This window comes from Leptonotus elevatus, chromosome 15 (genome assembly GCF_054856555.1).
Source record: "Leptonotus elevatus isolate MCC_2025b chromosome 15, RoL_Lele_1.0, whole genome shotgun sequence".
NCBI classification, from domain to species: Eukaryota; Metazoa; Chordata; class Actinopteri; order Syngnathiformes; family Syngnathidae; genus Leptonotus; species Leptonotus elevatus.
In genome coordinates, this window is record NC_141253.1 from 8,695,857 (window position 1) to 8,767,741 (window position 71,885).

Consider the following 71,885-nt stretch of genomic DNA (forward strand, 5'->3'; position numbering starts at 1 on the left):
TTCAACGACAAGTTCAATAATTCATGTGATTCATTTTGAGGGCTGCAATCGTGTCTTGGATTTTAAAAATGTGAAACCGGGACACTACAGTTTCCCTGAAAATCACATATACAATAAATTGTTACCATTTACCCGATATCCAACTATTTTTGTTCAGTCCCGGCAGCTATTGGAAGCTGCCTGTGGCGTTTACCTTGCGCCAGTCCCGAATTGTAACATTGGAAATATGCCACTGGAAAAGCTCAGCTTGCGTTGGGTCTGATCGGCGACCACAGCATTAGGCTCGTAGGACTAAATTTTCCATGATGCTTAAACACAGAAGCAGGAAGTAGTCATGGTTCAATTAGATGCTTGTTGTATGCATCAATATGATAACTGGGTGTTTGATTATACACATGGCCCAAACAAGTGACTTGCTGACTGGACAAATAATAAATAAAAAATGTGATGCCGGGACGTGACCTGCGTACAAGCAGAACAAAACAATGGGGCTGGCGAAATAGGCTCAAAATCGGACTGTCCCCATTAAATGGGATTGCCAGTCACCAAATTTGTCATAATGCAGTACAGACCTACTGTAAATATGATTGCTTTTCGGATTCACCCTGGATTGGCTGGCAACATTAAGAAAAAATAAAAACATCAAAACAACTGTATAAAGTGTATAAAATATGAACTTTGATGTTGTTTTTCAAAAAAATTATTATATATTTTTTAAAATAAGTTAGCATTGAGACAAAATGCTAACGGATTTTTGCCTTTCCATTGGAAGCTGTAATTTAATTTTTATATATGAATCAGTATAGTCCTACTAATTCAGTATGCTAGCATTCAAGCTAATAGTGAACATAGCATAAGAGCTGCCAGTTCTCATGATTCAAAACCCAAATGTTGTACTTTTATGATAGGAGGTCATACCTCTGAACTAATTTGAATTTTTTTATTTTATTTGTATATAATATTTTATATTAAGTGTTTAATACAGCATGTCCACTATGTTTGTTGAGCATGTAGCAAAGGAAGCTCGTCATTATGTTTAAGTGTCTTAGAGTAGAGCTTTTGCACATGGAAAATACAGAGAATAAATCCAATCCAAGTTTCCAACAGACATTTATTTATTTATTTTTTTACTTTAGTGTAGCAGTTTGTCATGCTGTAATTCATTCAGATATGTGCTTATCTTAAGATAATGAAAACAAGATGAGATGATACACATTCAATATCTGACTCATGTTTTGGCAGATAATAATAAAAAACGAAATTATGGTTCATTCATCATTTGTCATCTATTTCAGTTGAGTTGAATCATTCTAACATGTTAAGCAGACCACAAATGTGATGGTTTGTTATGAACAAATGATTTTACAAAATGAGGTATAGGTTATTAGCTGGACTTCTGTATCATTCCTCGTACCTTGAAATCTCCCTTCTTTTCACCATTGACGTTTTGGTGATTATTTTATTTTTAAAAGTGTACTCTTCTATTTCCTAATCTACATTTGGTTGCAAATCTGGTTGCTTTCTCAGTTCTGATGAATATGTGACATCAAACAAAGAGTTCCATTAATACCAATAGGCCCCTTGGTCATAATCTTGCCATAAAAAAATATTCAAATATTGTATCACTCATGACTCCTTGTTATCACTTAACTTAAAATTATTTTTGCAATTAAATGCTATCTTTGTGGGGGGGTTGGCGTAAGATTGATCAAAGGCCAAAGTGTCTAATTTTGATTCCTTTTTTAAATGAGACACAAGCAGAAATGAATGATGATTAAAACTAAATCAAGAGTATGAGAGCTGAATAGAAAAAAAAACAGTACAGAGAACATGGCCTTGGACTTATCTCTGTTCGTTAGTCACTGTTGCCATGCCTACTTGCTTTCATTTCTTCCTGCATCACATACCAGTGTCATTTCCTGACAACATTTTGAGAACGATGCAACCTCAACACAATGCCCCACATCTCATCCCTTTAATACAAGAAATATCAAACTCCCACCCCTGCCTTAAAGGCATAATTCTTTGGTCTGTCATGAGTTTGCAACCTGCGACTCTGGAACCACATGTGGCTCTTTAGTCCCTCTCCTGTAACTGTAAAAAAAATATTTTGTAGAAAATTTATGTTTTTTTTAAGAACATATTTATTTGTATTTTTTAAATGAAAAATTCTTCAAATGAATTAATCATTTATATTTTTTAATATTATAATGAACTATGCCCAAAAATGTCAGAGTCAAATTTTTAAAGTTGCTAAAAAAAAAGATGAACACGTTTTTTTTAATTACCTAAAAATATCCAAAAAGTGACCATAAAATGTCCCAAAAAGAAGAGGAAAATCAGAAATTTACCATAAAATGTCAACGAAATTGGCAAAAAATTTCAGAGAATTTAATAAAACAGGCAAAAAATAATATGTCCAAAAGCAACCTAAAATGTCCAAAAAGAAAAGAAAGGCAGAAAATTAAAATAAAATATTTTTGGAATTACAAAAAAAAAAAAAAGGCAGAGCGCTAATTAAAAAAAAAGGCAGAAAAGAAAACATTCAATAAGTAACTATAAAATTTTTTGTAAAAAGCAGAAAAAAAAATGTTTAAAAAGTAACTATAAAATTTCCACAAAATTGCCCAAAAATATCAGAAATTTAACATAAAGGCAGAACATTGTAAAAATGTATGTCTTGTAAAACCCTGAATCAGTTCGATTTACTTTTAGGAACTGTTTACGCTAATTTAATATATGGTTTGCAGTTGTGCTGTTAATCCTAATGAGACTGACATTTAAATGAGTGAGTCCTGATTAATACAAAGTACCTCAGTGTTTGGCCAAGATCAATAAAATCTATCCTTATAAACATGAAAAGGTGTATTATGCTCTCTCAGTGCCCAACTCTCAAAGAATAAAAATAACATTGTTCCCTTCAGTCCATGCTAGTAACATAATTAGCCTCCTTTCATGTGAAACAACGGGATTCAAAGATACGTTTGAGGACAAAACCACCTGATGTTTGATCTGTCTCATTGGCCGCGATGGCCGATTTTGTTGGGCCAGGGCCATGCGTTATAACATCGTTTTCAATGAGACAGACATTCAGTACAGTACATTCAAAATGATGTATACAGTATGTCAGTAATATGTTTAAGCCTTTTTGCACAAAGAACTGTACATGATGAATAATTTATAAGAAAACATAATGAAACGAAGATGTCTTTAGGGTGAAATATGATAATTGTGTTCTTAAAGCTGCGGTGGGCGACAGGAAGAAACAGGCAGGATACATGACGTATGAAACAAAATAAAAATCATGCATTTGAAATCTGGATGCAATGAAGCAAAGGCAATGTATAGAAAAGCCGTAAAAAAAATAAAAAATCATGCAACGTGTCATTAGCATTGTTATTTGAGGCGTTACATGGCACTGCGTGTTGATGCACTGCAAAAAGGACTGTAGAAAAAAAATATATAGATATAGTAAAAAAATATAATTATTATTTCAAATAAGCAAAATGATCTGCCAACAGAACAAGAAAATGTTACTTAAATTTAGCTTTATTTAAAATGAGAAAATAATACTAGGCCCATATCAACTACTGCGGTCTTGAAAACAGTATTTTCAGACTAAAGACAAGTAATGTCGACTTTTTTCAAGCTGTAATAAATGCAACTATTTTCTTAAAATGCATAAGTATTTTTATTTTTTTTTACACTTGGATAAGAGCCTGAGTGTCAAGCAAGGAGGTAACAGGTCCCGTTTTCTTTGTCATGACCTAGCCAGGAATTGAACTTCACAACCTTCAAGTTTGAGGGTAGGCACTAGAGCTGGTACTGAAAGAAGGAAAAATGAGCTTCGTAAATATAACGAAATGAACCATATTGCACTCGTCTGTTTTCATTCTTATATAATTTTGTTCCATCTATCTTTTGACTAGATTATGCAAAATTTTTAAATAAGAAAACCCGTGAAATCCCAGTTCAGGGCCTTTGATGTTGGGAAATATTTGTTTTAATCCTCACAGTACTTAAAACTGGCTGTTAACACACAATGCCAAGACTGCTTGATCAAATAAGATAATTAAATAATAAGTATCTTAAAATAAGCACAATGATCTTGCCTGCCAATTTCATTTTAAGTGAAAATAACTTATCAAATCAAAATAAGCACAATTAGGGTAAATCTTACTTAAGATTTTAGTTTTCAAAGTGTGTTATTCTTACTTTCCCTGTATTATTTATCTAAATGCACGAGAAACACATCTTAATATGATACAAGCATTTATAACTATATCATACAGATTTAAACCCAAATTTGTCAAAAAAATCAGCAAAATCTATTTAATAAAAGCCAGAAACTGTCCAAGGCTAGCACAAGGTAATACTGGGAATGGATGGCGTCCATAAATCATGTGACATTGATTAACCAATGACAGAGAGTGTCCAGACTTAGTTTTCTATGGCTCCGCACTCGTCGTCAGCCATATAGACAAACATTCTCATTCACTCATATGGAATTTAGAGTCTTCAGTAACCTGACAAATGTGAAATGTTCTCCCTACATTCACTTTTTTTTGTATTCACACAGAATGATTTTGTGTTCCATTAAAAAAGGAAAGCTGTCCTTGGCAGCTTATTGGCTGCTCTGTTTTATGGCGGGTTGGCAGCAGCAATTTGTGGTAAACAAAATCCCGTTAATTCACACCTTTGTACCCAGCATGTGACATCCATAAGCGGTGTCCAACTTTGTCAATAATCGGCGAGCTTTAGCGGCTATGGCAGGTTGTTTTAGCCCATTTTCCCAGTCAATTACACGGCTGCTACTTTGTATTCTTTTTCTCTCATGCTCTGATTCGTTTTCCAAATACCATTGACCAGAATGCACTCTGTATTTTAAGACCCATTTGATTTGTTTACTTATGCTTTTTAGTCATACTTAGTAAACAATCACGACTAATCTGAAGCAGAGTGGCGCAAGCTAATCGACATGTTGCTACCAGTTAGACATCGGCACTTAAAAACATAGTTTGATCGGCAGTCACTTCCGAACAGTAAGCCGTGCAAAACGGAATACAAAGTGAAAGGTACAATTGCTGCTTCATTGAACAGAACAATCAGGCACGGTTATTTTTTTTATTTATTTTTTGTCCCACCCCTTTGTGATTCAGAGCTGAAAGGACAATGATTGCAGCGCTCCAAGTCCATGGGAACGCTATTACGCGTGCAGCTGGGCTGTGAACAGCCCGTTAATGGTGACCGACTATTCCGGTGATAGCCTTCAAATATCTCTGAATGAAGGCTGATGCTGTTTTTGTTCTTCTTTCCAAGCTTGGCTTTACATTTCTCATTATTCTTCATTTGGAGGCAATTGACCTCACATAACACAGTGTGCACAAATACATCGTCATGTTTCTGATGCGTCTGCGGGGACTAGCGTCATCAGCAAAGGTCGGAGTTCACGATGGACCATTTCTTCCTCCTCCCTCCATCCTGCTGTGGAAGGAGGAAAGAACCTCAAGACTTGGCGGGTCAGCGTGCACTTACGTCTTTATCAATAATTCAAGGTGCCTCCATTTGAACCAGCAAGCTTCGGAATGACACAGTGGGGGCACCGTACATGTAGCTGTTCATACATAAACCATAGCATGCAGTGGCTGGGAAGGGGATGGAGTAGCTGCTGTCCAAATCAATGTGTGGATGCTAACTCTGTTGTTGTCATGAGTTGAGTCATCGCGTTTGCAGCATGAAAAGGAACAGCAAACCGGCACATGTAAAATTGAAAGGCACCTGTAAAATATTAGGTTCTCGTGATGTGAGGAAAACAAAAAAATTATCGCTTGATTTCATTGTTGCATTCAGCATGGAATACCGTGACGGCTTATTTGAAGTTTTGCCTTATTTCAAAAAACGGCCCAAAATAGTAGGAATATAAATGATAAATTCAAATTTTTCAGGAATCCCGCAGGTCACAGGATTCGCAGAATAAAAGTACCACTGATTGCCACACCTGGGGCGAAATCCATTCTCCAGATTTGACCCATCCCCTGAGGGAGCGGTGAGCAGCAGCAAGGGCTGCGTTCAAGGAATCATTTGATGATCAAACCTCACAATTCCAACCCATAACGCTGAGTGTCAAGCAGGGAGGGAAATGGGTCCCATTTTCATAGTCTTCGGAATGAATTAACCCAGACAGGGATTGAACCAACAACCTCTCAGTTTCAGGGCAGACTCTCTACCACTAGGTCACTGAACTGGTCTTGTGATCTATCTAAATACAAATTTCCATTTTTAAACACTATAGTAAATAATGTAATCACTCATAATAATTAACAAATACATTTAGAATACAATCAATTGATACAATAAATATATTTCCAATTAATATTTTAGACTTACTTTTAATTGTAACCAATTTAATTGGTTGTTTAGCTAACCAATAAAATTGGTATTCCCGTAACCACCCGAAATGGTCAATGTCTGACCAATTTGTTGGTTAATCAAGCCAATATGAGCTTAACCTACGAGATTGGTATTTTTAATTTTTTTATTTTTTTATGTTTTTAAACCAATCATTTTTTAAAGTGTAGGTCCGGCCTGCTGATGTACACTATTACGGTTACAAACATAAAAATGGACTAAATCCAAATAAAAATGTAACTTACTTTTTTACTTTTGACTTGACTTTGCACATAATGTGCAAAAAGGAACGCACCTCAGTTCCCCGTTCTGATAAAAAAAAAAAAAAAAGAAGCCTAAAAACGAGTAAAGCGAAGAAGTATGAAAGTGAAAGTCACAGTCTGACCCGTCACGCTCTGAATGTGATCAGAGTTAATTGGCTGCTGAGGACGCATCTTCCCTAACGTCATTAGTTTGTCGCAGTCGCGCGCTCCGGTCCAATCAGGGCGTCCCGCAACTTTATTAACCTCAGTGGTCGCTTGACTGTCTCACTGAGGTCGAGGGAGGGAGGGAGGGAGGGAGGGAGGGAGAGCGGGCTTTGGGGAGGTGGCTCCGGATGCTGCGATGCTTATAAATCCGGAGATGGAACATGATTGGCTGCCTGTGAGTCAGCAGCGCCAAGGTCTCTCCTCTTGACGCGAGCGGCGGCGCGCTGCGTGGCCGCTCACACGCACTGGCGGAGCAGCCCACGGAAGGAGGCGAAGTCCTTTTCAGCACCGGAGCTGTCCATCGCTACTCCAAGCCGAGTGTCTGTCCCCCTGCGAGGCGAGAGAAGCTGCTTATCTTCTGTCGGGGGTGGGAGACGAAGGAATAATAATAATTAAAAACAAAACAAACGACAGCTGTCATATATCCCGCGGAGGCACGCAGACTTCATCCGAGCCAAAGTCCTGCCATGCTGAACGGCCCAGTTTGAGGGCACAGGAGTGATCAAGTCCCTTTTTGAACGTCATTTTTTTTTTCTCCTTAACGGTGAGTCGGGTCGGGCTGCTCAAGATCACACACACACACACACATACACACACCTTTTTGAATTATGTTACATAACAAATTGTCGTGCAGGGTGCTAGTTGTGCTCCGGAGAGTCATTTTGTCGAGGATCTGGCAGTTGGTGCTCCATTTATTTATTTATTTATTATTTACATCAGGAAGGTCAATTCTCAAACTGTACATTTTTAGGACCAAAAAAAAGTGTCCATGCAGATTCCTTAGTTGTAAAAGGCAAGTTTTGAGGCAGTGTACCTTTTACCTCTACTTTGGTTCATAGAGAGCAAGAAGACTCTAAACATATTTAGGTCAGCATGCACTTGGGTGTGGATAGTTTGGCTTTGCACCCACTGTGATTACATGTCACACCCATAGAGTTGGATTGTTTGAGTGGATTCTGCAGCCCTTCTTTACAATTTTTTTTTTGCCATCAGTCTTCCTTCTCAACACTGTTATTGTTATCTTGTTGCCCACATTGATGCACAAACGAGCCAATTTCAAGTCCTGCCTCAGCGTGTGACAGATCCCTTCGCTGCAGTTTATTGTCCGACTCTCTGCGAGCTGGCACACAAGCCTGCTTGGCTCTGGCAGTGCCTGAATGCCAATGTGATGTCTTTTGGACTAAGTATGCATTGAGATTTAAATTCCTCAGCCATTCTTGGGTTTTATTTCAGTTGCTGTCTCAAAGAAGTGTATGTTTTGGTAGGTCGAACTGTAGTGTTCCTTAAAAATCAAGCAAAATATGGAAGTTCAAACCTTTTATCGTGCGTGGCATCATGCACGTGACTTCAACTCTGAGCACTGAGCTCAACACGTGTCACTTTTTTTTTGGCTTTTTTGTTTTGCTTTGTGAATACAAGGAAATGTATAACACAGTTTTTTTTTCTGCAATTGGCCCAGCCGCAGCTTAAAGGGAATCCTGTGAGCTACAAATTTTTAAGCTAGGTTCCAAAAACAATACCTGAACTTCTTTTCTGGATTCATAGAAAATACTGTATCGGCTAGACCACTGGTCCCCAAACACCAATCCACCTTTTATTTATTATTCACTCATTCACTGCCATTGACGGCTATAGACCTAAAAAATTCATTAAAACTATTTATTATACTATTAATTTAAAAAAAATTATACTTTCGTTAACAAGAGTATGAAAACCTATGTTTTTTTTATTGTACATTGTACATTTAGAACAGATATAAAATGTGTGATTAATTGTAAGTTAACTAGTGAAGTCATGCGATTAATTACGATTAAAAAAAAAAAATCACCTGACGCCCCGAATTTTTAATAATCTTTAAGTCACGTCAGGCGATTACAATTTTTTAACTGTAATTAATCGCATGACTTCAATAGTTAACTCACGATTAATCACACTTTTTATATCTGTATTTCCGTTCCGTTCCGTCTTCAATTCCGCTTAGCCGGGGTCGGGTCGCAGGGGCAGCAGCTTTAGCAGGGAAGCCCAGACTTCCCTCTCCCCAGCCACTTCAGCCAGCTCCTCCGACGGGATCCCAAGGCGTTCCCAAGCCAGCCGTGAGACGTAGTCTCTCCAGCGTGTCCTGGGTCGTCCCCGGGGCCTCCCGCCGGTAGGACATGCCCGGAACACCTCCCCAGGGAGGTATCTGTATTTCTATTTTAAAAAAAATCTAGGTTTTCATACTCTTGTTAACAAAAGTGGGATTTTTTTTTTTTATCTAATAGAAAGAGTTCAAATGATTTTTTGACGTCTTTAGCCGTCAATGGCAGTGAATGAGTTCAATGTTTGAAAAGTGACTGGATTCTCTTTGTTACAAATGCCTGACGGACTCTTGAAGCACGTCAAGATGCTAATAATCTCGGTCGCGAAGTGCTGATACTAAAACCACAAGCTAGCAAAATGAGTACAAAAACAGATGTGTTTGGAAAGCTTCTTTGCAACGGGGTTAAAGGCTCAGTGATGAGACAACGCCAAGAAGGAAGTGGAAGGTGCATTCACTGACAATGGCAGGAGACCTACTTGAAATATGGATTTATGGCGACAGGTGATTCTCACGCATGAGGCCCGCTCTGCGCAATATGCAGCGAGCGTCTCTTGGTTAGTGTTATGGTGAGTTATTGACGGACCCAGTGGTATCTTATGTTGGCACGTTTTAGGAGGATGCTATTAATATAGTTACTTTATTTTTTTACATTTATTCTTACAGTATCAACAAAATATAGCACCCCGGTTTTTGTGTTGACGCGCGTTACCATGGTGAGCGTTGTCGTTACCCTTTTTTTTGGTGTTTGTGTAGCTAGTACAGGTACATAAAATTAGGCATGTCAAAATGAGTACATTTATTTTGAGTTAATTTAAAGTTCCTTTAACGCCACCATTTTTTTTTTAAATTACTGACCGCCAATTACTTGGAAAGTCTGTACTGGACGGATTCCAGTCGCAACACAGCAGACACCTCCAATTCAAAATTTAGCAGTAATAAATGTAGTAATAATACATATATTTGTGGAGTCTGGGGTCAAGTTGTATTTTACAATTTAAGAAATGTGAAGAATTTCACAAGTTACTTCATATTAAAGATTAGATAGCTCTGAAAAGAAAATGCACTGAGCTATCACCAATGTCTTACAAATGCATGTATGCAATTATAATTAGCAGAAAAATGACCTCAACACTAATCAGTATCACACTTGTTTTTTTACAGTGCCGTGCATCTTTTTAATTTGAACTCAGTTTTATGAATTATTATGAAATTACTGTATCAAAATCTACTATGTTAACAAAAGTATGAAAACATAAAATATTTTATTGTGCATTTTATTGTATATTTAGAACAGGTATAAAATTAAAACAATTTAATAAAAATACACAACAGATTTGCGTTTGTTGTTGTACCATCTTATTAATCAGCCCCCATTTCCCCCCCTGATGCGGAGAGTTTTGAAATGGGAGCATGGATGTCAACCAGCGTCACGGAACAGATTGTACTCGATTTTGGAGGTTCAGCTGTAATTATACTTTTTTTGTATGTGTGAATCTGATGAGTGAACAATGTAGAATTATCTTCAATTCAATTCATTAAACTCTTCATGTTGAACAGAACGTATAACTGCATGTTTGAAATGTTCGGGAATGATTCCACTTACTCATTCACTGGAAGGTTCTGACTCAACTCATTAGTGTAATTAGTTCCAGGTCTCCGCTTCCCTGGTCCGTGGGTCACTTCTGTGGCCAAAGGGGGCGGATTCTTTCCCATGAAAAGCTCAGCTTTGTGGGGATTACATTAAAAAAAAAGAAGAAAAAAAAGCCCCCCCCCCTCCCTCTCAGGCAAGGAATGAAAGGAAGCGCTGGTTGGGATTCTAATCAGCACATACCAGTGACATCCAACAGCTTTGGGAAAGGAGTCATGACCATAGAGCCGGAGTACCAGAGCCCACTATGCCCCTAAGCAAAATTGCAGATTTTTTAAATCCATTTGACAGAGATGCATGCTCAATTGTGCTTTGTGTAGGGTATGGCATGAAAAGTAGACATGTTACAACGCCCCCAATATATTGCAATTCAAGTTTACAAACGCAATTAACTCGCAAGAAGATTATCATCACACGGCACAAAAACGCTTAGTTACCACCAAACTGTTTTTCATAGGATTGATTGATTGGGAAGCGGGGCGGGGGCGGGGCAATATAAAAAAACGCTGATAAACATTAAATATAACATATATTGTCTTATTTGGCTTATATGACATCATTGACCGATTGGGCAAGTTAAAACATTACAGCCGATCCCGATTCCAGTCGATCAGATCGATGTCAAGTTACACAGGATTGCACAGGATTGCACAGGATTACAACACAGAGTATAAATATGTCGACACAAGGCACACAACGGCACGCTCAATTTTAATGTCGTTACGGATTTGCTTGTATGTTACAGAAGGGGTTTTCATAGAACTAATTAGCATAATACTGTTAGCATATTTTTATGATATATTGACTATGCTGCATTTTGACTTACATTTTAAGTAATGTTGCCGTCATGACAACGGACCCTTTATAATTTGATTTTAATCTGAGTATGTATGTTTCAGATGAAAATAATCAAAAAAATGTTTGCCTGGTTATAATATTTATTTGACCATTTGACGATATGAAATCTTAACGGTGAACGGTATAAGAATTTTTCTAATAGGTTTTTGGTGAGCTAACAAATACACGCACGCACGCACGCACACACGCACACACGCACGCACGCAAATACACATACTCACCCACACACAAAAAAAATAAAAAATAAAAAATAAAGAGCAATGATGATGACATTTCCGAATGAACAATACTGAGCTCTTTAATAAAAAAAATAAAAATAAAAAATAAATAAATAAAAAATAAAAATAAAAATAAATAAAAAATAAAAATAAATGAATTTCTGTGTCAATATTCTGACTGTAAACTATTTGGTTATAGGAGTTGTAACTTCCCCGTTATGATATTGGCAGTGACATACCCATTAGTATGTCTTATGGGATTGTATTATATACTGCAACTACCTAATGAAAATAAAAATAAAAATCATCATAATACACAAGCTCTGGTACTGCTCCAATGGGAGAGTGTGGAGAGTAGAAAAATATCTGTTAGAGGATCAAAAAAATAAATGAGAGGGATTTGAAGAGTTCTTTGGTCTCACCTCCCTTTTTAATTTATCAATATTTAATCAAACCAAGCTTCTCCTGAAAGCACCGTTGCCATCAATTGCTGACAGGACTCAAGAGGCTGAATGAGTATTGAACCTCCCCCCTCTATCACTTGTACTTTACCTTCTCACGAAGGTTTGTCAGAGAAAAAGACAAGCCTATTTTCAACAACAGTATTTATTTCTCAGGAAAGTGTCGATCCAGTGTCGGAGTAAACGAAATATTCTGAATTGCAGCTTTGAAAATAACATTCCCAAGTTAGGATACGTCACAATCTATCAGCCTTAAGGAGCGGTCCTATCTTTCTTCCCTCCTTTAGATCTTTTTATAACTTGAGGCCTGTAAATCATTCAGATGCATCTGGGATGGGGAGGAGAACACATGTCAAGTTTGAGAAAGATCGAAGATGTCCTCTCAAATCTTTTCTAAATGTTGATTTTAGATAACTCGAGTGCCAACAGTGTCACTTTTTAAAAGCTCAATTATGATGATTTGGAGCATTGTATCTATTAGTTCTGGAGCCGGTGTGTCTTTGTTGTGTGAGTACTGCAATTTTTTAATTCAATTACACTTTTGTCCTTTCCCATTTTACTTTGCAAACCCGTGGTTTAAATTGTTTAGTCTTTCATCATTCTCAATCCCATGTCTGGAAAGGGGAAGTCAACCCATTTTTTTGGGGGACAATAATATGTTCTATGCAGTCCCATTAGTCCAAACATGACATTCTGATTAATACTACATTTGTGGAATATGAGTTATGGAGCAGCTTCAGAAAACAGGTAAGCTGTGATTGGTCGTTGCCTGAGCCCTGAGCAACATTGATGTCATCTTCAGTCGAACAGCAAGTGGCAAAATGGCCGCCCCCTGAGATGGATAAAAATGGCTAGATTTGACTTCATAAAACATATTCCACATATAGTATTAATCAGAATGTCATGTTTAGACTAGTGAGGTCACATATAACATATTATTGTCAAGAAATGTTTAATGTTGACTTCCCCTTTAATGATATGACATATCTCTCGATTCGTATTCAGTTTGTAAACCGGATGATCAGTGCTCTGCAAATAGCGCATGTGCATAAATCAGGTCTGTAAGAGAAAAAGAAAAGAAAAAGAAAAGGAGAGCAATGATGAATGAACCGAATGAACAATACTGAGCTCTTAAAAAAAAAAAAAGGTCTGTGAGACACTAAATCCTAATAAAGGGTTGATATTTAATTGTAATTTTCAGCTAAAAATACAGCCTGATAGCACTTCAGCTATTCAGATCTTTAGAATGACACCATCCATGTTTACATATCAGCTGTGCAGTTTTTGCGATCAAAACAATACTTCTGGCACTCACGTTTGGCAGGTGGAAATAGTGCATTCAAATAACACAAACTGTATCACATTTTTTTTTTGTCTTTTAGTTTGATCATCCAAAATCATATCAATTCAATGAGATTTGACATACACAATTCCAGCAACAGGACAAAATCAAGTGCTCAATATTATTCAACTACTTTTTTTCTCCAGGTTCTTGAACGCAACCGTTTTAATTCACCCACCAATCACCATATTTTGTACTTTAGTGGCACATTGTTCTTTGATTTACGGCATAGCCAAATTGCAAATGGATCTGTGGTAAATAGCTGTTTTGGAGCAATTCCTGCAGTAGCTGAGTAACACAAACTTGCTGTCACTTCAGCATCGAAAGGCTTAAGGATGTCACGCTTGAGAGGTGACAAACCGTCAGGAAACTGAACTCGAACAAACGAAGGTATCAAAGCGAGGCACTGACCCATTTGTGTCAAAATAGACTTTGCATGGGGTAGGGGGCAAACACAGAGGTCCTATTTAATATTCAGAAGTTAACCTGAAAATGACAAGGTTCTGTTTGCTCCGCCATCGTCTCACCTGTCTGCGCAGTGCGGAGAATATACACGTTGTCTAACTTCTGAGATGATATCATTCCTGCTACACACATTACACATAAAATGGACAAATAGGGAGATTATTTCAAAATAAAAATGTTGATGCATGGAATTATATCATGTAGAACATACAAAGGCCGATTTATTGGGTAAATAAATTATTAGGAGGACAGCTGATGTTGTTGTGAAAATACAATGCACCCAAATAGTACAGCAGATATATCATTTTTTTAAAGCGTGACCTTTAAGTCAGAGCAAAAGCTTATAACTTGTATTTCCTTGAGGACAAAGAGACTGATGACTGGCAGGCGTCTCTATTGTCTCTTTTCCATAAAGCCACATACAGAAAAATCGCAGGATGCAGGTGTGCCTGACCTCAGTAACCATGATGACAGTGGCCAGACACACCTGGATTAATCAGTTTGTCCAATCATGAAAGACAGGAAATGAAGGAGGGGCACTGAATTCAGGAAGTGAATAGTTTGACATTTGCTCTTGCCGCAAGCAGCTGCACCTAAAAAGCAGCTGATTGTCAAATCATGACAGGTGTGCGCCACAGGAGGCGCCGCCCACTAACACTCACACAGGTAATGAAACACAAAACAACAAACTAAAAACAGAGACATGACACGGTGTTTAGATTGCACGATAGCTAACAATAACAAATGAGATGCAAAGTATTCTTGCTTGAAGCTGTTTATTGTCATAAATGTTGATTAGCCCAACAAAAGTCCAATGGTGGGATTCTAATTTACAGTACAACGGAGTATGGGTGGAACTCAGCGTTGTCAGTCATTTTAAACCATCAAACTATTTTTACTTTAGCGGGACCAAATGTCCTCTTTTGCCCGGACATGTCCACTTTCTTACATCCTTTTTAAAAAAAAATTTTTATGAATACATGTACGACAAATGTGAAGCATATTGCACCGTGCTGTTACCATAACTGGTAGACCGTCGACTGCTTCCAAGGCAATACATTATGTAGCATAAATTTGACTCTATTTAGATAGGGACCAAATAGACTCTGTTTTAGAGAAGGAAGAGAGTCAAATAAAGAATTGGAAACAAATAAATAAAAATCACTCAAGGGTTGAGGAACAAACTCACAACCTTCAGCTTGGGAGACTGCCACACTACCACCTGAGCTAAGTCCTCCTGTTTGCTTATCTCAAAGAGACCAAATACATTGTTTTTGGTCTCTTTGAGTTAGAAAGATTCCAGCTGACATGAGTGATATGCTAAGGAGCTGCGTGGCTCAGGGAGTAGATCGGCTGTCTCCTAAGCTGAAGGTTGTGAGTTCGTTCCTTCACCCTTAAGTGAATTCTTTATTTTACTATCTCTCTCTCTCTCTCTCTCTCTCTCTCTCTCTCTCTCTCTTTATTTTACTCTAAAACTGAGTCTATTTGTTTCCACTCTAAATAGAGTCAAATTTTCACTGTGTAGGGAAAAAAGTTAGTTTTTTTTTTTGTGTGTGTGTGCATGTTGTTGTTGTTTTATATTACAAAAGTATTTTAAAATAAAAAAAATAAGTCAGCATTTTACTTACCTCTCCTAAGCATTCACCTGAGCTGTATGAACAGCCCAGAATTTTACCTCACTGGTAGCGCTTTCAAACTGGAAATGTGATTATGGCGCCGGTTCGATAACTGCCCCCATTAAAAAAAAAGGTCGGAATTAGAACATTATGTCGTTATGTATCATTTATTCATTTGTCATCATGCTCAATTGTTATGGAAGAATGTACAGAAATATTTATATGGAATCTGTAACAGCTTATTCTACTTATTTTAGTCTGATGGAGTTCATCCCAACCACAATGAGTGGCTGACTTCTTTCAGGAGGGTTTGACCTTGAAGATGATAAGAAATGTGTCAGACTGCACGATGTGTGACTTGGCAGGAAGTTTAGGTTCAAGCAAAAGCGGGGACCTGAGTCCCGAATGATGCAAGAAAGAAACGATAATAATAATTTACGTTTATCTGTAAAGGTGCGACATTCACAACAAGGTGCTATTCCTGCAACAAAAACATATATATAAAAAAAGTTTTGACAAAATATAAATGAAGTGGGGTTTTTTTCTTCCTGGAAACCAAAGTTTGTGATATAGAGGGGTGTTGTCTCCTCTGTAGTCTATAAAGTACAAGAGTTCACCGGCAGCCTAGTGACCAAATGAGGGGCTTGTAGGCTATTAGAGCAGCCCAGGAGGAAGAGAGCCAGAATGACTCCCATTTCACTCTTGATAGATGAGATTGAATTTCATACAAGCACTTATGTGGAGGGAAGATGGATAGGATAGAATGTCAGAGCAAAGAAACACGTCCTACAAGAAGCATGTAATCAACTTCAATCCGTGACGGCGCCTTTTTGTTGAATAATACATTTCATTGTCTCACAGAAGTAGAAGTTAGAGCAAAGTATGTGCACTTTGCCCAGCATTATTCGATAATCACGTCTACCTGAAAAACCATGTGTCCTCCATACCTCTCATTCACTGCAAGGTCATCGTGATCTGGATAGAGCTATGTAAGAAACGGGCAATAGTTTGTGCAAATAGGTGACCATGAATCTGAATACAGGGACATTACATGTTGGGGAACCGCAGGGGTCAATATTAGGGCCAAAATGATTTAAATTGTACATCAATAACATATGTAAATTAGCAAAATGGTGGAAGTTCATCTTGTTTGCTGATTATGCAAAGATTCTCTCTTCTGGGGAGAATTTGCAGCCGATTTTAAAGCTGATTAAAACAGAAATGAGCAAGCTAAAGCAAAGATGTACAGTATGTACAATTTAAGGCGTGTTGAGCTATGTGTCTTATCTGTATTCTGCAAGATTCAATAATCACAAGGGCAAACGTTTTTCTCTCTCCCGGGATTTATTTAACTCAGATTAAAAAGCTGACTTCAGCAGGTAAGTTAATTGACCTATTCTGACCTGCAGGTTAAAGATAGTTGAGAAGAAGGGAACACCAATAAATGACTTTGACAATTTAACCTCCTCCAGACTGTTTAAAGGTGTCACTTTGTTTATGAGAAATGGAAACATTGTCTTATATAAATAATGGATTTAAATCTTGGCTTCGTAAGGTCGAGATTGTGTCGCAATTGAATCAGAATATACACTTAAACGTACAAAAGGGAATAGATGTGTGCTGTTATTTGTATTGACAGATGACTGATGCAGTGTAAAGTACATATTAATTGACAAAAGTACTTAACTAAATGCACAGTAATACAAATTGAACCATTTCTTCATGGTCATATGAGGCAACTGCTGGACAGAGAGGCATGGAAAGACATTCCGCACTAACGGTGTTACGTGCACAGCGTACGGTCTTATCAAAGAAAGATTAAAGGCAGGGATGTCCAGATCAGATTCTTTTGAACAATTTTGGAGGACCTGCTGATAGTTTTTTGTTTATTTTAACGAAACTAACTATCCTTTTATATGGTTAGTGGAGTGGTTTTGCATAAAGCATTGAAATCCTTTTTTTCAGGTGGCGTATCAAATGAGTGGTTTTAAAACGCCGCCATGCCAAATGCTCAATTTACACACATTGCAAGTCGCTGCTGCACTGTCTACGCTTTCCATATTTTAATGAATTACTGCAGACATTAACGTTACTACATGCCACTAGCTTTATGTTAGCTTCCACCAGAACGATCCCTCTCTGGCTTGTTTACTTCCACTGTTTTGAGATGTTGCATAGAAGAAAAATAATAATAATTATATAATTTTTTGGGGGGGGGGGCAAAATCGGTGTACCTTAGGTTTATTTAAAAAAGAAAATTTATAAAAATATTGATTTAAACCCGATCTTCCCCCACACACCTCCACATCCAGCCCCGACATAATTATAATTTCTGACTTCTGATTACTCAGTAGGGTCTGTTGCCATGAGAATTTTGTAGAGTGAGAAAATTGAACCAAGGCAATTAGCAGAAAACTTACATCAAAACATGCTCTAATTATGCCAAAATATAGCAAAGCTGGCTGTGATACTGATTACAAATTGTACAATCCAAGCACGTAGTGGTATTCTTTCACTCTTTCAAGTCATTTTTGAAATGAAAGAAGCAATCTTGGACAGACTTCTGCAAGAGACTCTAGGCTACGGAGTATTTTTCTTTAGTTTTTAAAGACAGGAAATGAAAAAGATCAGATACTACTGTGTGGGGAAAGCGTAGTGAAATAGTGCAGAGATGATGTGTAAGTCGTTTTTTTTTTTTTTCTGAACGGATAACAGATGGATTTACTATGTGAGCCCCCTCCGGCTTTTTCAGAGTACTCATGCAAGTGTCCCCTGTCCCTTCCTCTCTCCATCTGTGTGCAGCCATGGGTGTGCTCATGTCAAAGAAGCAGCCGGTGGACAAGGTGCAAAGGTGCACCGCTGTGGTCTCAGCCTTCCAGTCGGGCATCCAGGACCGCGCGGCATTTGTTAAGCAGGCGGAGGGAGCCACGGAGGATGGTAACGTGCCGGCGAAAACCTCAACTGAGGACAAGAACACCGAGGAAGGAGAAGGTGGGGAAACAGAAAGCGGCACCGGCCCGCCCGCAGCCCAGCAGGCCTCGATCTCGGTCAACCAGGAGGCCTGGTCCAGGTTACGAGACGGGAAAGGAGTAGAGCCTGAAGATCTGGAAAAGAGTCATCAGCTCACACCGCCTGCTTATGTGCGGCCCAAAAGGGAAGCAGATGACGATCAGCCTTTAGAAGTAGAGCTGGCAAAAAAGGAGCAGGTAACACTTACGTGGCGACAGCATAATCAATATGTCAATTATAATCATTGGCAAAGTGCATGAAAGTACAATGCATAGGAAGTGACTTTGTTCACACACATATTAAATCCCCAAGGCATAGGATTAAAGAGGTATTCGTACGATGTCAGTCTCCATGGCAACAGCAGCAAAAGGTCTGGTTTCCTCGTCTAAGTTGAAGCCATCCAGTGAGGAAATCTTAATCTCTTCTCATTCTTGGAGAATATAAGAAAGTTGAAAAGTTCAAAAAGATCATTACATTCCGAACATGCCGCGTGACTTTTGTGCTTGCACGAGGGCACTTCACACAGAGCCGTTCGTCCCGGCAAGGTGATCTGCATGCAAGAACGTGCCCGGTAACACGGTGGAAGTTCACTGGTTCACTGACACCTTTCAGTATTGGCTTTTCAAGACTAAACAGTGTGCTGAGAAATGTCTATAGCGGCAGGACAAAACAAAAACAAAAACAAAGATTTGAAAAGAGACAACTAAAGATTAAAGCTTACCCACACGGAGCCTGTCTAGACCACAAGACACTTGGCATGGTTTGCATCTGTAACTAATGACAAATAATTGCGTAAGTTGGCAAGTTTTGTAGAATGGATGCTCCTATATGTATTTTGTCAGAATACAGTGTTCCCTCGCTATAACACAGTTCACCTTTCGCGGCCTCCCTGTTTTGTGGAAATTTTTAGTGCAATTTTGCATGCATTTTGTTTTTTTACAGTAATGTATATATTTTATCAAATTTATGAAGGTTTAAACATTGAGAATGTTTTAACGAGAGAGACGTGAACAAATATAAATGCCTTGATGAGAAAAGTGTATAAACTGTATGGTGAGGGGTTTTAGAGCCTTAAAACATTTATAATAAATGTAAAACATAAAGCTAACTACTTTTTTTACATTTATTTTTACTTTTTGAATCTCATTTTTATTTTTGTATTTATTTATTTTTATTTAGGGATATATATTTTGTTGTTTTTATTTACATTTATATAAATTTTTTGTATTTTATTTTTGAATTATATTTTATATCTGTTTTTTTTATTTTGACATTATTCATTTATTTATTTAGTCATTTATATATTTTTTATTTTGACTGTTTTGTCCTCCATAAGCTTAAAAATATAAGGTACTCTCATTTTTTACCCATAAGTTATAAAGCTACCTGTTAAGTAAACTCTTTATTGTCAGTTTGACCGATAACTCACTTTGTCTGCATTTAATTGGTAGAGATCCCCTTTTAGCTTTGGTCTACTTTCGCTTTATTCGAGGACTGTGTTTGTCACAGTCGAAGGTTTGGACAGATCGACACATAAAAGATCCAATGATATTAGAGCGATGTGGCTGCGCCAAATGTGACGCTTGAAAATTTGGCGCTTCGCTCAGTGGCACCTCAACAGCGGGAAGGGAATTGCTAGAATCTCTCCAGCAAATAGGTTCCACCTCTTTTTTTTAGTGGTGAATCTTAAAGACACAGTGGCAACATCCAGTCTTCAAAGCTATTCCTCAAGTCCAAACAGACTATCACTCAATTTGGCGTATTTGTATTATTCCGCCGCAGCTCAGTTACCCAAAGGATTACTGAGGGAAAATCATCCAACAGCCAATGTTCCTGTATCAGAGCGCCAAACCGCAACACCCCTCAGCAGCAGCTTGACTGGCTCATAACTCAACAGAAATCCCAGGCCTCACATATTGACGGGCATGTGTGTTCCCATAGTTACCAAATTATATTTGCATAAATGTTTCTTAAATATGGCTCTTGTACAATTAGAGTCTCCCAGTAAAATATTAGATGTCATTTTAATGAGAACAGCGGCGGCATTTTTTTAGTGTAAGGTCACCAGAAGAGTCATAGGTGATGTGGCCCAAGTTCTAAAAGTGGTGCTATGGCGTTGAAGGAGATATATAACAGGTTTGGAGCTTTATTATGGGTGTTATATAGCCAAGCGTCATGTGGTTATTTTCATTAGTGAGACAGCTTAATGGCTTCTGCATGTTAATGGCGGCAGCATGAAATGGGCGAAGGAACAAAACATTCCTCTAATTAGCCAGCTACAAACAGTATTAATTTTTATTTAAGTAATCTTGTCCACATACTTGTTTGTGGACTGAAGAAGAACAATAACAAGGATCTAGTGCTACATCAGGGGTGGGTAAAAGCTTCATTCTTTAATTTCGCCCACAGAGGATTTTTATTTTGATCTAAATAATATGAAATGGCAAAGCAGATGGGTGGGGGGGGGGGGGGGGTCTTGAAAGTGATGGTTGCCTGTAATATACATTTAACATTTTTTTGCATTAATTTTATTAGGGGTGTTCGATACGACTTTTTTTTCAGACAAATACCAGTACAAGAACATACAATTCCCCTAAAAAAACAATTACAAGTAATATATTTTTTAAAGTCCTACAGTATACACTGTATAGCATTTTTCCTAAAAAATTGCATGGCAATTTTCTATTCTTCTCATTTCTAGTTCCTGATCATAAAGCGGTAACAAGAGGGTGGCTGCATCGCGAGTACCGAAAACCTTAAAATAAGGCTGATATCTAGCATCAGTACTGCCATCCCTACATTTTATACAGCAGTGCTTATAATAAAATTAATTATACTAATAACACATTTTATTTTGACCTTTATCCGCCCACCTCATTTACGACTTACTTGGCTCATCTGTTCATTTGAAAACGTTTTCTCAACCTTGGCACACACCTTCTGTGGGCAATATTAATCTGCTCAATACAACACCGGCATGGAAAGAGAAATTCAGGACATTCAGATATAATGATTCGGAAGGGAATAGATTTAAAATGTAAGCCATAATCACAATATTGCAAAAGTAGTTCATCCTAAAATGTATTATAATTGGGTATGCATTTCTTTATTTATTTAAGTTTCTTTCTCCCTTACAGACAAAAATATAAAATACATGACTATTTACCAGTGAGATGACAGTTTGCTTGCACACATTATCTTGTGCCAATTTAGCAGGTTTTCAAATTCAAGTCACAATTTCACAACCCGTTTTTTCCTTCACCCTCAGCCGCCAAGTGATGAGATGTGTGACGTATGTGAAGTCTGGACTGCCGATGACCTCTACCCGTGCAGGATTTGCACCCGAGTGTTCCATGACGGCTGCCTGAGGGAGTTGGGCTACCTGCGTGCTGAAGCCTTGCAGGAGATGAGAGACACAGCTCACACAGTTACCGGCTGGAGTTGCTACTATTGTGTAAGCGCCATTATTTGTTGTTCTGAAAAGGGTTTCGCTGAAGGAGGGCACTAAGAATAGATGGAATTAATTTGCGGTGTATTGTTTGTGCCCTTGCTGACCATACAGGCACACTCTGTAATATTTCTTATATAGTTGACACATCTGTGTAAAAGGGGGTGAAGACAATGCAACTGTCGCTGATATTTAATTCCACAATTTAAAATTTAGAGGGGTTGCTGTATACAGACATTCTGCGGGTCATTACAAAGCATTGGAAGTTATTAAATGGATTTTGCTAAAATTAAATTCTTAAATGGCATTAAGAAGCATTAAATATGATGTTGGGAGGCATTAAAAAAGTACATACTTACTCGTGCTTTATTTTACATACGTTGTGTAAAGGAGTCACATTAACACAATTTAGCAGTAATTAATGTGATAAAAAAAAATGCATTTGGGGGGACTGGTGACTAGTTGTAATTTATGATTAACAAAATGGCCTGGAGTAGTCCATGAGTTGCTTAATGTTCCAAATACCAATTGCTCTGAATTTGAAAATAAATATGTAGTGTTCCTGTCACCAATGTCCAACATGAAAGCCTAATGCCACCTAGTGGCAGAAAAATTACCTCAACACAAATCTATGACTCAATGTGTAACAGTCTTTTTGACCGTAACAGTTAACTGTGACTATATGAATTACTTACCATAAAGTTACTGTGTCAATGGATTTGTATTTGGTAACCACATTTGTCCATTTTTATGTTATAATTAACATGAGCATGCAAAATTATTATTTTTTGTACTATTAGAACAGATACAACGTGCGATTAATTTACAAATAATTGTGAGTTAACTACGAAAATCACAATAATTATGATAATTGTAATGAGCTGATAGCCTAAATATATAAACAGTATATGGATATATGTTTGTATGTATATGTGTGCGTGTACGACAAGGGCATTATATTTGTTTTAAATTGCATTAATAAATGGCATTAAAAAGCATTCAATTAGATTTGATGATACCTGCAGAAACCCTGGTATAGCTTGATGATCGCTGCTACATACAGAAGAAAAATTACTTCATTTTCTAGTCCTTGAAATTTTAATGTGTTCATTAATCACTGGGTGGTTTCAGTCTAGTGTTATTTTGAATCGTTCAAAAATGATACTTAAGGCTTATCGCTCATGTTGAATTAGATTCTTAGCAGACAAAAATACAACTGAATGTTTATTACATGAGGTTTTTACACTATAAATAAGCCTTCCATTATTCTTGATATAAAATATATAAATAAAAAGAGACTATGCCAGTGCTCTTGTTATGGCTTAAAATGTTCAAATTCAGAATTACGTTGATCATACTTGGATAATTATTTCTTGCTTTGTGTTTGCACGAGTGATCCAGTGATGGAAATGTGTTCTCTCTACTTTTTTTTTTGCCCCTCAGCAAGAGTGTTCATTATAAAACAGAGGCTGAAAAGAATGATTGAAAACAGCACACTCCAAATTCAGAGCATATTGCTAAGCTGTTTTGATTAATCAGCCTTGGAACTAAACAGTTACATTGTTGAAATTGATAGTCCTCTCCTCTTCTATCTACATTTTTCAGTTTTATTTCATTGAATCTTGAGTGATAAACGGTTATATATTATAATGTAGGGGGTCAAACTGCTCCACTCCAATCCTATAGGTGGCGGTAGTGAATATTATAATGTGTGCAAGCTTCTTCTGCTGGGTCACTATTAAACTTGACCCTAATACAGTCACGCTGAACATTGAAAGTAAAGTTTTGAAGGGCTTTCAGGTGTATTTTTATTTTTTTATTTTTTTGCAGTAAAACAAATATTCAGGCTGTATGCAGTAAGCAGTTTCTTTGCTGATCATGACCCCTGCTAGAAAAATAACAGTCTGTTTAAATTCCTGCAAGAGGCTGAAGAGTGTTTTTGCTCGAGTACCCTTCACTGTGAAGTAGAGGCTTTGCTGTGCTCCATCAGCACTAGGAAAATTAAACCAAATGCCAAACACACTCTGAGAAGCGGTTTAGGGGGGCTTTCAGCCACTGTGAGAAAGGACCCTGAAAGGTCCTCTGTCTTTTGTTGGATACTTCTCTGCGAGAGGAATGAAGACAGGAAGACATTTGTGTCTCGGCCACAGAGAGTGAGGAAGCTCTTAAATGTCACTGGGAAAAAAGTATGTGCAGCATTTATTCCTTTAGATTGTGATTTAGATGTGAATTTACAACAAGGCCCCAAAGCACACTGCTGGATGTTTGGATGAATGGCAGTCAGTAAGAAAATCATACCTCTTCCTATGGCTATGGGCAAAGAGCTATCAAGTCCCAATTCTGGGGCTGCAGCCTTAGGAGGCGCCCGGCCTTTGCTACCGAGATGATAAGTCAGCTGCAAAAGCAAGCTGTCAATTTTCGTAAATGGGAGAGTCTAGTATTCAGGAGAGGATTAAGATGAGATGCTCAAATGAGTAAAAAAAACAACAACACAAAAAATAGCATTTGTGATGCCAACATCCATGTCTTGTCTGTGTTTGGGCCCTAAAACCTCACCTCACCTGACATAGCGTTCATTTGGGAGAAAAATAATTTTAAAAAACAAACAAACAAAACATCACATGGAATAACTTCTTGGTCAAAGATGAACGTACTAACTACTACCTGTTAGTGTTAATTTCCTCAACGAAAACTAAACAAAAATATTTTTAGCTACACACATTTTTCACCGGACTAAAACTAGACTAGACTAGATTAAAAACCCATTAATAAACAATAACTGGATCTAAATCAGTATGCATTTTCGCCGACTAATAAAGACGAGACGAAGATGTACTGCCCTTAATAAAAACTGGACTAAAATCTATGGGCATTTTAGTTCATGAACAAAAACGAGAGAACATTTTATGTGAAACATAAATCTGCTAAGAATAAAATTATGTTTTCTTGGACTAAAATGCTAGATTTATAGTCGACTAAAAGTTGACTAAAAACGGGATGAGGTTAACTAAGTGATTGAAACTGGACTAAAACTGGGACTAAATTTAAAAATGGTATGCCAGTAAATTACATCATATCTTTGGAAATAAAAACGTGATTTGTGGAATCCGAATTGTCTAAAATCGATGTAACCGCAGATATTTCTTGCAGAGCTTCCATTGTTGCAATTCACAATCATTTCTCCAAAGGTTACAATCAAGTTCAAGGTCCCACAGGGGTTAATTCCAAGCACCCTGTCTTTTAATCAATATGTTCCATGTAAGTAGCAACCGATTGCTTGCATCTGCCTGAAAAAGCTCGCCGCTGAAAATGTATCAAGGATTGACCTGGTCTCCGTATCGCAATTTGAGGCTAATGGAGGTTATTTTAGCAATTCTTTTCATCGTCTTAAAAATACAGCTCAAGTAGTGCATTCATTACTCTCTGTGACACTTTCATTTGCTGCTACCCAAGCTTTTTTCAGTCCAATCTTCTGAATAATGTCACATATACTGCATTTAGAGCTCAAATAGAGACTTCAACCATGTTACGCATTGTTCCTTTGTATTTATATTGTCTTCCTGTCATTTTTTACAGTTCTTTTTTTTCTGACACTGGATTTTGACGCATCTAAATATAACTTACACCTCTTTTTCCTTTGAATAGTGCTTTATTATTAGCCCTTGTCTTCTTATATCCTATTTTGAGTAACGTGTAAAGCACTTTCAATGTCTATGATGTGTAAAAGAGACGATCCGATTTGCCAATTAACCAACTCCCCACCTCTCGTTTTCTTGCAGGATAATTTGAACCTACTGTTAACAGATGAAGAAATGTACAGCCTTATGGAGACATTTAAGCAGTGTAAGATCATCCCAGGTGAGTCCCAGGATAACACTGAAAAAACTGACAACAATTTATAGGGGTGATTGTCAGTTGCGACTTTTAATAAGACTGAGGAGAATTGTATTTACTTTTATGGGAATGAGGAAGATTTCTCATAACATAGTATTTACTGCATTAATCACCCTCAGTCTCATTCTCCTTAAAGACTTGTGGTATTCTTTTATAGACCAGCAGGGCAGAGACCTTTCCTTTGTCTGAAATGTGTCAACGGATTGTTCATTTTAATCGGAGAAATGTTCTCAGTGACTAATGAAGGTGTAAAGTAATTGTTCCTTGTCACTGTAGAGTCGTGCCTGGTGTCAGACGAGTTGCTGCAGTACCACCACTTTGTATCCAAGCAGCAGTTTGAAAAGGACCTGACCGATGAGCAAGAGGAAGAAATCCTTGCCCAGTTTGCTGCGCTGGACCCCGAGAAGAAGGGTCACATCGAGTGGCCGGATTTTCTCTACTTTGAATCGTTGGCGGTTTTAAGAAAGTTTCGCACTGAGGTAAAGAAAATGAAATCCATCCATCCATCCATCCATTTTCTGTACCGCTTGTCCTCACAAGGGTCGCGGGGTTGCTGGAGCCTATCCCAGCTGGCTTCGGGCAGTAGGCGGGGTACACCCTGTACTGGTTGCCAGCCAATCGCAGGAAAATGAAATCCATTTCGTTAATTTGATAAATATGGTTACTATGGTTGCACTCCAGGTTTCCTATTTCCCAGTGAAATCAATTCAAATGGCATATTTTCTATTTTGCGAAACAGTTCTAACCAAAACATTTCACACCGTCTTACGTTAACACTTGGATGTTTAAAACAACAACACTGAAGTCTGAGCCAAGACCGGTACGATTGTGACGAGAAATGTGACGTGACTGTTAAGACTGCGGTTGCATTACAAAAAAAAACAGATCCAGTATGTATGCAGTCTAGGGCTACTAGGGATGCCAGGCGAATACAATTTTAAATAAAAATTAATCGCATGACTTCAATAGTTAACTCACGATTAATCGCAAATCTATTCTAAATGTATAGTACAATAAAATGTACAATGCATTTTTTATACTCTTGTCAACATAAAAGTGGAAACACATGTTTAAATTAAAATAAATATGGCCCCATATTTTAGTCATTGATACAGAAATGTCATAATAATTCATACAATTGAGTTAAAATTAAAAAGATGTACTGTACTATAAGAAAAAACGAGTGCGACATTGATTTGTGTTGAGGTCATTTTCTGCCACTAGATGGCATAATTGCATTCATTTGTAAGACATTGGCGACAGCTCAGTGCATTTTTCTTTTTTTATTAAGCGCAATCTAGTCTTTAACAGGAATTAACTTGAGAAATTCTGCACATTTTTAATAGATGCATTATTATTGAATTTATTACTGCAAAGTTTTGACCGGGACGTGTCTGGTGCGTTGTGACTGCAATTCCCCCAGTACATTTTTTACAAGTAAGGGGCGGTCATCAAAACTCATTTGCTCCCAAAAACGTATAAATACGTTCTATTTGAAACATTACCATCCTCCCAAAGACGTAGTTACAGGCTTTGATGCAGCCTCTGAACTGAAGAGAATGCTTGAAGCAATGATAGTTATTGCAAAAAAACGGCCAGCAGTTGGCAGTAGAGTATAAGAGATCAACCAGGGCCATGTTGGAACAAAGCTCATTTACCCTATATTCTAATGCTAGTTACAGCATAACGGAAACAGATAGAAATATAATTTTTTCCTGATGAAAGAAGAGACTCTATTGTTTCTTTTGGTAAGTTGTTTTTATAGCATTATAACACAATATTCTGTGGGCCTTGCAAAATCAGTCAAAATCCAGTAAAACAGCCGGGAGCAAAGGGGGTTGCTTCAGTAAAAATGGCTGGGAGTGAATGAGTTAATCACGTGTTTAAAAAAAAAGAGTGGCGTTAAAGGAACTGTAAATTAACTGAAAATTAACACACTAATTCTGACACCCCATTGGGCTACATATAAATCTTCAAATATAATGATAATTCAATAATGATGATTCAATGGTAGTGTAGTTGTGTAGTATTCAAATCCATCTGAATGTCTGTAGGTGTGAGTATGAGACGTGAATGGCCTAGTGGAATGTTTTTGGAATGCTGCCCATTGATTGACTGTAAGTTTGCAAGTCCGTTCGGATAAACTCCAGCTTACACACAGTCGAGAAAATGGAGGGAAGCTTGACTGGATGGATTTTACCCGACCTGGATCAGACCTTGTTTTCACATTCCAACATTCCATTTCTGACCCTGGATGCTTACACGTCTAAAAAAAAAATGCCATCATCTGATTGTAAATGGCTTCTCCTAGAATTCACTTGTGCGCCTGCTGACTGCGAAGGAAAGAGACACCGCTCGGTTAGTGTTCCTGGGTCTGGATTTGGATGAGGACGGCTTGATCACAAGAGCAGAATGCCGCCAGGCCCAGCAGTCCTGGTTCAACAAGCTCAGCAAAGACTCGCAGTCCTGCAACGTGAGGTGAGTGCATTAACTGAGAGCTATCACGCAGCCAATACGTTCGAAATGATTCATTTTAAAATGCCAACTTTGCTTGTTGGAGACCAAAGTATTTAATCTCATCATTTGTGATTTGTGTTCCAGTATAATATGTCCGACGATGACTACCGGTAACCAATATGCGGTGTTCTTTATCATACTACTTCTAACAAGCAATGCTATTTACATGTCATCCCTCTCCGGCCCCATTTTATGTCTCTAGTTGTATTTTAATGGCACACTGCGCCTGGACTAGAATAGACTATCAAAGACTGAGACAGAAGGCGTGACCGAGGGGTGTTGCTGTCTTGTTGCTGTGCACACGCCTGCACATGCCGCATCCTCGCTGTGTCGTCAGGGACGCAGCCTCGGTTTTCTTTTCCCGGATTATTTCCTTACTGTTAGCAACGAAAGTTCAAAAGACGTCACTGGACAGCTCTTGAGACACAACAAGGGTACAAATTAGGGATGTTCGAGAGCACTTTTTTTCCAGACTGATATGGTGCCCAGTATGAATACTCAACTTTTGAGTAGTCGCGGATACTGATACCACTAGTACCTAAAATTCCACAAACAAAACAATGACGGATAGTTAAAAAAACTAAACAAAAAAGACCTTTATAGCGTTTTCCATGATATACTTGAAACAGTGTTGCCGTCTTTATACACAAATTAAGACTATTGATTTTCATAATATTCTATCATAAAAAAATACATTATTGATTTTTTTTTTAAATGCAATTTGCACGTATGAACACACACACATCACACAATAACATCACACACATTGTTGTTATTATTATTTAGGGGTGGGCCAGTACCGATACCAGGTATCGGCATCGGGTCAATACCCAGCCTTACTTCAAGTTATCGGTATCAAAACGGCAGCTGAGCCCTCTTATAGCAGTTTTACGATCAGGAACTGGTAATGACAAGAACAGAAAATTGCCGTTAATGTCATGTTATTTTAAGGGAAAATGCTATATTGGGATTCTGTAAAGGTCTTTAAAATTATAATTATTGTTTTTTTTTAGGGGGGGGGGGGTACGAGCATGATCGGTACTTGATGACAACTCAAGAGTTGAGTACTGAACACCCCTCATAAAAATAAATAATAATAACAATTATTATTATTATTATTATTATTATTATTATTATTATTTGGAGTAGTAGTAAGTAGTAGTCGTATAAAATGTGAACATCCTCGTCTTTGTTATGCAGTGTCATTGAAGAATGCACATTAACACCAGATAACTTATTAAGAAATTGGACCATAAGGGAAATATACCAGATAATACAAACGTGCCTAATAAAGCTGTATTAATACATCATTCAATGCATAGAGCACATTACAACATAGGCCAATGCTACAAAGCCACAAAGCAGCCTACACTTTCTTTCTTTTTTCTCTCTCTCTTTTTTTTTATTTTTTTTTTTTGAAATGTGCATGTAATGAATACGTTGACTGGACTGGCCACTGTAGTAGTACAGATGTGCTCTATTGCATTCGTCCCCACTGTATTGATTCTTCATTCATTTGGCTCGAGGCGCTTTCAGTAAACACGTTCGATATTGTGCAATATGAACTTTGTATTTGTGGCTGATGACTGCACATTTATCACACTAATATCCACGGGGACATGATATGACAGCTGAGCATATGTATGAATATGGCATCTGACAATCTCCTAATTTGATGATACTCACTGTTTGCCATTTTATTGTTTGTGTGTCAGTGGTGGAAAAAAAATAATTATACATTACTATGAATATGAATATATCAACAACATATAAAATATTTACTATATTACCCTAAGAAGTACTCACTTTCGAGAAGGATCCTCTTGGATTATCTTTACAAGTACTTGCAATGGATTCTCGGTAAATGATCCTTCCGCCGCTGAGACACACTTGCATGTGCTTCATCCGCATCTTCTGATGTCTTATTTCACATGCACCATTCCATCCTGCTTACCTGTTCATCATGCGACATACCAACCGCACAGACTCATGGGACTCTGCGCTCCGATAAATTGCGGGTGAGTGTGACTCAGCAATGTGCACGGCTCATCGCCTTTCTATCACTTCGACACCCATAAGTACACTCTGCGATACTTATCATGCGTGCTCAGGCAACCTATCCATTTAGACTCTTGACAAGAATGCGTCAATAAAGGACTCAAGCAAGCGCCGGAATGAAGTTGATTGCGAGGAGTGTGAGCCCTTCACATGATGAGCTCTTCTTATCTTAAGATTCAAAGCTGGCCTGTAAACATGTGGATTAAAAGCCCCATAATAAAAATGGATATTCTAAATGGAGCGAGCGTGAGTGCACATTGGTTCAACGCATAAAAGTAAAGTGCAACATAATTCAAACCCATTCAAACCCGAAAACGTATAAATGCGTTTTTTAATACTTTGTCCCAAAAACGTATTCATACGTTGTTGTTTTTTATTAGTTTTTTTAATATGCTAGAGCATACATAAGGCTTTGATACCATTTTTGACCTGAAGAGGTTGCTTAAAGCAATGGTAGTTAATACAAAAACGGTCAGCAGGTGGCAGCAGAGTATAAGAGATCAGCCAGGGCCATGTTGCAAAAAGCATTTTCAACAGGTTTGTGAATAATGATGAAACTTAGCTATATTATAATGCTAACAAAACGGAAGCAGATACAAATATACTTTTTTTCTGATGAAAGAAGAGACTCTAATCTTTCTTTTGGTAGGTTCCATGATTTCATAGCAATAGAACAGAATATTCTGTGGACTTTGCAAAATCAGTCAAAACCCAGTAAAACAGCCGAGAGCGAAGGGGGTTGCTTCAGTGAAAATTGCTGGGAGTGAATGAGGTAAAGCTCATTAATTACCAAATTGCAAAAAAGTATGATCGCTGCTGAGAGCAGATGTGCTCTATGCGATATTTATTAAATTCAGTTTTTTTTTTTTTGTTTTTTTTAAGTCAGACGGTTCAAACAAAAAAAATATTGTAGTGATGACTCATACTGAAGATATGGGAGACTGTTTGGGTACTCAGTGAAAAGTAAGAGATCTTGTGTTTATATAATCTGGTTTGACATAGTAAGAAAACATCTTTGACTTTGGAAACATAACATTGAATTACTCAATACAAGTCAAAGTGAAAAATAAGGCAGGTAAACACTTTACAAACACAGCACAAAAGGCACCTTCAGTTACCGCTGTCATGTTTCTTAAAGGTTTTTTTTAAATACAAATTCGACTTTACTAATGCATCAGCGAAGGCTAGTGGTAGACTATGGCACGTTCCAACTATTAACTGGTCTAAAATCTACTTTTAGTCCCCAAATTGCCAGATATGCCAGGCACGATTATTAAGATGTGCTCATTTGTATGCCTTTCTATGAAAATAAGGCTCTTCGTGCAACATACCATCCTTAATATGTTAGTTTACCACATTCATTACAAGTCAAGTATTTCTGCTTGTGATTTTAAATTGTTTCCCACAAATGTCACAAAAAATTAATGAAATGAATCCCAGCCCACCCCACATTTTTTAAACAATTTGATCGCAACAAAACAGTTGACATGAAATGACGATGCATTTACTTATTTTTCTTCTACTTCTTTCAGTGTAAAGCAATTCTGTCACTGTGCTAATGAATAATCACTTTTCTGTGTGTGTTTTTTTGTCTTGCTTTTCTTGTGTCCACATTAGTATAAGTCACGTCGGGCCCATTTGTGAGAGCAGCCCGGCCAGCTCCAGCAGCGAACAAAGCAAGACTGATGACATTCGGTTTGTACTCTTTTACTGTGTGGACTTTACAAAATCCTTAATCGTGCACATACAGATTAAGACACCTCGTAAAACGATATTTTAAATCCAAACCGTCATTTAGCAATGTTTATTAATAATGTTGCATCATACTGAAAGTGTTTCTAAATTTGATGCCCCGCTCATAAATCTTATTAATGCCACCAAAATATCATACAGAATGTCTCTCAGTGGGATGGAGCAGAGCTCTAAACTGTTCTGCAAGTTGTCAAGTTAAATATTTATCAGAGAACATTCTGACACGCAGTCAAAATCAGACTTCTGACTGGTGCCATGTGACAAATCACGAATGAAAAAGAGGGCAGACACGCCACGATGATCTTGACAAAGCCAAAAATAACCACCCTAAAATAATGAAGAGGTTTTTTTTATTAGTTTTTTTAAACTGATTTATTTTTATTCAGTGATGGATGTTTAAAAAGGGCTCAAGGAGCAACTATTTTGTTTTTTATACACCAGGCTAGGCATTTTACTTTATTACTCTGTAGCACTTTGAGATTGCATTACAAATAAATTTATTATTATTATTATTATTATTACCACTTAAATTTCATTTAAAAATATTTATATTAAATTTAAATATTAATACATTCATATTAAATTGAAAATTATGCTTAATTTCAAATCATGAATATAATTTGAGAAATACCGTTAAATACATTTATTAAATATATAATACAATTTACACCATTTTTTTTTTAGCTTAGTCCAACAAATCTTTATAATTTATTATTATTATTATTATTATTATTATTACCACTTACATTTGCTTTAAAAATTTAATGTAATTTAAATAAATTCATATTAAATTGAAAATTATGCTTTTAACAAAATCATGAATATAATTTGAGAAATAAAATTCAATACATTAAACATTTATTCAATAAAATAAAATTAATAAAAAATTATTAACATATAATATAATTAACAAATTACAGCATTTTTGTTTTGTTTTATTTTTTTTAGTTTGGTCAAAATCACTTACTGTACTTGAATAAAAAGCCTTGTCTAGACAACCAGAAATCAATCATATATATTTTTGTAACTTTTAAAGCTGACACATTTCAACAACATCCTTAGTTTTTATTGCATTCATGTGTAAATCATAACTTAGAACTTTAGTGTATAGCAGATTCATGAAACGATTAATTTTCCAATTTAGACTTTAATCCACTGTAATGACCTGTAAATGAAAGAGCATGTCATTGATTAAAGCAGTGGGCCAGTAATGTGTTTTTAATATTGTCTGTCTTCAATAGGCCAACATCATGGGCCGACTTCCTCAGGGAGAGTTCCATCTACATCTTGGCCGCGCGTCCCAATAGTTCGGCCATGCATATCCGTCTTCCCTTATAGTCCAGGACCCTGCGCCATACAAAAAGTGGGAGGGGCAGGGGGAGGGATGTACCTTATAGTGTGCGGGACGAGCAAAACCTGATGACACCGTGAAGAACGGCTGCTGGATGAAGCAAGAAGAGACAGCGGTTCAACCGTCTGTCCTCCTCAGTGTGATCTGGAAGCCGACAAAAACAACAACAACAACAACAACAACATGAATGCTGACTGGTGTGAAGTGAGTGACAGTAGGAGGGAAAAATGAGGAGAGGTGTTGAAAACCCACAGAGTGAAGAAGTAGACTGGCTGCTGGCGCTATTTAAATGACCGACACTCGACTCAACGGCTTTCCGGCTCGAACTAACCTCTCTGTGCGGGTACATTACTTTGACAGGCGGTCAAGCATTAATTCCTTTGGGTCTCGTTATGTCTTTATGAGAGTTCCTTGCTACTGTAATGGCATTGTGTTTATTTGCTATCACATTGTTAATCACATCACTCAGAGGCACATGCAAAATTCCGTTTTTTGGCACACTTCGTGGATAAGCATCTTTGAGGATGTTTACCTTTGCAGGCAAGAGAACATATATCAAACAGAAATAAATGTAATAGAGCTGCTATACAAACTAGTCTAATTTATTATAAATGCATTACAAATCTGTATTTATTCGTGTATCCTCAGATGTACACTGTATTTTATTCACTCTAATCCAGTGGTTCTTAACCTTGTTGTTGGAGGTACTGAACCACACTTGTTTCCTGTGCGTATTCACAGAACCCTTGATCTGATTTTTTTGTTTTTTATTCAAGGCATAGGGATAGGGTTTACCTTTTCATCGAATCTGGCTCTCTTTACCTTCCTTCCTTTTGTTCCTTTAGTTTAGCTAGATGGCTAGTTTTGGACTAGAATTGCTCAACTTGGTATTAAAAAAATCATTGCGTTAGGTTGCTGACTCCCATCACTCAACTCAACTCTATATTTATAGAGCACTTTAAAACAGCCGCCATTGTTTTCTTAAGGGCAGCAGATAGAATGAAAACAGAAGGGGGGCCAACATTAAACCCTGTGGAACACCATACATTCCGTTATATTTGTGAATTCATATTCCACGTATTTGTCTGACCACTCTCTTTTTTTTGCTCAACAGTTAATATGAAGGGATTACAAATTATACACAAATCACACGACGTACCATCAGAACAGTCACAAGTCGACTACTGAGTGCACTAAATTCCCTGACTCACCGAACGCTATGGTGGGATTCAACCCAGGTTAAGAACCACTGCTCTAATCCATAAATCTTTGTTTTTCCAAGGTAGTTTAAATATGGATGTGACCCAGTTTGTGACATTTATATATTGCCATTAATTACATTTGTTCCTGTTGTGCTGAGCGACATTTTTGACACGGTGGCAACATCTGCGATGAAATGCACCTTGAGAGCGCAAGAAGATGTCGGACAACTGTGACAGAGACATTTATGCTGATAAGGTGCCAGGGCTGTTACATGGGGAACAGTTACATATGTTTCTATGAAGGTTTAAATGGGCACAAGATTGCTGATGAGCGACTAGAATAACAACTAGAGCTTCATGTATGTGTGAATGCCCTGTAATTAAGTTTTAAAGCTAGTTCTGCTTTGTGAATAAATTATGATTGACATGAAATGTGGTTATGTGAGGGATGTCACACTGCTAAGAATAAATGCATGGCATTAACTCTCCTGGGAGGTCTTGTGTTACTGTCTTATCTCCCTAAATATGAATAAAATAAAGGATGCAAGTGCATGGAGTGCAGGGTTTAAAATGAAAATCATGTGTCATAATTTTACAGACTCAAAAATCTGACTAATTGCAGTTTTTTAGAGCCATGGTGAGTTAATAAAGGATTTATCTGGCACAAGAAACTCCTCTGTAATTGGTGGTGGTTGGGGTTGAGGGGTCGGGGGGATATAAAACATCAATAAAATAAGCACAGGGATTTGTTGTTATTACATTCATTATCTTTGCACCTGTGGGACGTCTGGCTGACTACACGTGCTGCAAAATCTGTTATAGTTGGAAAATGACTGAAGGATGGATCACAGAACAATCTCCACAAACGATGAGCAATCAGTAGGCTTTATTGAACTAAAAGTGCACGCTAACATGAAGTACAAAAAAAAGAAAATATTGATATTCAAAAACGATGACTAAAAGGTGGAGCAACAGTAGAAGCAATTCGCATGAGTACAACTAACAAATAAACACATCTAGTCTACTCAAGGTAGAAACACAGAAAAGTGAAAAACCACTATAGTAATGACATGAAAACCAAACAAACGGCGAGTACCTCTGGCAGGAACAAGATGACACAATACTGGTAACTAGCAAAGCAAAAAAGTGGCAATGGCAAAGTAATTATCGCAAAGCTGTTCCGGTTTACGAGACCTACGTTTTTAGGACGACCATACTTGGCGAGTTTACGAGACCGTGCTTTACGTTCTGCATATTGAGAAACAGCCACTGAGTAAATTGCTAAGGAGGTTACACCTAGTGATGGGAAAATGAAGCTTCATGAAGCACTTGTGATATTTTTTGACTCCCCTAGATGGTGCTCTTGGTTTAAATATAAAGGCTAGTGCAAAGGAAATCGATTACATTTCCACTGCATCTTTCAACCAAGAGTGGCATCTAGAGGCGTCAAAAAATATTACAAGTGCTTCATGAAGCTTCATTTTCCCATCACTAGTTACACCTACCGACATTCCAGAAAAGAACCGTGGAGATAAGAAGTCAGGAAGACTGAACATGACACAAAAAAAAATATCTATGAAACTTTGTGCAGAAGAAGAACAATAGATACATTCTGGAAGCAACACTTAAGTCACAAATATTTCCGCCCACCCCACAATGCAAATGCTATCCAAATCCGTCTTCTCACATCATTCTCCATAAACCTGAGAAATAGCTTCTGACTCAAGCGCAGTAAACGCATAGCGATGTGTATTTTTATTTATTTATTTCTATATCTTAACACATTTTTTTTAAATGTGAGAGACCCCACGCATGTATATCTCCACTATAGAAACTCAGTCATCCAGGTGTGAAGATGCGTAGGATCTGTGTAGGTTTAGCGCGGCTGATATCTGAACTAAGCAGTGATTGCAAAAATATGGGAGATGATTGAGGGTGGCAGCTGCTCTTTCAGCTCCCCTTTGTGCTCTACAGCACCAAGAGAGCGAGTGTGTATGTGCGCGCCAGATCCTATTGGGATAAATTGTTTGGTTATATAGCTCGCAGTTTACTGGAGTGGACAAATGTCAGTTTCCATGACCCAATTACTAGAGTTCTGGCTACTGCTGTTTTTGCCCCCGTTTTTTTTATTTTTTATAAATCATTTGTGTAGATGCTTACATTGGGTTTTTTTTAACGTTAGTTTAGCTTATTTTTCAGTGAGAAAGGTCGTTATTGTGGGCTGAGAACAAAATTCTGCTTGGGGAGAATATTCTATCCTATTCATCGTTCGTTGACGGGGAATTGGTGGGACAATAATGCTGCATTCCATGAAGGTGGGAAGTCGGAGTTTTACAACTCCAACTTCAAAGGACAGCGACTTTACCGACCGGTTAAAATCGAAACGTCAGTCGACAATAGCGAACCCTATGAGACAAAGACCGTGAATGGCAAAACATAATTTACACATTTATAAGCATGTAAATCTATCACTTTATTATACCATTAATTTATAGTTTTTCGTAAAAAACTTAACTTTACGTAGCCTAACGTGATGAACAATTTTTCAGAATCAGCCATCTTTGTTGTTTACAGTTCGAACACTTTCAGGTCGAAACGGTCAGATTCCAATTTCCAAGTGGGATGTGTCCGACTTCCCACCTTCCTCGAATGCAGCATTAGAACAAAAAAAATCTAAATTGGGAATTTGTACTGGCAGCGTAAATCCGGCATCTGTGTGTGGCGAATGTTTTAGAGTGGCCTTTCATTGTGACCAAAGCAAGAAGCAAGCACAGCTGTGCAATAATCCTTCACTCTGATTAACATCACCTGTCAGCTGTATTTGCGAATGCTGGAGCAGAAATGACATATACCTAAATGGCATCAATCTTGATTGTGCAGATTATACATGCAGGGTATGTACTGCACAGACTAAAAAAAGGAAAAGTGGGACTTTCTATTATTAATGTGTTTTGGGTTTAAATTAAACAGTTTAACCACAAAAATAACAAAAAGGCAAAAAAAAGGTACTTGGAATAATCCAAAAAGCTTAATTCACAAAAGTTCAGAATAACAGAGTTCAAAGTAATTAGGATGAAGAACTACAACCAAGGGCGCAAACAAACACACAGGAAGCACGTGAGTGACGTTGAATTGACAAAGACTAAATTGGAAGGAAAATCGGATATATCCGAGTCGTTTTTTCCCAGTTCCGACCTGAAAGCGTTTGAGGCAAAAGTAAACAGCCAAAATGGTGGATAGTGATAAATTGTTTTTTATTTTGGTCCTCAAAACTCATTTTGACCCCCAACAAACTTGCCTTCTCGCAATCTTGCTTCATTTATTGTTTTTATTTGTATTATTTCATAAGCATTTCATACAGTTCAGTAGTTCACAGCATAATTTCATGCAGGGAGATAGCGGCATACTGTCACGTACGTTGTGTTACGTCACGTGGAGTTAAAGCTATCTCGATTTATACTCGTGTAAATTGAGTTTTACAATTCACGGTCTGTGTTTCCAAAGGGGCCGACATTTTTAGAGTGACGTCACATTGTAGTCTGTTGGTGAAGTCGGGGTCCTTTTTTTTTTTCCTTCCCGACTTCGCAAGTGGGATTTCCGAGTTCAAGGGGTGTTCCCGTACACACTTCCTGGCTTGAACTCGAAAAAGTCTGACTTCCGACCATCCTCGAATGCAGCATTAATACAAACAAACTGACGAGACCACGAGAGATACCTGGACAAGACACACGCAGTTGAGGGAGCTAGTGATGGGCATGACAGATCTTTTAAGTGAACTATTCCGTCCGTTCTTTGCTCGACCCTTATGGCTTTTTGCCTACTTGCAATTGGAACAGTACTTGGGCCGCGACTGATGACGTGTCAAGACATCACAAGGATGTAAGAGCAGACAAGAATGCAGATTGAGAAACGGCCATAATATCGCTTGAGGTCGATCAAAAGCACCTGCCTGCTCTTTTGCAATGGTACAGACAATAATCGAGACACAATAGAAAAACGGAGGTTAAAAGAAGAAAATAAAACATTTAGAGGTCATGTGTGGGAGGCGAAATCATTTTGTTGAGGATGTTACGCAATTATTTCATAACACATTCAATAACATTCTTCTTCACAGGTCTTTTTCTGAATTCAATGCAGTCATTTAATGGAAGTGGAGACTCAGTCTCATCATGGGAAAAACTTCCACATTTTGTCATTACCGGTCACAAATGCACATTTCAAAAGGATATTATTTTGAAATACTTTACCTCACATTTGGATGCAATGTTTTACGTGCATATTTAAAAATATAAATTTCCTGATAAATACACATTAATTCAAATTGTTGCCATACTCTACAATTTTACCATAATACACATGTATTTGGTTAAAAACATTTCAAATTTGACAAGATTAATCCTTTTTTTTTTTTATTAGTGCTTAAATGTTGTCTGATCTTTTACATTTTGCTGGTCTACTTTTACACAAGCAAATTCAAATTAATAATTTTGTAGAAAGTGTCGTTAAAAAGAATCGTATGAGATATTGCACATTAAATGGGTGTTGTTGCACAAATATCCTTAGATTCCTGCATCTTTTACAGTATAGGCCGAAGACAGAAACTCAAGAATCCCTTGATAATATGTATTATGAAGAAAAACATAACACGTACAACAGCAAAACCTGAAAAACAACATCCAATCTAAATCCAGTCATCTAGGCAATAATTTTAATGACACAGATGAGACATAGTGGTGCATAACGGAATTGCAATCGTGAAGCTGATTCGTTAAAAGAGAGGAAAGAGGCGGGGTTGACATCACAGATTACTAATTACTGCTTTATCAAATGACTGCAAAATACAACATGAAATAGTTGATGTATAAACCTAATAAAACACACAATCATCCAATTTGGGATCGTTTTTGTTGATACGTTTTAGTAGAGCCCTAAGAACTCAGTCTTGGGTGTTTTTGTGAGCCCAACTGCAAGGAGCATCTACTTTTTTTCAACATATTATTGACACCAACGCTATATTTTTAGAACCACCTCCACAAGAAAAAATGTCACTTTCAGAACAACCATTTGCCCGTCGCATGCTGTGTCTGTGCAGGCAATTATGGCAGCCTTCTAACAAGCTGACGTTTATTCTTTGGATGACAAAAAAAAAACACACAAAAAACCCCCGCCTCTCTCATACATGCGGAATCGGAGCTGAAATACGCAGTTGTGCTGCTTCACATTAAATTGCATGAACAATATAGTCTAACAAGGAATAAATGCTGGGAAGAGAGAAGAAATATTTATGAACTGCTTGTAAATGTCATCTCCTGAGACATTCTAAGTAACAGGGCCTTGTTATGTGTACTTTCATCTGTGGTCCAGTGAAGCTTAACCTTCTTCCCGCCCCCTTTCGCTGCCCTGCTGGACTCTTCTTTTAATTTAGCGCCTCATTATGAGCCAAAGCTACCAGCGTCCCCTTGGGTCTGGGGGATGTTGGAGTTCTGAGCAGGGGGTCATCATTAGGTCCATTACATGCCTGTGTTGAGGGGGGGGGGGGGGGGGGGGGTTGGTATATATGAAGCAAAACATTTTTTTTCTTTTAACACACCTCAGTTATTGTCGGCTTCTTCTGAAAAAAAATGGAGGCTGAGATCTGCACCCTATAAGATGGACAAAACAATTCATCAACAGCTACAGTATATTTACATTTTCTGCCTTAAATGTTTATTGTACGATGTATTGTATATTCATCCATGTCGTGTACATGGACCCTCTATACGGTTGAGATGTCTCCACTCCTTGGGGAGGATAAAGAATATATGACTGCAAGTTGCTTAATGATGCGTCTACAATTATGTGTAAGCATTAAGCCAGCATACTAAGTTTGCACTCATGTCAAAGCACAAACAACGGTTGAGTGTCCCTCATATTTTAAATACTTGTAAGTCGGGCCGCTCGGATCATGGGGGACTATTGTACTGTTTACAGAGCAGTGCAGTACAAAATTCATTTCAAGCAATAATTTATAAACTGTGTCTGACTTCTGTTATGATTAAGTGGTATAGACTCTGCTTAGCAACAAGCAGCTTTGCAAACATTTAATGTGACCAATTCTGTTGACCTACTTTTCAGCATTTAAAGGATATATTTGATTTTAGAAATGTTGATATTTCTTGTCTGCGTGATGTGTGACAAGGAAGAGGAATTGAAAGTGTATGTCCATCTATTTGTTCAATTATCCTACTAGAGTCGCCATATCACTCACACTCAAATCTATTTATTTATTTATTTCAAATTCAATTTAGAGTAAAAACAAGAAAAAAACATAATAGCTGTCCGTTTTTCCCCCCTGCATTATTAAGTGTCATCAACACATAAAGTCAGTTAAGACCAAATTTATGAGGTCTAGTTGGTTCAATTTTCGAGCAAAAGCAATTTGTGGAGCAATATAACAAACACGCACCTGGAGACCCTTTTCAAAGGTTACAATATAAATTGTGGTTTAAACGGTATACAAAACATGAGTAGGAAATTCCATCAATAGTGAAGTCACTCAAACAGAGATTTGAACCTTTGACCCTGGAAAGTATGATGCTCTATTAACAGGGCACTTGAGATGTACAATGCATTTCCATGTTATTACATTTCTGCATCATGTACGTTACTGAGCCTATTTTTTTTGTATTGACCAATTATAGTTTTATATTGTGTTACTGTTGTTACTTCCTCAAAATGAGTTTAGGTTTGTATACTGTTCAAAGGTGCCTACATTTGTAAAGGCTGAAGCAATTCAAATTGGCACTTGCATGATGCTGCCATCTAGTGCCAAAATTATATATAACATGTTTGCCATATGTTTTTATATTTTAGGCCTACGGAATAGTAAATAGCTCTATTCGTACACAAATGTTCAAAAATATTGACGTAATAATCACGCGCGTGTTGGTAAACACCGCAACGCTGTTGCTTGTACGGTCTACTGCGCATGCGCAACATGCAGGAGGCGCAGTTTGAATGTTTATGTTTTTGGTGACCGGAGGAAATGTGACGGGAGAACTGACATACCATCAAAGTCATCCTTCACCGTCGTAACTCTGCAGGTAAATGAGCATATGCATTGGCAGGCCCACGTATTATTCGGTGGAATTCAGCCGCTGTTATCATTTGGGGCGATAACAGAACTAACCAATGAACCGTAGAAGGGAGCGCTAATCTTAGCCGCTAGCTTGCAGCCGTTTAGTAGACAAACATAACGGTACCGTTTATCGCTCATGTAACCTTACCATTACGGTCTGTTTGTTTCGGTAAACGCTCGATTGCAATGATAATGCAGTAAAGGACTATTGGTTTTATCCCACGTCACACCGCTGCTGTATGACTATTCAAAATGGACATTTGTTTATATCGGCTGGCAGCACGCTTGGAAGAGGTCATCATTTCCTGAAAAACGCTGCACAGTATTTAGTTTGACATTGTTAATGCATTCGGAAAAAAAAAAGTCAGTCGTGGTGGTAAAATAAGTAGTACTAATTCATGATTCAACCCCTGTACTTGTAAGTACATACGTGCATAAGTAAAATACATGCCACTATATCAAATGCACAATAAAAAGAATCACTGGATTAGTTAACAATTTAAAGAACAACTTGTTTTTGCTTTTACCCCCAAGCCACATCTATTAATCATTGATTAACTAATTTATTTAAGGTCAGGAGTTGCTCATGTCCTTGCATCTTGCAGTCAGCCACCTTGAAGCAGATCACCCAGAAACGACGCAATGGGGAACACAAGCAGTGAGAGGGCTGCGATGGGCCACGGGGACAAGGCCCAGCGGAGGGACAGCAGGGGCACCAAGGATGGCGAGAGGCCCAAAATTCTCATGGACAGCCCTGAGGATGCCGATATTTTTCACGGTGAAGACATGAAAGTAGGTCATACTTTTTTTCATCCAAATTGACTGAGCAAGGTCTTGGAAAAGTCATTTGGATGAATTTGATATAAGGTTAGAGGTGTTCATAGATTATTTTTCACCCATTTTTCAATGCTTAGTACTGGGAAAGTATCCCAAAGTTTTTGTTCCATGTACAAATGCATCTCAATAAATTAAAACACAGTGTACTTTGACCTACAATTGACCTGACTTATAAGTTGTTTTTTCTTGATATAAGCGGTCATTCTGCCGAGTTGTGCACTTTTTGCTTTGACTTGTGAGCAAAAATTTTCTATATGAACCACCATATCGTGTAACTTTGCCTTAGGAAATTCTGCTAGCTTAATGCTAACAAATAATGTTGGTGTTGTGGTGATATAACAATTTAAGCAAGGATATTTGAACACATACAGATAGACATACTCACAGACACTCTTTATCCTCTGAAAAAATAACCACAGCTTACTTTTTTAAATGTATAGCTATGTCTGTATAACCTTTTTTAATTCTTTACTTTCTATTTACATGGTACTTTTTGTTGTTTTAAGGTAAAAGATCATTTGAGATGTAAGCGTGGTAATGGAACAAATTAAGCTCATAAATCAATGCACCACTGTATCGTGAAAAAGTAGTTCAGTTGAAAAAGTACAATGTATAAATTCATTACATGCAGGCTGAAATATGTAATGATTTAATTTGGTCATTTTGATTATTATAGCTTGCATCCAACAAAAACCCAAACTTCACCATCTCAAGAAATTACAACAGTACATAAGTAAGGGAAAACTATTTTTAAATTAGAAATCAGGTGGGAATTTGTTTTCTGAGAAGTATTTTTTCATTGTTCAATAAATCTCTAAAATATGAATTTCCCTTTTTCCATATAATGACTCAAATTTGGGAAATTGCTATTTATCATTTTATTTATTTATTCACAGATTTAATTAGCTGTACTATTTGTTGCAGCTCAATAGTAAATAAATGTCATATCATGGTTTTATGCTCACTGCAGGCTCCTTTAGAGAAAGAAGAGTTCCTTGCATGGAGGCAAGATTTAGAAGCGGAAGGCAAAGACCCAAGTTTAGACCGACCAACCGTGTTTCGCTGGAAAGGCGATGGCAAAGAGGTCTACCTCTCTGGATCCTTTAACAATTGGGCCAATAAGATTCCCCTGATTCGAAGGTGAGGAGAGTGAGAGTTATTTGGAGTATGTGCCTCTCTGTTTTGATTGTCTACTAACATTTTTGTTGATGCCCTCATTTCTTGTCAAAGTCAAAACACATTTGTAACCATTGTGGAGCTACCTGAAGGGGAACATCAGTACAAATTCTACGTAGATGGGCAATGGACTCATGACCCAGCTGAGGTGTGCAATAAATAAGTAGTTTTAGTTTTTGTGATCTTTTTTTATTTTTATTGACGGGCTTGTTTTTCCTTTGCAGCCTGTTGTTACAAGTCAGCTGGGTACAGTCAATAACATCATCCAGGTGAAGAAAACAGACTTTGAGGTGTTTGACGCTCTCATGGTGGACTCACAGAAGTGCTCAGACATGTCAGGTGAGTTTTAACAAATGGTAACATACCGAGACAGAGCTGTGCTTATCAACCTGCAGTTTCACTTTGCTGCCCCAGCGGTCCACTCTCTGAAAAGTGGATGTTGTCATTATTGAGTCAATTTCCACAGCCTCCTCAGTAGATACTGTAGAGTGTACTTGAAGCAGTCCCAGTCAGACAGTTTCTTTCTGTTTTTATTTTTTTCTGCTATTTTGTCCCGCCCCTAAACCCCCCCCTGGTTTTTCTGTTTTTGGTTAGCAATCCAAAAAAATTATAAAAAATCAGGTTTTTGATGAATGTGCATAGAACTCTGGTGGTTTTCTATACCTCCAACAAGGTTAAGAAAAACTGTTCCAAACAATTCTGTGAATTTTATCCTGTACAAAAACCGGCATGTACGGAAGCGTATTGCATTCGCTTGGGGAAAAAAAAGAGGTACAAAAAACCTCAAGAAACAGAAGTTGGTGCTGTTTTTCAGATTTTTTTTCCCCCGTTTAAAAAAAATAAGTAATATTCCCCGTTTTTCTGGATTTGTATTCTGTTTTTCTGATTATTTTTCCCTCCTGTCCCCCCATTTTTCAGAATATTTTTTGACAAAAAAAACCCCTCAGTAAAACTAAAAAATAAATCAGAAAAACAGGGGGGGATTACACGAAAAACAAAGGTCCCCCCAAAAATTTTTTTTTCTAAGTCAATGCAATATGCTTCCGTAGGCATTCTACTATAATTTGAGAATATTTGTGATGTCCCGATCTGTCTTAGACCTCTCCAGCTCTCCCCCTGGGCCGTATCACCAGGATGCTTACGTTCCAAAACAAGAGGAAAAGTTCAAGTCTCCACCCATACTTCCACCTCATCTGCTACAGGTCATCCTTAATAAAGACACTGGAATATCTGTAAGTAGAAATGCAAATCAGTAAATTTTTATGACTCCATTTTGTAAAGTGGTAATGCATTGATTTCCAGTTTTGACCTAAGCACGGTATAATAGTAGTATGTAGTTAGCATAGGAAAGACTCCAAATTGGCCATTTGCGTGAATGTGAGTGTGAATGGTTGTTTATCTATCATTTGTGCTCTGCGTTTGGCTGCTGAAAATGGATGGATAGATTGATAATCACTTATGGTCATTATTAAATATATTGTAAATTTGTCGAATTCCAAAATTGATAAGCTAAACCTCTTATGGTATGTTTCCATACGCAGAACTATGTCGAGGAAAAACAAAACAAGAACAAAACGGCGGTCGTACGAATATGTCCAATATGAATTCACATGTATGACGGAACATATGGTGTTCCACAGGATTCAATTGTGGGAACTCTTGTTTTTCTTTGGTGGGGTTCAGTACATCCGAAGAAATCTACAAGTGCAATGATTCACCATTGAAATGGTTGTTTTTGTGCCTAGTGTGATCCTGCACTCCTGCCAGAACCAAACCACGTCATGCTCAACCACCTCTACGCGCTCTCCATCAAGGTACGGTCTACTTCCTGTTTTTGTTTTCACCGGAAACCATGAGCACTGCCTTTAACTGCCACAGCTGATGTGTTGATCTGTGGATGAGAACATGCCAGCGATGATAACAAGCTGCAGTCTGAAGGAGAGATAATGCTGTTTTTTCTCAGCGTGACCGGAAAAATAAACTGAACACTCATGCCAAGATAGACATAGAAAACACACGGTGGGTTAAATACGGGAAAAGGGGGGGGGTGGAAGCATACACTTGTGGCATGCTCGCACCTTCCCAGCTGAGTCACACTTAGTACTTTCCATATCAGTAGACAGCTGCTCAGACAGGCACTTTTTCCACTTGGATATGTCTGTACCAGAAGTGTGAGTTCTCTGTGTGTGTGTGTTCTTCAAAGCAACACAGGTGTTTGACTGCAGATATGCAACTGTGATCAAACATACGAGCAAGTGCTGGGTAAAAGGCTGATTTATATATGAAATCAATGATGAAAATGCTGGACAAGCTCTACATGCTGTTTGTCATGAGGCTCTTTGATGCTGTTTCACTTTTATTTTTTTAATGTTATTCTGTGGATGTTTTCTTTTAAAAAAAAAGAAGAAGTTTTCCCCAGCCCCGAGCAACTGTGATGTCATTTTAGGTGGACGGCAAGTGGCAAAATGGCCGCCTCCTGGAATGGATACGAACTGATTTTGCTACTGAACTCATATTCCACAAACACAATATTAATCAGAATGTCGTGTTTAGACTAGTTAGGGGCACATACAATATTTTTATTGTGAAAATATATTTTGATTGAATTCCACTTTAAAAATAATTATAATCATTACCTTGCCACTGACCTCCCATGCATAGCATTTCATACACAAAGCAAGAAAGACAAATTTTATGTCACAGCTACAGAATTATTTTTATTTCTTTCACAGGATGGGGTGATGGTGCTTAGTGCAACACATCGCTACAAGAAGAAGTACGTCACCACCTTACTTTATAAACCAATCTGACGGAAGATCGGGACAGTATTAACTGTGAACCAATGTGAAGTCAAGTAGCAATACCCAAGGATGGATCTACCTTTTACCTGTTAAATCTGTGGAGCTTTGTAGAAAAATATTGATTTAAAAATAATATATATTATCACATTATGCTAACTCTGTTGAGTTATGTAGTGTCGTACACAAGATGACTTGAGAAAAACAAAAACCTGAAACCTGCAATTCATATAATGTTCTTGATGAGCTGTGTAGAAACTCGTTAGGACAGAAGTATCCACGTATACACGTGATTGAGTCATTTGACCTTGCACAAAGCTTTTAACCTTTGGTGTGGATCATTTCTATTCCATGCAAATATTTTTTTGTTGAAAACACGTCACACTTCAATCATGGCTGCTTTGTGAACAACCAAAACAACCCAACCCAAGCTCATGTTTTGTAGTCGTCTTCAATCTTACATAAACCAATCTCCTACCAAGATGCAATATATTGACAGACCAATTTACACCACTGTTGTGTGGTATCAAAATTATTGACGACAGACATGTTGGCAAACATCAAAGTATAGTTGACATTCCAATGCAGTTGTCAAGGTTTGAAATGTGTGACTTCCTAGTTTTGTGGAATGCAACAATAGAGGTTTTGGAGGTCGTTACATGTCACATGTAATCAAAACCAACATAGGCGTGTTGAACATGAGACCACAAAATATTTTCAGAAATATTTAATCAATTGTCTACTCCATGAAAACATGCGTCAACGTATTTGAAGGGAACAATGCCCTGTGGTAGCTCTCCACTGTTTAAATTCCTTTGCTTACTGCTTTGTGAAGAAAAAAAATTAAGTTGATGTAATTAGGTACTTATTTTCAGAGGTGGCAAATCCAGGTCCAGAAAGTAAAAACCCTGCCATAGTTTGGCTTTAGCCCCTTGTGCTAGCTAGCTAGCTAGCTAGCTCCCTAGCAGGTAACCAAGCACCCGGGGAGCTAGCTAGGGAGCTCCCTAGCTAGCACTAGGGGCTAAAGCCAAACTATGGCAGGGTTTTTACTTTCTGGACCTGGATTTGCCACCTCTGCTTATTTTACATAACACTGACATTTGTATTGTTTTGCATGACAACATTGAATGTAAACTGTGTGTTCTGTGAAGTCATGAGAATTCATTAGAAATGTAATCCATACTAATTAGTTGAAAAATATATATATTTAGTTTTTCCTATTATGCCCTCATTGCCTTTTAATGCTGGCAATATTTGTCATTTTGTGGCAAAAATAGTGTTTATAACACAAAACGCCCGTATCTTTTGTAAAGTTTATATAACGGCCCCAAAACTTAATAACTTAACATCAGACAAAATTCCCGTAACATCACAATATTTTATGACATGTCTAAAATACAATCCTTCTAAGATACAATCCTGCATTCAGAACTACCCTTGCACAACAGAGTTAATAATACCATCATATTTCGTCAACCACAAAATACAAATACATTCCAGAATTTTATACATGCAAAATATTACGATAAAAACGGCTCTAGTGAGCACCGTAAGTGGCCCCTTAAAAACTTCTACAGTGTATTAAGGATTATTTGTAAAGGTTTCTGGATAAATTATAAAAAAAAAATGTACCACAGTTGAATGTGTGTGTGTGTATATATATATATATATATATATATATGCTGTATACGTATAAAAATATATTGAATCCAGATCTACCCCAACAGAGTTGCTCTTGACATTTAAGCAGGGCTGGTTGAACAAATAGACAATCAATCAACATCAGCGTTTATGAAGCACTGTCTGTGATCAATATATTATTTATGGTAAAGTCGAATATATTTTGTTTCCGGCGATAAAGGGACACATGGATTTCCCATATTTCATGAAGGTTGATGGCTTGAAATGCGCTCACTATTAGATAGCATCTGATTTGTGAGTCATTATTATAACTGCCACCATTTTATTTATGGTTATTTATTCACATATTTATGTTCAACACTCTTGGCCAGTAAGCAATCTTTCTAATGATTTATTAGAAAAAAGATTGACATTTGTTCTGTACTAAAAATGTTGCTGTTTTTCACTCCTTTATTAAAGAGCAACATAAGATTGACTTTGCTTCATTTCATGTTTTTTATACTCACAATTGAAAATCTCATTCATCACAAATTAAAAGAAAATTTTTGTGTGTCAGAGGAGTATTTTGACTGTACATGGTAAACACCCCCAAAAAACCGAGAACTTAACAATCCAATGAATTCAAGAGTGAAGGAAGAAAAATATAATATATATATAATATAATATAATATAATATAATATAATATAATATAATATAATATAATATAATATAATATAATATAATATAATAACATTAAATCATGCCATTTAAGAAACAATGTTGGAATATTTTGGGTGGCACGGTGGTGATTGGTTAGCACGTTCGCCTTCCAGTGCAGAGGACGTGAGATCGAGTCCGGGCTTTAGCCTTCCTGGGTGGAGTTTGCATGTTCTCCCCGTGCTTGCGTGGGTTTTCTCCGGGTGCTCCGGTTTCCTCCCACATTCCAAAGACATGCATGGCAGGTTAATTGAACACTCCAAATTGTCCAGCTCATAGGTGTGATTGTGAGTATGGATGGTTGTTCGTCTCTGTGTGCCTTGCGATTGGCTGGCAACCGGTTCAGGGTGTACCCCGCCTACTGCCCGAAGCCAGCTGGGATGGGCTCCAGCGCCCCCCGCAAGCCTTGTGAGGACAAGCGGTTGGATGTTGGATTATTTTTTTAATTTTTTATTTTAAATAACGTCCTGTAGAATAGATCAGTGGTTCTCAACCGCGATCTTCAAGTACCCTTATCCAGCCTGTTTTCCATGTCTCCCACAAGCAACACAGGTGTTTCAAACGATCAGCTAATTAGCAAGCTCTGCATGAAGATTGATAACGATCCTCAGCTGTGTTAGCTGGGGAGACATGGAAAACCGGCTGGATAGAGGTACTCGAGGACCGGGGCTGAGAAACAGTGGACTCGATGACATCCTCCTGCAAGGAGGAGGCGCAGCTTCCGGGTTCCATACACCGGCGCTGTTTCCTGTTTCTGTTTGTTACGTGTGGTCCGCGTCCTGTTGCTTGAGCTTCCGACCTTGCCGCAACATCTCAGCTGGGATTCCATCATAGTTTGATTGTAAATGGCATATTTTAAGATTTCCATTACTATGAATACAATTGTTTTCTTCCATCACTCTTGGTTTTATTGGCTTGTTAAAAAGGTTTTTGTGTCACTCTGTATTACAGATCAGCAATGCATTATGCTGACAGATGTATCTGAATATATGGTAAATAAGATTGATGTAGTGCGATTATACATCACTATAAGCCATTCAACTAACAATTTTCTATATGTCTTTCCTCATGAGGGTCACGGGTTACCCGGAGCCTATCTCTGCTGACTTTGCAAGTAAGGCTGGATACACCCTGACTAATCGCCAGATAATCGCAGACTGTACATTTATAGCAAGAATATTGCTTAAAAAGTGAGAATAAATAGCTATATAAAAAGCATACCATTGACATAGCTTGGATTGAATTCATCTGCTGTGTTTCGGGTCTAAATTAGGGGTGTCAAACTTGTGACTCGGGGGCCATTTGCGGCCCCGTACTTGAAGTCAAAGATAAATATTAGTGCGGACCCCACGTTTATTGCCACCTTCTTTCCCTGGGTGTTTTTATTCTTTCTTCTTTTCTTTTTTTTTTATCAATTACCATAGCTCAGGCTCTTGAAAGCTGTCGGCGGAATCTTTCGATTAATTGCACAGCCTTACTTCTAACCATTTGAAGTCCATGCAGTACATCATACACATAAGTTCAGTGAGTTGGCATGGTGTGAGTCACGACCTTCCCATCCATATGTTGAACTCATTGTGCATTGTGAGGCGTGCGACCCTGTTGCAGTATGAACAGCTGACGTTGCAGATACCAAGGTCCCTGAATACCTATATAAAGGTGGTCTGACGGGAGAGTGATTGCAACTCTGCCACTAACCTATAGGCTCTTAGGATGAAGACCCTCAACACTCTGCTTCTCTTGGCTTTCAGCCTCGCTGTTGGTAAGTCGCTGCGAGACGGCTGTGCGGTTTGCGATTTAATCCTGTACATCAATGAGGACGCCCGTGACCAAGTTTGTTCCTTCTTGTTATGTCCTGCAGCTCAATCCATAGATTACAGGGCTCTTAGCCAGTTTAGAAAAATGATCCTGTGTGTGATGCCTGATAGCTGGCCCGTCTTGGACTACGCTGACTATGGCTGCTTCTGTGGAATGGGTGGCTCAGGCACACCTGTGGATCAGCTGGATAGGTCCATCTTTATTTTGACTTCAAATTCGGACCACAGCTAATTTATACCTATATCTGCCTCACGTTTTTGTTTTACCTTGGAAGGTGCTGCTACGTGCACGATCGGTGTTATAGTGACGCTGTGCAGCATCCCGATTGTTGGCCCATCTTTGACAACCCTTACACAGAGTACTATGACTACAACTGTGATAAGGAGCAGAAGGTCACCTGTGGCAGTGAGTAGAGCAACACACTCAAGTAGATGGAGTCGTATTTTAACATTTTATCAGGCTAATACTGATTGTTACACCCCACATTGTAATAATTTCCTGAAAATGTATTACATTTTGCCCTTACCTCAATCAAAAATGTAATAAAACCCAATGTAATTTTCACCAGTAAAGTAAAAAAAAAAATTTCATCTTTGATGATTTATTATCTTTACAGGTGTGCCTTTTTTTCTCTCTTAATAATGATTTAACAGACATTGTAATATATATGTTCATTTTTAATCTAAAGTTCTCCATTTTGTGTTTTGAGAATCTAAAACAGTTACAGTATATACATTCAAAGCAAAAATTGGAGGGTTCAAATTTTGGTGTTAACACTAGCTGATTTAAAAGGTCAGTGTTTGAATTATTCATTTATTTAAATGTATTTATTTCATTTATAGAATTATTTTACAGATTTGTTTTTTTTAATACGGTATTAAGTTTTGAGAGCTGCTCTCCTGTAAAGACCTCTGGCATATGATATCATATAGAACATGCATTAAATGACCCTTTCAACATGTGCAATTGTCTTATCTATTCAACTTCCTCGGTACTTTGACCTCTGATAGTAATGCCACCTGTGGAGTCTCGCAGGGATCAGTAGTTGGCCCTATAAAGTTTAGCATCTCCATGCTTTTGCTTGGTGATCTTATACATCAATATAATAAGGCATTACATTATAGGTAAAAATGTTATTACAATATCAGTCAGGATTTTTTTCAAATTACATTATTGGTAAAATTATTACATTATTGGATATTCAATTTTTGATTGAATGAAGTGCACATTTTATTAGATTTGCAAGCATCATTACGTTCCCGGCTACAGAAGCTAGCTCTTGGAACATGGAAAGTCAGGAGCCCGAGTTGGTGTGTGAGGCAGATAAGTTCCAATTAGATATAGTCTGACTCTCCTCCACATGGTTTGGGCTTTGGTACCAATCCTTACAAGAGGGGTTGGACTCTCTTCCACTTTGGAGTTGTCCATGGTGAGAGGCGCAGAGCAGGTGTGAGCATACTTATTGCCCCTCCTTTGTAAGAAGGGTGTGCTCAAACTCTAGAGGGATCACACTCCTAAGCCTCCCTGGTAAGGTCTATTCAGGGGTGCTGGAGAGGAGGGTCCGTCGGGAAGTTGAATCTCGGATTCAGGAGGAACAGTGTGGTTGTCGTCCCGGCCGCGGAACAGTGGACCAACTCTACACCCTCGGCAGGGTCCTCAAGGGTGCATGGGATATCACCCAACCGATCTACATGTGTTTTGTGGATTTGGAGAAGGCGTTTGACCGTGTCCCTCGGGGAGTCCTGTGGGGTGTCATTTGGGAATACGGGGTACGAACCCCCTGATACGGGCTGTTCGGTCTCTAGACGACCGGTGTCAGATTTTGGTCCGCATTGCTGGCAGTAAGTCGGATTCATTCCCAGTGAGGGTTGGACTCCGTCAAGGCTGCCCTTTGTCACCGATTCTGTTCATAACTTTTATGGACAGAATTTCTAGGCACAGTCAAGGCGTTGAGGAGGTCCAGGTTGGTAGCCTCAGCATTGCATCTTTGCTTTTTGCAGATGATGTGGTGCTGTTGGCTTCATCAAGCTGTAATCTCCAACTCTCACTGGAGCGGTTCGCAGCTGAGTGGGAAGCAGTTGGGATGAAGATCAGCACTTCCAAATCCGAGACCATGGTCCTCAGTCAGAAAAGGCTGGCTTGCCCTCTCCGGCTCGGAGATGAGATCCTGCCCCAAGTGTAGGAGTTTAAGTATCTTTGGGTCTTGTTCATAAGTGAGGGTAGGATGGAGCGGGAGATCGACAGGTGGTTCGGTACAGCATCTGCAGTGACTCTGTATCGGTCCGTTGTGGTGAAGAAGCAGCTGAGCCGAAAAGCAAAGCTCTCGATTTACCAGTTGATATACGTTCCTACCCTCACCTATGGTCAAGAGCTGTGGGTCGTGACCAAAAGAACAAGATCCCGGATACAAGCGGCCAAAATGAGTTTCCTCCGCAGGGTGTCCGGGTTCTCCCTTAGAGATAGGGTGAGAAGCTCGGTCATCCGGGAGGGACTCAGGGTCGAGCCGCCGCTTCTCCACTTTGAGAGGAGCCAGCTGAGGTGGCTTAGGCATCTGGTTCGGATGCCTCCTGGACAACTCCCTGTAGAGGTGTTCTGGGCATGTCCTACCGGCGGGAGGCCCCGGGGACTACCCAGGACACGCTGGAGAGACCATGTCTCTCGGCTGGCCTGGGAACGCGCCGGGCAAGCTGGTTTAAGTGGCTTCCCTTCTGGAGCTGCTGCCCCCGCGACCCGAGCTCAGATAAGCGGTAAAAGATGGATGGATTGATGATTACATTACAGGGTGCTTACATTTTTTGTTCAATCTTGAAATGACTAACATAAAAAATAATGTGTCTTTTCTCTCCCTAGACAAAAACAACAAATGCGAGATGTTCATTTGTGAGTGTGACCGAAAGGCCGCAGAGTGTTTTGCCCGGTCGCCATGGAACCCTGAGCATGAGCACCTGCCCAGCCACATGTGCAAGTGAAGACCCGTGCATGCAAACTTGAGTCAAGCCATGTGTCCACATGACTCACACAGAAAGCGTAGCTGTATAACTGGAATGTTTGGAGTCACTAAGCATCTATTGTGATCTTGTGCTGTGTTGTTTAAACACTAACCTTGCCTCAAATCAAACGCTTCCATTAAAACCAGTGTCATCCATGACTATAAATTATATTGGTGGCATTTATTTGACAGTAATAAAAATAGTCACAAAAGCACACACAATTGTAAATTATATTCACTAGGGCTGGGTATCGATTCTAATTTCCTCAAACGATACAATTTCGATTTACAAGAGTTCAGTTTGATTTTGATTTGTTCCGATTCGATACACTTCAATTCAACCCGATATCGATTAATTACGGCACACCAATTCTTGAATGTCAAGGACATGATAAAAATTACACAAATATTAACTGGTCAAATGATTTAGTTTATTAATGAAAGTAACACGTTAGACAAACATTGACATCAGCAGGGATGAGATGAAAATGTTTTCATAATCTAATTCAATAATTGTAAAGTATTTCATAAATGTAAGAATGCTTTTTTAAATTCTTGTGAACAGTAAATTTAAAGAAAACAGATTTTAAAAAAGTCTTTAAAATTCTAATTTCTTACGAATGTATGGGAAAAATGTGGCAGCAGAGTATCGGAGGTCACAAGCTCTTTTTGCCATGTTTTCAACAGGTTTGTGAATAATGATGAAACTTAGCTATATTCTAATGCCAATTGCTGCAAAACGGAAACAGATGGAAATATACTTTTCTTTTTTTCTGATGAAAGAAGATACATTAGTTCGAGATATATAAAATAATCAATTCATGGTTTTATGAATTATGAATTGATATGGGCAGTGGCGTAGCAAAATTCCCCAAGGGCCCCAAGCAAGAAGGGATTGGATGCCCCGGTGGCCATTCCTAGTATATATAGTATGTCATTTTAAAATTGTGCTTCATTCAAGTGACAGGAAAATAAAACTACTAATCGGATGGTCTTTAAAAAAAAAAAGAGGAAAAAAAAGCCTTACTGTGGTCGTTTAAAAACGCCTTTCTATAATGCGCATTGTGAGGCGTGTGACCAACTGCAGTATGAACAGCTGACGTTGCCGATACCAATGTCCCTGACTATATAAAGGTGGTCTGATGGGAGAGTGATTGCAACTCTGCCACTAACCTTTAGGCTCTTAGGATGAAGACCCTCAACACTCTGCTTCTCTTGGCTTTAAGCCACGCTGTTGGTAAGTTGCTGCTTGACGGCTTGCTGCGATTTAATCCTGTATATCAATGAGGGCGCCGTGACCAAGCGTGTTCCTTCTTGTTATGTCCTGCAGCTCAATCCATAGATTACAGGGCTCTTAGCCAGTTTAGAAAAATGATCCTGTGTTTGATACCGGATAGCTGGCCCGTCTTGGACTACGCTGACTATGGCTGCTTCTGTGGAAAGGGTGGCTCAGGCACACCTGTGGATCAGCTGGATAGGTCCATCTTTATTTGGACTTCAAAATTCGGACCACAGCTATTTTATACTGTCTGTCTCATGTTTTGTTTTTGTTTGTTTGTTTTCCCTTGGCAGGTGCTGCTACGTGCACGATCGGTGTTATAATGCAGCTATGCAGCATCCCGATTGTTGGCTCATCTTTGACAATCCTTACACAGAGTACTATGGGTACAGCTGTGATAAGGAGCAGAAGAAAGTCACCTGTGGCAGTGAGTAGAGCAACATAGATGGAGTCATATTTTATCATTTTAGCAGGCTAATACTGATTGTAGCAACCTATTATGAAATAATTTCCTGAAAATGTATTGCAATTTGCACTTAACTTGATCAAAAAAGCAATCAAACCCAATAATGTAATTATTTCACCAATACTGTAAAAAATAAATCCCAATTGATATTGTACAAACATGATTATGACAATGTAGTTAATATGTTATTACATCTTTGGAAATTATTAGATTTCCAGGTGGGATTTTTTCTTCTTCTTAATACTGATCGTTTAAAATGTGACAGACAATGTACAATGCAATGTTCATTTTCAGTCTAAAATGCTCCATTTTGTTTTTTGAGTATCTAAGACAGATATACATCCTCCCATCCATTCATTTTTTTTCACCCGCTTATTCCTACAGATATACTTTCAAAGCAAAAATTTAAGGGTTAAAATGTTGGTGTTATCACAGTCTGATTGAAATGGAGCTCAGTGTCAGTGTTATTATATAAATATTTATTTAATTATTTATTTATTATGTAATTATTTGACAGTTGATTTATTCAAAGTAAGCTCCGCCCACATGATTAGAACTGCTCTGCCATAAAAACTTCTGGGATAATGATATAATATATATGATATAATACAGAACAATGTCAATGAAGACCTACATAACATCTGAAGCTATGAACTTAGGCTCTGAACAAATTGTTAAACTATTGTCAGTGTGAGGAAATATTCATGTTTGAACTTCTTATCTTATCTTAAAGGGTTTTTTTAGGCATTAAATGACCCAGACGGAGAGTGCACCCAGATTACAATCTCCTACTCGTTTTGGACACACTTCGCCGGGCCTCCTCTTTTTATTGGGTATTCACTAGTTACATAGCGGTCGCTGCTCTAAAGGGGAGGGGGAAACGCAACAGCAGCCATCACGGATATGAGTCATTGTGGGCGGCATTGTGTTTTACTTTGGCGCTGAAGGTTTAAACAGTAACATTTCAACAGTTCATCCTCAAAGTGTTTCAGCCACTATTTTGTGATAAGGCACAGTTCCTGCAGCTGCAGGAGTATCCCACGAAGCTTTGCTCTCTTCACAGATAACTCCAACTCGCATAATTCAAAACAAGGTCATACCGCTGAATAAATGCTTTAGTCAAGTCAAGTAATCTTTATTTATATAGCGCTTTACATAAAGGCTTTGCAATACTATGAGAGTAAATATGGGATAACTTATGTACATTTATTCTAACGCTTCTGCTTGGTAATATTATACATGAATATAATAAGGCATTAAATCGGCACTAAAATATTATTACAATATCAGTCATAACATTATTGGGGAATTATTACATTAGAATGTGCTTACAATTTTGTTTTTCATCATGCAAGCACTAACATAGGAAATCATTTGTCTTTTCTTTCCCTAGACGATAACGACAAATGCGAGATGTTCATTTGTGAGTGTGACCGAAAGGCCGCAGAGTGTTTTGCCCAGTCGCCATGGAACCCCGAGCACAATCACCTGCCCAGCCACATGTGCAAGTGAAGACCCGTGCATGCAAACTTGAGTCAAGCCATGTCTCCACATGACTCGCACAGAAAGTATAGCTGTATAACTGGAATGTTTGGAGTCACTAAGCATCCCTTGTGATCTTGTGCTGTATTGTTTAAACACCAGCCTTGCCTCAAATCAAACATGTTTCCATTAAAACCAGTGTCATCCATGACTATAAATGATATTGGTGGCATTTATTTAACAGTGATCAAAAGTGAATGAAATCAACTACGACGGGTTAATAGTGTGTTTTTGTTGTAGTTCTAATGTGCAGTGGGCAAAATATAAAAAATGGTATGATGCTATTCAGTTCTACTCCAATACAAATTGCAATATTAACATAAATCATAAGTCTCATAATCAAAATGGAGCATAATTGTCTTAGTGAAATCAGAATCGCTGACACATACAAAGAAAGGGAAACGTGTGCACAGTATGTTTATGGATGAATGTCATAAAGCAAAAACACGCTGTGGGGGCTCTTATCAAGTTACATAGTCAGTTTTGCCACATCATCATCATGAACTATTAATGTAATAGCGTACATATTAACCTCCAAGTCATTTTCACTGAAGGAACCTCCTTTGCTCCCGGCTGTTTTACTAGATTTTGACTGCTTTTGCAAGGTCCACCGAATATTATGTTATATTGCTATAAAAACATGGAATTTACCAAAAGAAAGATTAGAGTCTCTTCTTTCATCAGGAAAAAAAAAGTATATTTCCATCTGTTTGCGTTTTGCAGCAATTAGCATTAAAATATAGCCAAGTTTCATCATTATTCACAAACCTGTTAAAAACACTGGCAAAAAGAGCTTGTTGCAACATGGCCCTGGTTGATCTCTTATACTCTGCTGCCACCTGCTGGCCGTTTTTTGTAGTACCTACCATTGCTTTCACATGAGAAGCTGTATCAAGCATAAATGCTCTAGCATAAAAAAACATAAAAATGTATCAATACATGTGTGAAGAACAAAGTATTTAAAAAACGTATTTATATGTTTTGGAGTTTGAATGAGTTGAACTGAAATCACTTCTTTTGTTGGGTTTGTCTGATTATCAACCAGAGGTGTTTTGAAATATATGACACGATCAATATATCATAGATTTTATGGTGGTTTCTGATCTCCGACTATTTACGTTCATGATGCGAAAACCTAAATGTTTAAAACCTGTTGATACTAGTGATTGTGGTTGACTCTATTGGATGTTGGCAAAAAAACAACAACAACATTTTCTTGACTCTTCTGAGCTTTATAATTATATGTGGAGCTTTAGGTTGTATTCTTTAACTTTTTTATGTGAAAAACTGCTACTGACTTTATTTATGCAAGGAAGACAAAGAAAGACATCTAACAGACAGCTGACAAAACATTATTCCGACAAAGGAACTAGGGAGAGACACTGTCACTGTTACAATATCTCACAATTACTCCATTCTTGCATGTGAGAACAGGCCAGCATAGTTAAAAAAAAAAAAAAAAAGTTAAATGCTGGCCCCAATTCCAGCACATACACTATTATTATTACTGAAAATGATGAACACTAGACACTTTATTGTTCACTGCAGTTTGGGAGTGCCGAGAACAAGCTCACCCTTGCAGAGCGTAAGTGACTTTTCCTGTCAGGAATGCAATGCGTGATGCATCACATGGAACAGACACGTCAAGCAACCTTGCGTGTACTTGCGTGTTTTTATGTGAAGAGCATTCTTCTTTTTTTTCTGTGCTGGGAGACAATGCGTTGGTCGGTACATGTAAGTATCTCACAAAAAATATATATTTTCATTATAAAACACGAAGAGAAGGACACAATGAAAAGTAGTCATTGTAATAGCTAAACTCCTGGCAACAAAAGTGAGCACACCCCTAAGTGAAAATGTCCACATTCAGGACAGTTAATCATTTTCCCTCTCCAGTGTCATCTATTTGTTAGTGTTAAAATCTATCTAGTGAACTCCACCTCCTAGAGAGTTAAGGCAGTGCTGAAAAATATCGATACTTTGGACATTTTCACTTAGGGGTGTACTCACTTTTGTTGCAGAAGTTTAGCTATTATTGGCTGCATTTTGACTTATTTTGATGGCACAGTACATCAACACTGTTATGTAAGCTGTCACCAGTCACTGGGAAGGGAAAAGGACTAACTGGTTAATTTGGCCATTTTCACTTAGGGGTGTACTCACTTTTGTTGCAAAAGTTAAGCTATTATTGGCTGTATTTTGAGTTATTTTGATAGAAGAATACATCAACACTGTTATATAAGCTGTCAGTATACTAGGAAGGGAAAAGGACTAACTCTGGTCAATTTGGACATTTTCACTTAGGGGTGTACTCACTTTTGTTGCCAGGAGTTTGTATTTTGAGTTATTTTGAAGCCCCCTTTGTATGACCTCACATTGAGTCTCATTGCACATATTTTAGTTGATTATCTGATATTCTGAAGTAACTTTACTTTACACCTCAACTTCAGTCCACCTGTGATATTCCCCTTTACTGTGATCGCTGTTTGTTTTTTAACGGTGCATTTCCCAGCAAATTACTTGTTTGTGGTCTAAAATGGATTTACGATTAAGGGCAATTGCGCCAGCTGTTGCTTTTCAAGTGGACTGAGATTGGATCAAATGCTTCTCAGAAGAGGTGAAATATATTCATCCGTTTCCTAAAGAGCTTTTAAGGTCAATTATGTAAGAATCAGTGAGCTGGATCTCAACAGACTTTGGGCAGGAGCTGGGGTACACCTGAGACTGATTTTACGCATGATTTATTTATGAAATATTTATGGTTAATGAGACAAGTCAATCTACCAATTTCTTGAACTATAGTGTTCATTTTACAGTCTGAAGTCAGAAAACAAATGGACAAAATAAAACATTCTGATGTTCATCGTTATTGTTTGCACATACAACACGTTTGTGTTATAATTGGGTAAGAGGACAAAATCAGACCACCCCTTATATTATTGTATGAATGCTTTAAAGGGATACTTGACTCATTGAGCCATTTTCATCAGTAAAAAATTACAATTGTCTCTATAGTTAATGTGGTAACTTCATTATTCTTCATGTACAATTAATACATTTAAAAACAAAAATTTCGACTTGCTGTCGACTGAAGATGACATCACCTGTGCTGAGGACGACCAATCATGGCTCAGTTTCCTGAACAAACCCAGAAAACAGGTGAGCCATGATTGGTCGTTTCCTACTTCCTCAGCACAGGTGATGTCATCTTTAGTCGAGTGGAAAACATTGCTTTTAACGAAATTAATTGTGCATGAAAAATAATGAAGTTATCAGATTAATTCTGGACAAATTATTAACTTTTCATTGCTGAAAATGGCTCAATGAGTCAAGTATCCCTTTAAAGACTTATTGTTGAAAAATGTTCTAAAGATCTACTGATGACAAGAGCTTCATTATAAATTCAACATGTTAAAATATTCACATTCCAGCTATGGCACTTTACAACATCCACCCGACAGCGGAGATTTCACAAAGCATATTCCATATTTCCATTATTTATATGTCCTCGTAGCTCTTTTGACTGGACTACTGTCAGCTGGTCTATTTATTTGAACAGATGGATCTCCATTCCGCTCAGACTCAACATGCGAATCTCCTGTGAAGAAAGTTGGATCCGCTTGGTTCTGCGTACTGAGGGACACATAAGAAGGCCAAGATGGCGGCCGGTGCTTGCGAGGCGAAGGAGATTGCCCAGCGTCTTTTTCCAAGTACACCTTGTAATTCTTTCCTCTGTTGCTGTCCCAGTGCATTGACGTGCCGCACCCGGGCCTGAATGACACACAAAACTCTATCCCCTCAATTGGGTTGATGTTCTGAGGTAAATTCAAATCAAAGGTGAAAACGTCCACGTCGAAACTTCCACACCGCTGTTGTTGCAAGAACACGCATGGGATGTCGTAGTGGTGCTGCCAGGAGTCAAAGGTGAGCCTCAAGTGGACGGCCTTGTCAGCGCTCGCATGGCAGACGTGCACTCTCCCGCTCAGGGAGCATTCGGAAACGTTGCAGCTTTCCAACTGTACGTTTGTGTCTCGTAGGCGTGCAACAAACGCTTTGCAGTCAAGAGTCGGCTGAGGAAAGCCGAAACGGTTTTGATCCTTTTTTGGGTCAGGCGGTTTGTTTGTGCAGGACTCTATCAGATGTGTCTCAGGAAAGGAGGAGGTATCAGGCATAAATAGATGCACCACAGTCAGGGCCAGTCCTTTGGTGTCTGCAAACACCACGCGCTTCTTGCCGTGGCCGCCGGCTTTCCTGAGGAGGCAGCTCTGAACTTCTGAGGGCGAAGAGAGACTCGATGCCGAGGAATGGGAAGACGAGGGTTGATGGGAAGAGTGAAAGCTGCTTCTCTGTTGACCGCCGGTGGGCGGATAATGACGTAAAGTAGGTCTCATGGATAGAAGTTGATAAAGTCGCCGGCGCTGGCTCAGGCTTAAGCACATGGCGAGGTCGACTGGCATCGCAGTTGGCTGAGGGTGACTGCCAAAGGTCGGCAGTACTCTGAGGGGTCAAAACAAGATTGGATTGATTTCATATTTTACATATATACATTCTCTCTCTCTCTCTCTCTCTCTCTCTCTCTCTCTCTCTCTCTCTCTCTCTCTCTGACTAATTTTGTCTGTCAATTTAGAGATAACTGCATCGAGCTAGCTTCATCATGCAGCAAGACGATGACCCAAAACACAACAAAGGCCTTCAACAGAGGTTAAAAGTGGAAGGACTGGCCAAGTCAACCACCAGACCTTAACCCAGTGAAGTATGATTTTTTTACCTCCTGAAGGGAGAACCCCCTGAAGCATACAAGAACTGAAAGAGGCTGCAGTAAAGGCCTGGAAACGCATTTCGCATGAAGAATGCAAAACAGTGTGGTGGAGTCAGTACACTCTAAATACAACTGGGTAAAAAAATAACCCAGCTATGGGTCCAAAATGGACCGATCCTCTACTTTGAGTCAAGAAATTGGTCAACTCATAAATATTGGTCAGATCCTTTACCAAGGTAAAAAAAAAAAAAAAAGGGTTAATTTGTATAAAACAACCCAAAAATTGACCCATAAAGTGAATCGTTCCATTTTTGATCCATAATTGGGTTACTTTTGATCCAACTGTTTTTAGAGTGTAGGTTGCAGACTTGATGCAGTTTTTACAAATAAGGCTTAGGCACCAAACATTAAATGTTATTCACTTTAAAACGCTATATTGCCAAACGTATCATATTAAATACAAAACATTTTATAATTGTTTTCCCCATTAAAACCCAGACGTATATTATCTGACACATGCATTGCACAGATAATCCATTAGAGGGCAGTATTACCCATCTGATAGCTTTTCCAGTGACTTTGCAAGATTGCCCCAATTGGGAAAGGAGAGACATCTATACTTATTGATAGTGGGAAATATTGTTTCTGATTTATGGAAATACTAGTATGTTTGCGATATGTCTGTTTATTATTATATTTTTGACAGTTATCAATGTACACATTTAAAGCATTGTGAACAGATGTATCAAATATGATACAAATCAAAAGTCATATGTGGAAGTTGATTAAAAAAAAATTGTTCAAAAGGACCAATAAATACTCTATTTACAAAGAATCTGAATTTTCTCTCATATATTTCATGGTTCATGCTTTATAGGGTTAAATTAATGGAATAACGTCCACTTCAATACTTTTGTTCACTTGAAAAGTGTTTAACACAGCTAGATGTAAAATACATGAAATAAAAGCTACAATTCTGAAATGTTGTCTGTCTGATGTTCATCTTTTGATCTGAAATCCAAATGTCTTCAGTAAACAACAAAAACTGCTCACCTTGTGCAATTCATTTCCAAACTATAGTCGCCACTGTGTCGTTGGAATTCTCACAATTCCAACTACCCCCCAGCAGAAATCAACAAGAAAACTGAAAAAAAACACACACTTTGAAATTTGTCACGTATGAACTAAATAACACAACTTCACTTTTAATAGGTGCTAAACTTTGCATCAGATCCAAGGAGGGAAAAAAAGCACATTAAGATTCTACATTAGCAAAACTGCCAACTGACAGAAATAAGTGTCTAAACATGCTTCGTCGGATCGTATATACTTAGATTTGAACTGCTGCCAAACACTTGGTTTGGAGCAGATCTGGATGACACCTCATTAGAAATGATCATATCATTTTCTGGATATCACCACGATTAGGAGAAAGTGCCTTAGAAAAATACCTGTCCATCAGTTAAAAATAACTCAGGTTTATAGAGTATTAGTAATTATCAGAAGAAAATTCAAAACAATAACTACAAACAAAACACATAAAATGAAGGCTAAAGTTCAACACATGGACATTTTTAGAAATGCATTCTAATAACAATAAAAACAAAACTATACTCACTTGTGTTTCATCAATAAATACCAAAAGAAGTCACAGACCAAGACACAACTCTGCTCTCTCACCTTAGCTTATGTGAGAAGTTTGCAGAGAAATGAGGCCGAACCTTCGGCGGCAGCTGGTTTGCATATGGGTAGAGGTGAGCCAATGACGCGGCTTTATTCATGTCCTGCCCCTAAACTGCATCTGAAGAGAGCTGTTCTTATGACCAGTCGGCAAAAACTTCAACATTATTAAAGCTTGGAAACACATTCATTCGTTTACATTTTTCCTTTGAGAAAGACACATTTCACCTTTTCTTCTCCATAGTCTTGGTCACACATTTCCCAAGCCGACAGACATGTCAAGGTGCTTCATGATGACTGTACACTTGTGTCATCACTTTGACGGACAGGTGGGGTGGGGGTGGGGGGGGGGGGGGGGTGGGGGGCCCATGCAGACTTTCACCAGGGACGTCTTGCCTTATGTATGAGGTCACACAAAGACCATACTCTTCGTGCATACCTTTTATGGCAGTCGTTTCATCTTCTGAATATGTCGCCACATGTATTTGCTTCTAATTTATCTGAGCAAATCTTTTTTTTTAGGTTACAAGAAAACCCCAACGTGACAAAATAAAAATCACTCAAAATTACATAAATTAAATTTTTTTTTATTGAAAATTGAAATTAGTACGCTTTAAAGTGGTTAAGAATTTGAAATGTTTTTCAAAAGTTCATGCATAATTATAAGATGTTTGGATATGTATATTAGCACAGAGTACAAATGTATATATATTTTTAACATGGTAAATCAAAAACTATAAACAACTGGAAACATAGTTATGGTGAGTCTATTCTGACTATGACTTTCAGGTCTATGTGTAATGTGTCATGCATAATAAATCTACTGACTGTCCTGTGTGTGTCTGTCTACCTGTTTAGATCACTTCCTGTGATGCGTCAATGCGGGTAATGTCTAAGAGGAAACATCCATGCCACTGCAGGTATTTATTGAATACTTGGGATTCTGTGTAGATACGACAACCAGAATGACTTTTTCATCATCTGCATTTTCAACAAATAAATACAACAAATACACGAAAGAGCAAGAAACACCCCAGCACACAACCTGGCTGATTAAAAGGAAAAGAAGGGATGGATGTAAGTTCAAAGCCCAAACTATTCCAAGACGGGGTTAACCCAAAATCGTCAAAGTCCCTCAAATTGTATTTCCACCAGCAAAACGATTAGGTTTCCACTCAGAGGAGGAATGATGAGAGAAGCTGATGTAAGCTTGCAGGAGGAGAGCAATGAATTGCAGACTGTAACCCCTATTACCACTCAGCAAGGGCACTCCCCAGCAGGCCCTCCATCAATGTCTATAACGGGTAATGGCGCCCTCCTGTGGAGATAGAAGGTCATCGCTGGTAAGTCAGGTTTGTATTCGAGTCAAGAACATACTTATTTTGTTTGTAAAAGCATACAGTATTTTAGGAAAGCATTACTCCAAACACATTACTTTTTCATAATCTAACTTGGTACAACATATGTTATGTCCAATGTAATGTATTGATTAACATTTTGCACTGAATCAATTCTTATACTTATTTGTCATATACCCGGATTTGCATGTGCAGCGTACACTTCTGTAAATAGGTTGTACCCCAAAAGCAGATATTGGTAAGATCTAAATCCGGAACACCGCAGGCATCACAACATAATTTTTGGAGCGAGAGATGTGCCATATTTTACCCCGCAGGCTCCTCATTTGAAGACTAAAAAAAGGAATGAAGTTGGGTCAAAAGCAGCCAGAAGTCGAAGGCTTCAAAATCCATCATATTTTTCCTCACAAAGCACAATCAATAATCATGTCCAGTAGGTCAAGTTGTTCAGCTTTCTTGCTTGGATATCATAATACCTTCCTGACTCCTTCACCGAACGTAACAGGCATTGCTGTCAGTATCATCACTAAACCAAATATGACGTGCTTAGCCTACCAAACACATAAATAGCTTTGCAAGAGCAACAAGGAATCCGTCACTTTAACAAGCAATTTTACTTTTCAAACAGTTAAATAAAGGCAACAAAGAATTTATGTTTACATTTTGTTTTTTGATGAGTACCTGTCAGTCTCAATCAAAGCTTTGAGTTATTTTTGTAAAGCAAGCTGAAACTCATTAGACTGTTCATGTGGAGTGCAGCTAATGTTTCTGATGGTGAGTTTCGACAACAGAAATACTTCACAAGCTTTAACATCTAGTGATGCTTTCAAATGGACAATAATATTTTCAATTTGCTGCAGTGACGTGGTAAGGCTCTAAGTGGTATTTTATTTATTTATGTTTTCACCAGGGCTCCAAATCCCTGGCGGCACACTTGCCTATAATATATTTACATATTATTTTCAGATTCTGTGCATATTTTTGCATGGACAGCAGTGTATAAGTGGAACAGAGTGCTGCATGACATCAAAATCCCGCGAGGAATAACCTATACGTGTGATGTATAATGCACGGCGTGTGTCGTATGATTTATAATTGATTCGCCTCAGTTCTGAAATCTGTAACTTTTCTGACCTCAGCATATCCCACTGTGGGTCACGCTATAATAGCATACGGTCTGGCTATAATATGCATGGAGAAAAGTATCGTGTAATGTATTCATTCATGTCTCATTCTAATTAAAGCATTAAAATGTGGAATAGAGCACCATGGCATTGTGAGTATAAGATGGGGGGTGCTGCACCCCCCCGCCTCCCCACCCAAAGGGTAAAAAAGGGAATGAACTAGTGATGGCAAAATGAAGCTTCATGAAGCATTTGCGATATTTTTTGACTCCTCTAGATGGTGCTCTTGGTTTAAAGATAAAGGCAAGTGCAATGAAAATGGAATTACATTTGCATTGCATCTTTGAATCATGAGTGCCATCTAGAGGAGTCAAAAAATATCGCAAATGCTTCATGAAGCTTCATTTTGCCATCACTAGATTGAACCACTACCTGTTTTAGTTTGACCCATCTTTATGGGTTGTTTTGTATAAAGCTACTTTATGTTTTGGTTGTTTTATATAAAACTACCTTTAAAAAATAAAGAAAAATAATAATTTTTTAGAAAAACCGACCTTTTTTCTTTTTCTTTTTTCTTTGTTGGAATGTTTCATGCAAAGCAACTCAGACAATTGGATCAAATTGACCCAAATAGTGGATCTGTCCATTTCCCCCCCAAAAAAGAAGAAAAAAAAATAATTACCCAAATTGGGCTATTTTTGATGGGTTGGTCAATGATAGCATTAGCCACAGAAAATAAAGTTTTTAATTTGGGGTAAATATCAGGCCGATATATATAAGTATTGCCAATTCTGGTACCCATAAATGTCTGACAGATGCTTTTTAAATTTTATTCTGGCCATTTGATTATTTGTTTCATTAAATGTTATTTATTTATTTATTTAAATATTTATGAGTTTTTTTATTTATGTACTTATTTATTTCTTTATTAACATTTATTTTATTGTGTGTCCTATACATATTTTATAGGTATTTTTTTTTTAAAGAATTGCAAAAAAAGATCATAGAAAGTTGCCATTCATTTCATGTAATTTTAAGGGAAAATGCTATATTTGGATGTATAGGTCTTTCCTTAAAGTCATCTTTGAATGTTTTTTATTTTAATTTCATGCATCAAAAGGTACTAGTGGTACTTTGCTAATTTGTGGCATTTCTGCCCAAGTGACAGCTTATTCATTTAATTTGTCGTGCTACTAACACGCCTATGTTCCCTCATTCATTCTCTTGGCCCTTCAAAAAACTTTTTCACTACTGTACTGGTGTATTTTAAATGTGTCAACTTAGAGAGAAATCTGTGCTACTACAAAAGCAGATGTGTCCTAATATTCACATTACACTCCCATTTCACTCACCAGCTGTGAACAACGTTTGATTTCTCTCTGGTTTGTGTGTTCACACAGCTGGAGAGTAAACGGACCGGTCATGTGAATCCAGGTGAAAGTGGCCAATATTGCAGCTCTCAGCAATCATTCTCCAAGTGAATCATGAAAAAAAAAAAAAAGGCAACGGCAGGAAATGAATGCTGATCATATGCATCAAATACTCTGCAGCCACGCAACACAGACACCTGGATTTATGCAGTAACCCACTGAGCCGTGCATGTGAAATTGGTGTCTTGTGTGTCTTATTCACTTGATGGCAGTAGAGTACCAGCCTTAGTATCGGACGGGCCTCCCTTCCCTGTGCTATGATGGAGGCACAAAAACAAAAACAAGAAAAGGTGCAGAAAAAGTCAATGACACTGGTCTGTTGAGTTTTGACATGTTTCCCCCCATTCACTTCCTGCTTTGACTAATTGGGGCTGACGGATGTCATCTTCACTCACTGGTCACTTTATTAAGTACCCCTGCGGGTTAATCATCCATTAAATGCAGCGTTTCTTTACCTTGTTGGAGGTACTAAACCCCACCAGTTTCCTATGCACATTCACCGAACCCTTCTTATTTGAAAAGAACAAAAAATGGGTGTCAGGCGATCATAAAAAAAAAAAAATCATAATTAATCGCATGACTTCAATAGTAATGACTTTAACTCACAATCAACCACACATTTTATATCTGTTCTAAATGTACAATGAAATGTACAATAAAATATTTTTTTCCGAAGTTTTCATACTCAACAACATAAAAGTGAATTTTTTTTAAACTAATAGAAATATGGCTGCATATTTTAGTCATTGAGACAGTAATTTCATAAAATGGAGTTAAAATTAAAAATATGTACTGTACTGTAAAAAACGAGTGTAATATTGATTTGTGTTGAGGTCATTTTTCTGCCACTGGATGGCATAATTATTTGTAAGACATTGGTGACAGTTCAGTGCATTTTTCTTTTCATATTAAGAGCTATCTAATCTTTAACATGAAGCACGTGTTTTTTCCCCTTCAAATTCAAGACATAGGTGTAGAGTTTACGGGTGAACAAAATGTACAGGCAGCGTAGCCTTTTCATCGAACCTGGCTCAAATTTAAAAAGTGTTATATTCTTGTATTCCCATCGCCATTCATCTTAAGGAAGCATTACTTTAGTTTTGCTAGTTTTCTAATTTCAGATGGAACCCAGGGGCAGCAGCTAAATGAAAACAGCAGAGGCCCTACAATTAAACCCTGTGGAACACCTTACCAAATTGCATATATTCGTCCGATCACGTTCTTGTTTCTTTTTTTGCTCGACATAGTGTGAAGGTAAAGGAATCACATTATTATTATTATTATTTTTAGTAGTAGTAGTAGTTTTAAGTGGTGTGTCGGTGCCCTGCATGCGCTCAATAAAGCAGATGTATTATTCTGCTGTGTCATGTAGTTTATTTTACATACGTACCAGTGTGCATTTTTTGCTGGCTCTGTGACATTTAAAACACGTGTAGTAAATTGAAAGCAAGCAAACATTATGTTAATGGGAAACTCATTCACCCACGAGCACATCTCACACAGGCAAGGAAAAGGTCCTTGTGCGCGCCGATGTCGTTCAGTGCACATGTATGAAGGGGAATGGGAAGGCACTGCTGCACTACTGTATTTACTGCATGAATTCATGCAAGTTCCCATGTGGTTTATACAAATGATTGCGGGTAAATAATGGATTCACATCTCATAGAGCACCTAGAGGCACACAAGCGCTGTTGTTCAATGTGACTCATTTTGCAATCACATGCTGGAATGTATTGACCTTGGGGCAGAGAAATTGGGAAAGCCTTTTTTTTCCCTCTCCAAATAATGCCTCTAATGATCCCTAAAGCATTGCATGGCTGAGTGTTGAAGTGATCCAGTGAATTTCTGCTTTATTAGAACACTCCAGAGTCCGATGGTACGTGAACTCTGTTAATGAAATGCTGCAGTTTCCCTCGGAGGATGTGCATTTTGAGAAATGTAATGTTTTACCTGTAGCTGTTTTAGCACTTTAATACTGTGGACGGCAAATATAAATGAGGGAAATAGTATAATAGTTTGGGTTAACAATCACAAACTCATAAGACACAAAAAAAGATTGCAGTTTCACTAATTAAACTGACAAAATGAGACAACGAAACAATTTACCGTCAAATCCCGTGACTAATAATTGGAACACATAAACATAAATATATCATATTTACTGTTTTCCTTGTCGGGGTAAGTTGTTGTATGGCTCTATTAGATCTTGATGATTTTCATTAGCCCTGAGCTCAGAATGGTAGAAAGTGCATTAAAATTCCTTCTAAATCCATCATTCCCTCTGATGCTTTTTGATCCCCTTCTTTCTTTCTTTTTTTTCATACCGTCATTCATCACTTCAAATCACTTTCATTTTTGTGTTATCACCTGTGAAAAAAAAAACATCTTGGAACTCATAAAATTGTTCAGTCTAGCATAGTTTTTCATTTTTATTTTATTTTTTATCATTCAAAGACACCCTCTCAGAGGTGAAATTCTCTTGGAACATTGTTCCTGTTGTCAGGTAATGCAAAGGTAATCCATTTGCCCTATGACAAATGACAGTCCTGAATGCAAGATTTTAAGAGAGCGGTGAGGCTGATTGCAGCGTATGACCTTAGAATTCTATTAAAACAAAGGAAAGCTACCCTAGTATGCGACAATGGGGCTACTGTGCATGTAGCGTTCCAAAATATTAATTAATTAGAAATTAGAGTTGGGCGTCCAAACATCCCAAATTGACGGGATAGTCCTGTTTTTGAGCCTTGAGTTCAGCATCCTGGCAGATTTCGCCATTGTTTTGTCCCAATATTACGCAGGTCCTGTCCTGGGGTATATTTCACAAAGCAGGTTTAGAGAGAACTCTGGGTCAAGAAACCCTGAAATGTGGGAAACTTTGAGTTTTCCGTTTCAGAAAGCGAGGTAACTGAAACCAGAGAAAAAAGAGGCAACACTAGCCTGTTTCATAAAAAGAGTTAATTTAAACTCAAAGTCAGTTACCGTAATAACATGTTCAACCAAACCTGGTTGCAGGTTTTTCACAATGAAACTCGAGTTTTTTTCTGTCCCCGCCTCCTTTCAGGCCACACATGGCATTTCATTTCCTCATTCATAAAGTCCGCTGCAGCAAGTTTTTGACATACACAACTTAATCTGTCCTTACATTTGCAACATTACCAGCCGTAGTCATGCGCTCACATCACAGTATATATTTGAATAATGTTTTTATATTTTCATCTTAAGTCAAGTGCGCGTCTCCCCCTGCAGGATTGCACCTAAATGAAATAAATGAATGAGATACCATTCAACAGGTTTCCCCTGTAATATTATTGTGATTGCAAAGGACTACATTTAAATTTACGCATTGACCCGACACCCGAGCAGCAACGTTCTCCCAAGCCGCCTTCCTCTATTAAGAGCCGCTGCGGTGTTACACTTTTTTTTTTTTTAAAGATATGTTCAAATTCGCCAAATGATCGCATTAACATTTTCAGTTGAGAGGGGTAAAAAACCACAACGCGGAAGCAGAGGGCGGCGCCGCGCTCTGCGCTTCCCCGTTGCCATGGTGACTCGACGAATCGGGGCTCCATTGATGTGGACTTTTTAGTGTTTCAGTCACCTTTTCAAAGTAACAGTGGCAACACTGGTGACAACATACAATATGTGATAAAAGGACAAAAAGTGGAGGTACTCATGCACCCAGTGCCCCCCTGATAGTGCTGCCTCTGATATTACGCACACAAAAATATACCGTTATGATTCTGAATAGAGCTGCATGCAAATGAGAATAAGCCAGCATGAGTGAAATATTATCTTATTGTGTTTGAATGGTTTAGATTTTTTTTTTTAATTACATTTTGAATTTACCCCTATGTAAATTCTAATCAATAATCCATGCCTCTCCTCCAGTCACCACATTAACAATAGTTGGGATTATGATAACACTAATATACATATATAACTTACTATTCGGTTGTGCTCGATCACGAGGAGGATCCAGTCTAAGCCAAAAATGCCACTGCCATTTTTTTTGCTCCCAGTCCTCCAGCCCTGCTGATGTTGCAGCCATCACCAGCTGCATTGGAGGAAGGCTTAGGGACTTTGACACCTGCTGACTAACTACCTGAAGCGCTACACCTCAAATACCAAAGAGCTCGTGTAAGCACAAGAAAAAAGGAGACCCCCCCTGGTGATGGTCGCCGAAAAGAAGCTGACACTCAACAAACATTTTGCAGTACCAGCCTGTCCTCTGCACACCGTCATTTGCAATCAGAGGAGAGAGTGTGCAGTGACAGGCTGCTGCTCCCGAGGAGTGACACAAACAGAAGAAAGAATTCCTTTGTCTCCAATGCTATCATCCTACAGTATACGACCTCAAGTTAGCAAAGATAATTGGCTGTT

At 38.1% G+C, this 71,885-nt stretch overlaps 5 protein-coding genes across 8 annotated transcripts; 4 read left to right on the plus strand and 1 right to left on the minus strand.

The window, feature by feature from the left end:
* Positions 1–6,998: 6,998 nt before the first annotated feature.
* phf24 (PHD finger protein 24) lies at positions 6,999–35,282 on the plus strand. 3 transcript variants are annotated; one of them, XR_015097301.1, is made up of 9 exons: positions 6,999–7,419; positions 18,366–18,769; positions 21,841–22,026; positions 25,800–25,878; positions 26,191–26,393; positions 28,226–28,387; positions 30,417–30,449; positions 32,107–32,184; positions 33,483–35,282. XR_015097301.1 is itself a non-coding variant. In XM_086097412.1 (9 exons), exons 2-9 carry the CDS (start codon positions 18,368–18,370, stop codon positions 33,577–33,579), a joined length of 1,245 nt encoding a protein of 414 aa, XP_085953538.1. In that variant the 5' UTR covers positions 6,999–7,419; positions 18,366–18,367; the 3' UTR covers positions 33,580–35,282. The 3 variants fall into 3 exon arrangements, 2 of the variants coding, with proteins under 2 accessions (XP_085953538.1, XP_085953539.1); XM_086097412.1 differs by having other exon boundaries at positions 28,226–28,392; XM_086097413.1 differs by lacking the exon at positions 30,417–30,449 and having other exon boundaries at positions 28,226–28,392.
* Positions 35,283–41,753: 6,471 nt separating this feature from the next.
* Positions 41,754–47,638, plus strand: prkab1a (protein kinase, AMP-activated, beta 1 non-catalytic subunit, a). Of its 2 annotated transcripts, none has more exons than XM_086096582.1 (8): positions 41,754–41,876; positions 42,517–42,703; positions 43,719–43,888; positions 43,979–44,072; positions 44,149–44,263; positions 45,023–45,156; positions 45,670–45,738; positions 46,657–47,637. In XM_086096582.1, the coding sequence occupies exons 2-8, from the start codon at positions 42,554–42,556 to the stop codon at positions 46,732–46,734; spliced, it is 810 nt and encodes a 269-aa protein (XP_085952708.1). In that variant the 5' UTR covers positions 41,754–41,876; positions 42,517–42,553; the 3' UTR covers positions 46,735–47,637. The 2 variants fall into 2 exon arrangements, with proteins under 2 accessions (XP_085952708.1, XP_085952709.1); XM_086096583.1 differs by having other exon boundaries at positions 41,766–41,876; positions 42,484–42,703; positions 46,657–47,638.
* Positions 47,639–50,753: 3,115 nt separating this feature from the next.
* Positions 50,754–54,033, plus strand: LOC147161851 (phospholipase A2, minor isoenzyme-like). Its single transcript, XM_086097037.1, has 4 exons — positions 50,754–50,822; positions 50,922–51,069; positions 51,153–51,283; positions 53,729–54,033. Exons 1-4 carry the CDS (start codon positions 50,774–50,776, stop codon positions 53,845–53,847), a joined length of 447 nt encoding a protein of 148 aa, XP_085953163.1. The 5' UTR covers positions 50,754–50,773; the 3' UTR covers positions 53,848–54,033.
* Positions 54,034–54,986: 953 nt separating this feature from the next.
* Positions 54,987–57,315, plus strand: LOC147161852 (phospholipase A2-like). Its single transcript, XM_086097695.1, has 4 exons — positions 54,987–55,104; positions 55,198–55,345; positions 55,440–55,573; positions 57,006–57,315. The coding sequence occupies exons 1-4, from the start codon at positions 55,056–55,058 to the stop codon at positions 57,122–57,124; spliced, it is 450 nt and encodes a 149-aa protein (XP_085953821.1). The 5' UTR covers positions 54,987–55,055; the 3' UTR covers positions 57,125–57,315.
* Positions 57,316–60,380: 3,065 nt separating this feature from the next.
* On the minus strand, positions 60,381–63,627 carry ppp1r3c2a (protein phosphatase 1 regulatory subunit 3C2, duplicate a). Its single transcript, XM_086097229.1, has 3 exons — positions 63,532–63,627; positions 62,967–63,057; positions 60,381–61,651 (listed from the first exon to the last, which is right to left on the minus strand). The coding sequence occupies exons 2-3, from the start codon at positions 62,978–62,980 to the stop codon at positions 60,649–60,651; spliced, it is 1,017 nt and encodes a 338-aa protein (XP_085953355.1). The 5' UTR covers positions 62,981–63,057; positions 63,532–63,627; the 3' UTR covers positions 60,381–60,648.
* Positions 63,628–71,885: the final 8,258 nt, after the last annotated feature.

Bases quoted from the DNA above. Each gene is read 5' to 3' on its own strand.
- phf24 (XM_086097412.1), top strand. From the start codon at position 18,368: ATGGGTGTGCTCATGTCAAAGAAGCAGCCGGTGGACAAGGTGCAAAGG. The intron at 18,770-21,840 runs GTAACACTTACG...CTTCACCCTCAG, and splicing joins AGCTGGCAAAAAAGGAGCAG to CCGCCAAGTGATGAGATGTG. The intron at 30,450-32,106 runs GTGAGTGTGACT...TGTCCACATTAG, and splicing joins TGCGCTCCGATAAATTGCGG to TATAAGTCACGTCGGGCCCA.
- prkab1a (XM_086096582.1), top strand. From the start codon at position 42,554: ATGGGGAACACAAGCAGTGAGAGGGCTGCGATGGGCCACGGGGACAAG. The intron at 44,264-45,022 runs GTGAGTTTTAAC...GATCTGTCTTAG, and splicing joins GAAGTGCTCAGACATGTCAG to ACCTCTCCAGCTCTCCCCCT. The intron at 45,739-46,656 runs GTACGGTCTACT...TTTCTTTCACAG, and splicing joins TCTACGCGCTCTCCATCAAG to GATGGGGTGATGGTGCTTAG.
- LOC147161851 (XM_086097037.1), top strand. From the start codon at position 50,774: ATGAAGACCCTCAACACTCTGCTTCTCTTGGCTTTCAGCCTCGCTGTT. The intron at 50,823-50,921 runs GTAAGTCGCTGC...TATGTCCTGCAG, and splicing joins GGCTTTCAGCCTCGCTGTTG to CTCAATCCATAGATTACAGG. The intron at 51,070-51,152 runs GTCCATCTTTAT...TTACCTTGGAAG, and splicing joins CCTGTGGATCAGCTGGATAG to GTGCTGCTACGTGCACGATC.
- LOC147161852 (XM_086097695.1), top strand. From the start codon at position 55,056: ATGAAGACCCTCAACACTCTGCTTCTCTTGGCTTTAAGCCACGCTGTT. The intron at 55,105-55,197 runs GTAAGTTGCTGC...TATGTCCTGCAG, and splicing joins GGCTTTAAGCCACGCTGTTG to CTCAATCCATAGATTACAGG. The intron at 55,346-55,439 runs GTCCATCTTTAT...TTCCCTTGGCAG, and splicing joins CCTGTGGATCAGCTGGATAG to GTGCTGCTACGTGCACGATC.